This window comes from Pseudophryne corroboree, chromosome 5 (genome assembly GCF_028390025.1).
Source record: "Pseudophryne corroboree isolate aPseCor3 chromosome 5, aPseCor3.hap2, whole genome shotgun sequence".
Taxonomy (NCBI): domain Eukaryota; kingdom Metazoa; phylum Chordata; class Amphibia; order Anura; family Myobatrachidae; genus Pseudophryne; species Pseudophryne corroboree.
In genome coordinates this window covers 607,086,870-607,158,958 of record NC_086448.1, presented here as the reverse complement: position 1 = coordinate 607,158,958, position 72,089 = coordinate 607,086,870, and positions in this window count along the sequence as shown.

Sequence of the window (72,089 nt, the reverse complement as noted above, 5' to 3'; positions counted from 1 at the left end):
ATGAAAGACGGGGATGGCGTCGGGACCTGGAGCCCTTTATCTAGAGCCACACAGCGTGGGAAGTGAGCTGCTGCCGCATGGAGAAGAAGAGGGAGAGTCTGGCCGGACCCTGGTGCTAGCCCTGCGGGGTGAAGGAGAGCACCGCTGGGGAGAGAAGAGGACTTGCCCCTGAACAGAGATCTGACGACAGCTTACCGGATCGGTGTCCCCTGGAGCCTGGATATCGGTGGCCTGGCTGTGTCCCCTGCTCGCCTGCCTGCAGTTCGGAGGTGGACATCTGCGGTGCAGAGACGGAGGAGAGGAGCTGTCCACGGCGCTGCCAGAAGAAGGGGGGAACCAGCGCTGAAGACCGGAGCCCTGCAGAAGAAGGGAGAGTCGGCCAGAGGAGCGTCCGCCGCAGAAGACCAACGTGACCGGATCGGAACGGAGCAACGCAGATAGTCGGCAACGGGAAGCTACAGGCACCGCAGAGGATGACCGCCGCAGGGGAAGAAGGACCTCGGCAAGGACCCTGGTGACCAGTGACGTGGACCGGAAGCCTGCGGAGAGAAGACCCCAGTGGTGGAAGACGTCGTGGAGGACCCCTGCTGCTGGAGAGGATGGCAGAGCACGGACCGGTAGACGGAGGAGCGGAGTGTCCACCACCAGCTGAGACAGGGAAGAGGATCCGGGAGCTGGCATCTGCTCAAGGGCGTATTCCCGGTGCGTTGCTTTGCATCCCGGGTGGCGTCGAAGATCCAGGAGGTGATCGGAGGTGGCAGAAGCGCCGCAGCTTGTGGTGAGATCAGCATCCCTTCCGCTGCCTAACTCTACCCTGTTAATGCCCTCCGCTGCCACAACTCTGCATTTAGGGAAACATTTAAAAAGGGGGTAGGCTCCCCTATAGTTGTGTTCCCACCGTTCCCACCCCTCTGCTTAACTCTGCAATTGGGAAACATATTGAAACTAGGGGGTAGGCTCCCCTCATTACTGCTGTGCCCCGTAGGTTTAGAGGGTTTAGGGGATGGCTATCTAATTTGCTGGTGCCTCTGCATACTGAAGAATAGGGGTAGGCTCCCTTAAAGTTAATGGTGCCCTTACCTAGAGTTAATGTCAATGCATTTATCTGCTGTTAAGGAATGCTGGTAATTATGGTTCATTTATGCAAGCTCCGCCCAGCAGTGTAAAAGTTGATGTTAATGCATTTATCTGCTATTAAGGAATGTTGGTACTTATGGTTCATTTATGCAAGCTCCGCCCAGCAGTGTAAAAGTTGATGTTAATGCATTTGACTACTATTAATGAACGCGGATACTTCTGGTTCATTTATGCAAGCTCCGCCCAGCAGTGTAAAAGTTGATGTTAATGCATTTATCTGCTATTAAGGAATGCTGGTCCTTATGGTTCATTTATGCAAGCTCCGCCCAGCAGTGTAAAAGTTGATGTTAATGCATTTATCTGCTATTAAGGAATGCTGGTACTTCTGGTTCATTTATGCAAGCTCCGCCCAGCAGGGTTATTCAAGCCATTATACCTGTGTATTGATTACTACGTGAAGGCGGAATTTAATTGACTGTTATGCAAGCTCCGCCCAGCAGGGTTATTCAAGCCATTATACCTGTGTATTGATTATTACGTGAAAGGCAGGATTTAATTGACTGTTCTGCAAGCTCCGCCCAGCAGGGTTATTCAAACCATCATACCTGTGTATTGATTACTACGTGGAAGGCGGGATTTAATTGACTGTTATGCAAGCTCCGCCCAGCAGGGTTATTCAAGCCATTATACCTGCTTAAGTGTTCATGCTGGTTATACGAGACTGTGCTTTATAGAGACGCCAGCTTGCTCACCTGTTCCCACAATATACCTGCTTAAGTGTTCATGCTGGTTATACGTGACTGTGCTTTATAGAGATGCCAGCTTGCTCACCTGTTCCCGCAATATACCTGCTTAAGTGTTCACGCTGGTTATACGAGACTGTGCTTTATAGAGACACCAGCTTCCCCACATGTTCCCGCAATATACCTGTTTAAGTGTTCATGCTGGTTATACGTGACTGTGCTTTATAGAGACGCCAGCTTGCTCACCTGTTCCCGCAATATACCTGCTTAAGTGTTCATGCTGGTTATACGAGACTGTGCTTTATAGAGACACCAGCTTGCTTACCTGTTCCCACAATATACCTGCTTAAGTGTTCATGCTGGTTATACGAGACTGTGCTTTATAGAGACACCAGCTTGCTCACCTGTTCCTGCAATATACCTGCTTAAGTGTTCATGCTGGTTATACGAGACTGTGCTTTATAGAAACACCAGCTTGCTCACTTGTTCCCGCAATATACCTGCTTAAGTGCTCATGCTGGTTATACAAGACTGTGCTTTATAGAGACACCATCTTGCTCACCTGTTCCTGCAATATACCTGCATAAGTGTGCAAGCTGGTTATACGAGACTGTGCTTTATAGAGACACCAGCTTGCTCACCTGTTCCTGCAATATACCTGCTTAAGTGTTCATGCTGGTTATACGAGACTGTGCTTTATAGAAACACCAGCTTGCTCACTTGTTCCCGCAATATACCTGCTTAAGTGCTCATGCTGGTTATACAAGACTGTGCTTTATAGAGACACCATCTTGCTCACCTGTTCCTGCAATATACCTGCATAAGTGTGCAAGCTGGTTATACGAGACTGTGCTTTATAGAGACACCAGCTTGCTCACCTGTTCCTGCTATAGTCCTGTATAAGTTTCAACGCTGTTTGTACGAGATTGTGCATTGTAGAGACGCCCGCTTGTCTCACCTGCTCATTAGCCCAGGGATATAGGGGATAATTCTGAGTTGATCGCAGCAGGAACTTTGTTAGCAGTTGGGCAAAACCATGTGCACTGCAGGGGAGGCAGATATAACATGTGCAGAGAGAGTTTGATTTGGGTGGGTTTTTTTGTTTCTGTGCAGGGTAAATACTGGCTGCTTTATTTTTACACTGCAATTTAGATTGCAGATTGAACACACCCCACCCAAATCTAACTCTCTCTGCACATGTTATATCTGCCTACAAAATATTAAGCATTCTAATACACTAACATCACATTCACCACTCTGATACGTTGCCGCCGAATGACAGATGAATAAGCCCATTGGTTTTGATTATGCCGTAATGGCTACGGGATTTGGACACTAACATACAATATCCCTAACATCAATAGACCACAATGTACCTTTAACACGTTCGTTTGCGTCTGTGTACACTACTGGTTTTATTGGTTGATTTGTCTGCGGGACTTGGACGCTCATATATTCCTAATGTCAATAGACTATACTGTGGCTTTATCACGTTCGTTTGCATCTTTATATACTGTACTACTGTATTTAGGTCTGTACACTGTAATATACTGTATGAAATACTGTACATATTGTAGCGTAATGAGATGTACCAGTAAAGTAGTTCTTACTATGTATTTCGGTATTGTATTTTAATGGAGACCACACGCATGCGCAATGGTGATTTTAAAAAGCAACATCTGGTGGATGATCACAGATATTACACTTAAAGGTAACGCCAAATGTTCTGTGCGTGGCGCGCCTCCCTACGACTAGGCACGTCTCCCTATGACTAAGCACACCTCCTTGTGCCCAGGCACGCTGCGTATGCCTGATGGTGACTAACGCCTCAGCCAGCCAAAATAACGGAGGCTCCATCTGTATTTTGGGGGTCATTCTGAGTTGTTCGCTCGCTAGCAGATTTTAGCAGCATTGCACACGCTAGGCTGCCGCCCTCTGGGAGTGTATCTTAGCTTAGCAGAATTGCGAATGAAAGATTAGTAGAATTGCGAATAGAAAATTCTTAGCAGTTTCTGAGTAGCTCGAGACGTACTCCTACACTGCGATCAGCTCAGACCGTTTCGTTCCTGGTTTGACGTCACAAACACTCCCTGCATTCGGCCAGCCACTCCCCCGTTTCTCCAGACACTCCCGCGTTTTATTCTGGCACGCCTGCGTTTTTCCGCACACTCGAAGAAAATGGTTAGTTTCCGCCCAGAAACACCCACTTCCTGTCAATCACACTCTGATCACTTCAACGATGAAAATTCTTCATTCGGACGTGAGTAAATCTACTAAGTTTTGTGCTAAAATACTTAGCGCATGCGCACTGCGTACCATACGCATGCGCATTTTTGCCTTAATCGCTCCATTGCGAAAATCGGCAACGAGCGAACAACTCGGAATGACCTCCCTTATCCATAAAAAAGAAAATATATCTTTATCAAGATTTCCTTGTACTAAGGCTAAGTCAAATAGTGTTTTCAATTCATTCTGATATATATTAGTGGGATCTGCAGACAGTTTTCTATAAAATGCCATATCATTGAGTTGTCTTTGAGCTTCCTGGAGATAATCCTCAAGGCTCTGAATGACTAAACCCCCGCCTTTATCAGCTTGTTTTATAATAATTTTCTTGTCTTTCATAAGTTTCTTTAAAGCCATTCTTTCGGACCTTGAAAGATTATCTCTTAAACTCAGACTATCGTGTCTTGTACAAAGTTCTCTGAATTCTCTCATCGTGGTAGTATAGAAACCATCAATAAAGGCGCTCCTGTGTTGTATTGGGTAGAACTCTGATGGTTGTCTGAATTTCTTCAGGTCAACCTCATATAATTTTTTGTATTCTCTAGTTTTCCATTTTCTGTCAATAGTGATTCTAAAATTCACAATGGTTCATCATCATATTTATCAAGACAGATTGGTGATCCTGTCGTGTCTTGTCTATGTAAGGATTTTTTTTTTATAAAATACCTTTTTCTACTTAGAGTGTGCATGAATCTATTTAGGTCCACAAAAAGTGTAAAAAGATTAGGTATATCTTTAGTGGCAAATTTTAAACCCTTGTTGAGTAACGAAACATCAGCAGATGTCAAGGTTTTTTTAGAAAGATTAAACACACTTTTTGTGTTTAAAACCTTCTTACACTTTTTGAAGGCATGCTTGACTCCTCCCCTACAGCCTCTGACTCTCTTCTTCTTCCTCTCTTCTTCTTTTTGGGGTAAGTGTTGATTTTGGATTCTCTCACGTGTGATTTTGATGATCCCCGGGTGAGTGATGTCTCCTCTCTAAAAAATAACTGTTGATCTTTTTTCTTTAGTTCCTTCTCTTCTTGGTGGAATCTGATCATCTGTATTTAATGATTCATACCTATTTATTTTGACCCATATTCCTCCATCTGTCCCTACTTGGGGATCTCCGTTTGAAATGATGTCTGGGGACTCTATGGGAATTAGAAGTACTATTATTTTCTTGTCTCCGTGTATCTATTGTATAACTTTGTGAAACTAATCTCCTTCTATTAATCACATGTAGTTTAGTAGAGCGTCTTGGGGAGACATAATTAGATTGTCTTTTCGATGAGGGAGTCCTACAGTATCTCTTCTATTATAAGTCTGTACCTGATCTCTATTGTAATCTTCTCTGTCCCAAATAAGTTTATCTTTTAATGAAATAAGAGTTTTTTCGAATTCCTGTACCCTTCTATTAACTCGTAGGTCTGTCCTCTCAAAGTCTGGATGTTTAGAATGTACTAACAAAGCTTGCTGTGTTTTTTCTATAGCAACTTGAATAGTTTGTACTTTTTGTTCCCTGTGTTTAATTAGAAGTTTCATGAGACTCCGGGAACAATTATCTAAAGTCCCATTCCATTCTATTAAAAAATGTGCATCATCTTTAAATGAGCACGATTTAAAAAGCCTATTGCCCCTAGGAATCATATCTTTATCAAGATATTTTTATAACATTATTTGATCTCACCAATGTCTGGTCTCCGTAATGAAGAGATCCTCTAACTTATTAAAGAGACCAAACATATCCAAATTGTTATCAGTGGTCATTTGTTCAGCATGATTAAAATCATCAGAAAGGTACTGCTGTCTTCTTTCAAGGCTTTCTGATTGACATTTTAATACAGGCATATCTAAATACAAAACTAAATATATAGATTATCAGTTGAAAAACTATAAGCACACTTCAATGAATAACTTGGAAAAATGGGCTGCCTTAATGCTAATTAGAAAGGGTTAAATATAACTCCTTCTAAGATACAAAAAGAGATGGAAAATAAGGCACCCACAGACCAAATGAACCATTGATAAGGTGTTTGTTGCTCTCTAAAAGGGGTATTACCAACCCCCTGGAGAATTATAGCAAAAGGAAGAGAATTGAGAGTGCAAACAGACTTTCCTTGAATTAACAATTTATTAAAATGTTGTTAAAAATGTATGAGTTTCATAAAAATAGTGACATCACATTTGTTATATAAGTCAATGACCAGTTCATATAATATACTACAATATACAATATAGCAAAGAATATTTCTGCTAGTGTATATGTAGCAAGTTGTATTGATTGAGTCCTCAAATGGCAGTTGCTTTATAAAATATTAAGGGTGGGATTCAAATGACATATCAAGCCCAATTTCCTTTCTAAAATGATCTCCGTTATCACGTATATTGCGCCCATATTGATTAGGTTTAGCTGTGTAAAGGGTTGGGTGCCCCCCTACTTCGTGGGTAGCGAGCTGAAATAATGATACCACGCCCTTGAGGGCAGAAACAGAACGGGTGTGAAAAGGGGTGAAAAGAATTGAATCCCACCCTAAAGGTGCAACTTCACATTGACTGATCGTTATCCATGTTAATAAGTGTCTCTCTACGATATTAAATTGCAGAGATGCAAGGGGATATAGTGGCAATATAATTAATACTTGCCCTTCCAGCAATCATCTTGGATATTTGGCAGCTGAATGAACTGATTGTTATGTAACTAGAGCAGTAACTTGAAAAGGATTATATATCCGTGGGTATAATAGCTGGTTAGCCCAAAAGTAGACTGCTCCGTGTTAAACTTAACACGACTAGAAAGGACGTGTCTGGATACAGCGTCCTGAGTACCTGCGGCTCCGGTTTCACGGTCCGGCAAGCTGAATGGCTTCAAATGCAGCAGTGTGGGCGGCTTGTAAGTCCCCTTTCAGACGGCTCCGTCTGTCACTCCGGGGGTCTTTAGAGATTGCCATTCTGTGGCTCCGGTTTCACGGTCCAGCATGCTGAATGGCTCCAAATACAGCAGTGTGGGCGGCTTGTGGGTCCCTTTTCAGACGGCTCCGTCTGGCGCTCCGGGGGTCCTTAGAGATTGCTATTCATTTAAACAGAGCAGGAAACTGGAAAGCCGCGGCTTCTATTTAGCAAGGGCGGGCGGCTCCAGACTCACCGAAGTGAACGGCTCTGTACAGGTGGTGATGTCACAACAAAGCGGTTAATAGAAATATCTTTCTGGGTATTTTTTAGTCTTTCTGTGTATGTTTTGTGATGTAGGCCATGCACCATTTTAGTTGCCCTTCTTTGTACAGTCTCTAATGTATTAATATCCTTTTGAAGATATGGCCTCCAGAACTAAACACAGTATTCAGATGAGGCCGTACCAATGACCTATACAGTGCCATTATTACCTCTTTCTTTCTGCTGCTGATTCCTCTCCCAATGCAGCCAAGCATCTGACTAGCCTTCCTCATTGCTTTGTTACATTGCTTACCTGCCTTTAAGTCACCTGAAATAGTGACTCCTAGATCCCTTTCCTCCTCAGTAGTTTCCAGTATAGTGCCATTAATACATTTTTTGGCATTAAACTGTAATTGCCACACTCTTGACCATTCCTCTAGTCTACCTAGATCCTCAACCATCTGTTTTACCCCACCTGGTGTGTCTACCCTGTAGCATACATTTGTGTCATCTGCAAAAAGGCATACTTTCCCTTTAATGCCATTTGCAATGTTACCAATAAAGATATTAAAAAGCACTGGTCCATGTACAGATCCCTGGGGTACTCCTCTGGTAAGACTTCTCTCCTGTGAATGCACTCCTTTTACCACAACTCTCTGTTTTCTATCCTGCAACCAACATCTTATCCATTCAATAATCCTAGTATCCAATCCCAAATGTCCAAGTTTATTTAGCAGTCTGCGATGTGGAACAGTGTCAAAAGCCTTACTAAAGTCTAGATAAGCTATATCCATGGCTCCACCTTTATCTATCACTTTAGTCACACAGTCAAAAAAGTCAATAAGATTAGTTTGACATGATCTCCCCCCAGTGAATCCATGCTGTTTGGGATCCTGTAAATTGCTGGATTTGAGATAATCTATTATACAACTCTTTCTTTTAAGAGTGTTTCCATCAATTTCCCCTTCTACTGATGTAAGACTCACTGGTCTGTAGTTGTTTGCCTCTTCCTTGCTTCCACTTTTGTGCAGTGGGACTACATTCGCTCTTTTCCAGTACTCTGAAATCACTCCTGTAGCTAATGACTGGTTGAATAATTCTGTCAATGGTGCTACCAGCACCTCTTTAAGTTCTTTTAGTATCCTTGGATGTATCCCATCTGGCCCCATAAATTTGTCCACTTTCAGCTTTGAGAGTTCTGTTAGGACCTTCTCCTCTGTAAATGTACTTGTTTAATTTTCTTGAATATCGCTGCAACTTAACTGTGGCCCCTTACCCTCTCTTTCAGTAGTGAACACTAACAAAGCTAAATATTTATCTTATTAAAAACACGTTAAAGGTTAAAGAACACAGTACGCAATTGGCGCAAAAAGTACCGCAAGGGTACTCCCTTAACTATACCTTAAGGAATGTACTTATACTGTAAACCTCTGTGTAGTGGTAGAGTGTAAATGCAACACAGTGTAACCTTATTAACTTCAAAGCTGTTTGAGCGTCACCGACGCTCTGAGAGTACTTAACACTATAAGAAATACACAGATACCTGGGCTTAGGGTCTAACGCCTTATATATATATTATGGATGGTATGCTTGCAAAAGAATAATACAATACAATTATACACTACCAATATAACATAGACTAACTAACCAGATAACTGCACAGGAAATACAATACAATACAATACAATTACGTTTAAGGGAAAATAAGAGAGAAAGAGGAGAAGAGAGAGAGAGAGAGAAATGGCTCACCATAACAATACAGACAATATGATTGCAGCGAAGCTTACACATGTGAGGAACAATCGCTGCGCAGTTATTCAATGCTGAGAATCTTTGTGGAGAAAATACTTGACCTTACCCATACTGTCAGTGCCTATATACACAACCCTACAATACCGCATGGGACAGAAGCTAGACTCCATTTTATTAAAGCTCCCATGATTCCAAAGACTGCACCACATGGTTGAAAGGGGGAGGGGAAAATACCCGGCAGCAGCCATTTTAGATTTGCAGGTCCAAACACATGGCACTCTCTGCTACACCACAATCACATAGCAGAAGACACAAGACTCCATTTTATTCCAAAATGTCCAAGCCTCAGAACAATGCATATGTTCTGATTTTACAATTCCAAACCATCTAAATCACCTTTCACAATTTCAATCCAACTTCCTAGAACCATCTTATTCACTTTCACATTCCAAACAACTTCCTAGAACCATCTTATTCACTTTCACATTCCAAACAACTTCAGTATCTCAATAACCAGAGCATATTCATCACAAGACCAGATCACAATGTAACCACACATCTCAGCCCGCCACTGCCACAAGCACATGCCCAAACGCAACTGCATGGTGGTATTTATGATTAACAAGATATATATTATAACTAACCAGTACAATCTATTTTAAATCACCATAGGCAAACAAATACCACAAATGCTATGCTACAGGTTGTCTAATGTCCCAGCTACCATCACAGATTCCCAGATCTATCACACAAACACCCAACAATCACACAACCAAGTTACAATATCCTATTTAAACCAGAAAGCAATCTGTCTATATTTCCTTATCTAGCCATGTGAATTCAATACTTAGCCTTTGGTGCCTGGTGATGATCCAGCCATGCTTCTGAGAGCCTTGTTCTGAGTGTAGCTTCATTACATCTGTTCTCTGAGGCCACCAGCAAAACTGACCCCCAACCCCCCCAGACAGGAACTATCCTCCTGTGTGTCTGTTCCTAGGGGAGGGGTCTCTCTCTCTCCTTTGTATATGTTAATCAGGTTCAGCCCTGAAAATCTTAGTAAAAGGTTGGCTTGATCATCCATTGTTCTCAACAAAGTGATCTTAGCTTTTATACATATAATCATATCTATCCGCTGCAATGTCCCACAACTTCACAACCAGCATCAAACTAACCCACACATCATTCTGCTTGCTTCAATACCAAACATGATGGGCGCATCTGGTTCTGTTCAGATAATACATATTCATGACATCAATTCATCAGCCAATTCTAAATCTCCATGATGTCTGGTGCTTGACATTATTATAACCATGTACTGTATGAAACAAGCGCCGAATCCATCTCCGTGCCATGTCCGAGCAAATGCGTGTGTTTCCATATATTGCTGTGCTCGCTGCGCATATTTGCAAGTATAGCGACTTAAATGTGTGTGTGGTTTGTATGTTCTCTCTATGTAATATTTTTGACTTTGACAACACTGAGCAAAAATAATTATTAAGATGATCTGCAATTACATTGTCTCCCTCAACAAGACTCCCAGTCTCTGTCCTTAGTTTTATTATTCCGCTTTTTGTTTTCTCCTTTCGCTTATATACCTAAAAAAAGTTTTGGCTCCTTTACCCACTGACTGGGCCATTTTCTCCTCAGCTTGTGCCTTTGCACATCTGATTACCTTCTTAGTCTCCTTCTGTCTATCAAGATATATCTCTTTGTCTTCATTATTTTGTGTCTGCTTATATTTCCTAAAAGCCATCTTTTTTGCTTTCACAATATTTGCTACTTCTTTCGCAAAACACACTGGCTTCCTTTTCCTTGTGTTTTTCATAACACTTTACCCCTTCTTTTTAACATTGTGAAAGATTTTGATTTCACATGCTCTTTCCTAAACTTTCTGATCCCTAGACTACCTTTAGAGATGTTGTACTATCATGACTGGTAGCAGCTGCAGCGCTAGTAGTTGGTTGCTGCTCTTCTATTGACTGATCGTTATCCATGTCAATGAACTCAACACACACGAGTTGTACAATAAAAAAAAGCAATTTTTTCACAAATGACAACTCACACAGCGGTGAGCCACACCGCCTATATTTACGTGAACAGTGTCGCAGTAGGGTACAGTGCACACAGATTTCACAATAAAAAAAGGTCAATTTTTTAAAACATTTTTAGAGAATGAGTCACAGAGGCGAATCACACTGCTTATATTTATTATGTCAATAAAGTTGCAGTGGCATTCAGCGCACATAGCTTGTATAGAAAAGAGCAGTTATTGATTTTTTTTTAAATGACAACACTAAGCGGCGAGTAACACCGCTTTTATTATTATGTCAACAAAGGTGCAATGGGGTATGGCCTGTGGAGTCACAGTACAGCACCAGTTTGACACACTTAGACAACAGATGTAACTAAACTCCTGCACTATAAAAAGTCATAAACAATGACCTTGCTAACTGCCTGTACTGTAATCTAGCTTGGCCAATATTAACACTAAGGAGCACTGGAGTGTATGGATACAGTGGACACAGGGCCTAATTCAGACCTGGACGCTAAAGTGGCAATGTTTGCAGGCTGAAGGTCAGTGCAGTGTGCGCACATGCAGAAGCCACACTGTGCGTGCGCACACTGTGATATGCGACGGCATCTCACTTGTGCAATCGCCTCTGCCTGATTGACAGGGGCATGTTGGCGGTGTTAAGACGGTGTTGCGGTGGCACTGGGGGGTGCGGTACAGACAATAGAGGCGTGTCCAGCCCGTTTCTGGGGTGGGTCGCGACGGCTGCGTGATGGGTAACCGACTGCCTTCGCAGCTAGGTGAAGATGCTTTCACATGCTGCCGTGCAATGTTTTCGCATGTCTGCAGGTGGGGGCAGGACCGGCATGTGGGGCGGACTTGCCCTGTGCTGGGTGTCCCACCGCATGTCAAAGATTTTGATCTTAGATGTGCATTTTTTCACACATCTACGATCAGATCTGAATTAGGCCCTCAGATAAGTTAGCTCAGCTCAGCCAGTGGAGTATATGAATAATATATTCTGATATAAAAAAAATTAATTGGTCTAAGTATATGATTGGCCTGTTGATTTGATTAGTTTATGTAATACTGTTATGAAGGTATATACGATTGAATCAATGTGTATGTCTTCAGTTCACAATATATTTTTATTGTGATCTCCTGTTAACCTCACACAATAAATCTACCAAAGAAACTTCAATCCTTGAATGGGTTATGTTATTTCATCTTATCAATGGATGGGCTATAATGTAATAAAGATGCAATTAATAATAGTATGGAATGCTAGTGAGAGTGACAGCTTAATAGGAGAGGGCTCTTATGTAGCATAGAGGGGTTAGAAAGATTGATGTATGGGTTGATGATAAAGAATTGGCATTAACGATAACTGAGGATGGCAGGTTAATGAGAATGAGGGCTTTAGGGGCCCATTTATCAATGATCACATTTGCAATGTGATCTTGGCGCAGAATGCATCACTTCGGGTAAATGTATGACCTGGCACAGGCAGGGACAGGGGCTTCAAAAGGAGCCAGTCCCTGTGATCTGCTGAGTGTGCATCTGGGCCTTCTGTGCATGTGCGATCAGCCTGACTGCCATGCACAGGGGACATTTCCGGAAGATGGTTCCTGGGGAACTCTGCTGAATCTACATCCCGTGAAGTGTAGCCTGTAGGATACTACTGGCTGCTGCTATCAGAAGATGTTATATTGGTAAATCAGAAACCTATGGGTAATACGGCTGCGGGTGGCAATGGGGATTGCAGCAGAGATCAGAGATCCTTCCTTCATACATTGCAGGGATACTTAATATTTGTGGCTAGCCCCCCAAAACAGGTGTTTTCAGGGATATAGCCACAAATACTGTTTGACAAACGGGCCCCTCAATGATTTCTGCAGATTGTGGGTTAATAATTGTTAAGAAGGGGGATTTGATGGGTTTAGCCCTGAAAAAAAAATTGAACAGGATGGCAAAAGTAATGAAGGAGAAGGCGATTGAGAGGCCACTGATGATTCTTCGGAGTGTGTGAATTCTTATAAGGCATAAGAGGGACAATAAAGAATAGACTAGCGGAGGGCTAGAGGCAGCAGAGAAATCCTTAAAACATGAGGGGGAGGTGAACACTGGGTGTGGAAGCCCCTGCTGCAGGCTAATAGGGGACATGGTCTACTCATGGAGCCTGCCCATACTGACCCCTGTTTACAGTGCAGGTATACTGTAGGTGGGTGATGTGTCCTGGGTTTCCCCACTATGTACCAGCGCAGAGGTTGTCTGCTCGCCCTGTACTGTTACCTGCAGGAGATGCCCATTCCCTGTATTAATGAGCGTCTTTATTGCTTGACCCAGCTTCCCTGCTATCCTGGGCATGCACCCAGAGTGATGAAATGGGGGCATGTCATGAGCCCACACCCATTTCCCGAGACTTGCGCACGCAGCTGTGCACTCCTCAGTGACCAGGACCCTGCCCTAAAAAAATCCTAGAGTGAACACTAGTGAGAACTGTTGGCATTCTGATGCCAGTATTTTGACCATTGGCATCCTGACTGTCGGGATGCCAACTACATCCTATAATAACATTACATCCCAAACTTTGATAATATTTTTAAACAGGATTATGCACCAATTGATGGCCTACTCACTTTGCCCTCCCACTATATCCACAGTGAGGGGTGCTAAAATCTGTATTCGCTTACCCAAAAAATTAGGCTCAGGCCGGCCCTGGTCCTGACCTAATTTCAGCCTCTTACAGGTGCAGGCACTAATGAGCCTGCTCTCAGACTGAAGGCCTAAAAACCCAAAATGGACTTTATGGGTGGAGTCCTCCCTTTTCTCTCACACCCATACCCCAGGACCCTTTATCCGGCTTTTCCTGAAAGCCCACACTCTAGAAAAGTCTGTTTAGCAGAAACAGACATTTCCTGGGGGTTTAAATCACATTGGTCGAATACCATAGGTTAAATACCATACATATCTGTTATTTATCACTTTACCAGTGGTTTCATGCATATCATGAAATGATTCAGCAGAGTAATAAAAACATACAACACATAAGTACAGTAAGCATCCCAACTCACCTACAGGAATAAGGGTAAATAGGTGCATGTAGCAATAGCCAAATATTCAATGCATCATGTACTGATAAATATTACCATTAGATACTACTTATTCCTCTGTATCCATTTTCATGTTGACGTGCTCCTTTTAGCGTGTTACAGACAGTACAATATAAATCTTTGTCCTTATATTTTCTTTGTGAACTTTCATAACCTAAGTTTAGTGCCATCAAGCTGAAAATCTAACTCAACAACAGGGGTAAAATGCCAAAAGAAATATCTCAGTTGGGAATTAACATACAACAAAAGGTTCAATTTATAAACTAAGTAAGTACACATGGAAATGAAACCAAGGACCCTTGCAGCAGACATTGTTTCACGCAAAGCAGATCCAATCTGGAGAACTTTAACATTCCTAGAATATGACACTACCAAGTCTCCTCCTGTGACTAATTTACAGCCACTCTCATAGTGAATTTAGTGTCCCAGTAGGAGGCCACAGAAAAGATAATTGACTCCAACAATTTGTTTATTTCATACTTGAATAAACCATCAGATATATTAAAATATAAAAGTGAATGGGCCCAAGAAAAAAAGATTTCTATAAATTTGATTATATTAATATACACTAAGGAGATCATTTAGCATTGGACGTATTTGTGCACCAAATGTATCTCAAGATCCGTCCAAATTAAAAACAGTTGTATTTGCACTAAATGGACATCGGACATACAAGTGTGCATTATAGTGTAAAGATGTAGCTTAAAGGGGACTACACACGGAGCGGTTTTGGCCAGCGATTTGTGCTGAGAAGTTCAGTATAGGAGATTTGCCTTGAGCTAGCGGAATCGGGATCGGCCATAAACAGTGAGATGTGCCAGCGATTTGGCCAGCGATGTGTTAGCGATGTGTGCTAAGTGATTCAGTGTAGGCGATTATTTTAAGCACAAAAAAAAAAGAAGGAAATATTTAAATAATGGGTTGTTCTTTATATGTGTTTGGCTGCTATTTATAGCTGTTTCCAAAGGGTATACTATAAACGTACAGGAACATCCTACAGTCATTGCATTCATAGCTGTGAGGAGTGTGGAGAGCTTTGGGTGCATATATTTTGCTTTTGCAGTGCTTTTTTCCCCTTGCTTTGCCATAGATGAGTACCAGTGTTGCGTGTTCTACTGCCAGGCTGTTGCTGTTGTCCTCATGGACAGAGAGGAAAGAGAAAGAGAGAGAAATTAGACGGAGGCAGAAGCTTGTTCGGTCTTGCTGGACCAAACAATGGTTTCTTCAGAGACATTCCTGGTCTCATACACCCCTGCTGCATGAGATAAGGGAAAATAATCCTGAGGACTACCGTAATTACATACAAATGGATGAAGGGTATGTTCCAGGAGCTGCTGCAAATGCCCTTCATTGAAAAGCAGGATACGGTGATGCGCCGGCCTATCTCCGCTCACGACCGCCTGGTGGCTACCCTGCAATATCTCGTCACAGGGAGGACACTGGAGGACATGAAATTCTCCACCCTGATCTCCCCTCAGGCTTTGGGGGTGATCATTCCAGAGACATGTCAGGTATTATACAACGTCCTCAGAAAGGAGTATTTGAAGGTAAATACAACATCTATAGGGGTTTTTGGTTTGCCATGAGGGGCGGTGGGGTTCAGATGCAACAGCATGCTTTTGGAGAAATGTCCTTTGTGTACCATGTGGGGTATAGGGGTATGGGCGTGGCAGCAGGATACCCCAGGAGTATTTGTAAATTATTTCGATCATCATAATTGTATTTTTTCTACAAATGCTATGTCACTGTGTCTCACTGTTGCAATATTTAAATCAAATTTCTATGCTTACTTTCTAGTTCCGCACCAATGAAGAGGATTGGCAAGAAATTGCTCATGGCTTTGTGGATCGGTGGAACTTCCCCATCTGCGGAGGTGCAATTGATGGGAAGCACGTCCGCATCACTGCCCCCAAGAAAAGTGGTTCGCTATATTTTAACTACAAAGGACACTTCAGTATCGTCTTGATGGCCATAGTAAATTCAAACTATGAATTTATATTTTTGTACGTGGGCAAAAACGGACGTGCTTCGGATGGGGGTTCTTTAAAAGACACTGAATTTTACAGAAGGCTGGTGTCTAACCAATTACGACTCCCTACAGCTGCGGACTGTAGGGAGGGGCTGAATTTTGTGTTCGTGGCCGATGAGGCCTTTGCTCTGCACAAGCACATAATGAAGCCCTTCCCTCAAAGGAACTTATCAAAAGAAAAATGCATTTTCAACTATCGGCTAACAAGAGCCCGACACATAGTTGAAAATGCGTTCGGAATCATGAGCAGTAGGTTCCGCATATTACATTCTCCAATTGTGCTCAGGGTGGTCAAAATTGATCTGGTGGTCTTGGCCTGTTGTGTTCTACACAATTACATTAGGCGCAAGATCACCTCAAGAGATCCCCCACCTCCAATTGGTACAAGTAGTCAGGCTACTAGTGTGCCCCAGGAGCCAGATGTCCCCACTGCACCCTTGACTGGCCTCAAAAGGTTACATATTGCTGCTAATCCCACTGCCAAGACAAAAAAGGTTAGGGAGGACTATATGACTTATTTTAATGGAGCAGGTGCAGTGGCATGGCAAGAATCATGTATATAGTTAATACTTTAAATTTGAAAAACATTTAATTTTCTTGTTTATTAAAATGTAAAATAAAAATCTGGTTTCTTTACTAAAAATGGCTACATCCCATATTAAACCTGTGTGTGTTGCATGCATGTCAAAAAACAACGTAGCCATGAGAATCTTTGGGGTCAAGTGTACACTTCATGGCTACAATGTTTTTTAAGAGGACTTACAGTATGTAGAAAATGGTGCATTACTTTAAGTTGGTTTGGCCACAGTGTAGGCCCCATTTCTCCTTACTGATCTTCCCTTAAAAAGCAAAAATGTATTTTAAGGGGTGGACAGTGAAGATAAATGGGTACTTCAGTGTAGTACCCGGAAGGCATACCTGGAATAAATGCCACCTTTACCTTTCCCTTTGAAGTAGCCTTTGTCTTCACTGATCCCCCCTTAAAAAAATACGTTTTTTTAAGGGGTGAACAGAAAAGACAAATGGGTACTTTAGTGGAAACCCTTGCAGGCATACCTGGATGAAATTACACCTTTACCTTTGGGGTACTTTAGTGGAAACCCTGGCAGGCATACCTGGAAAAAATGACACCTTTTCCTTTTGAAGTGACATTTATGTTCACTGTTCTCCCCTTAAAAAATAAAGTTTTTTTAAGGGGTGAACAGAGCGGACAAATGGCTACTTCAATGTAGACCCTGGAAGCAGAGGCGGATTGGCCATAGGGTTCACAGGGAAGATTCCCGGTGGGCCGACGCACCCGTGGGGCCTGTTTTGTTTAAGGATGTGGTCCTTTTTATAGACATAATGAATAATATGTAAAATAATTTGCATATATGAAAATTACTTTGCCACTTAGCCTGTGATTGCAGATGATCTAGTGTATGCTCTGTCTACCTGCTTGGCTGACATATAAGATTGAGTGAATAGTGATTGGGATATGGTTGGTGTAATAAGCAAGAAAATAATTATATAGTTTCCTAAATTCTGAAGGTGTATCATATAATGTGCTCATAATATTTTATTTTATTTCTTTTTAACTTCCCCCTTGATGCTGGACATGCCCACTATCTGGAAAGTCTTGGGGGGAGGGTGCTGCTGCCATGGCCAGACCTTACCCTCTGGTGCTGCCCATGTGGGGCCACTAGTACAAATTTTTCCAGGGCCGCTTTTTGTTCCCAATCCGCCCCTGCCTGGAAGGCATAGCTGAAAATACTATAACATTGAAAAAAATATTTACATCAATTTTTTACAGTAAAACAAATACATCACACAGGTTTTTTTTTTTTTTAGAAAATTTACTATAAAAATTTTAAAAATGTAAACTGTTTACCACTGGATTTTGTGAGCACAGGCCAATGATTTTCTGTATAGCAAGGACTTTCCAACAAGACAAATAGAGGAATCAGGCCTTTAACAATTAACTGAAGAACAGTAGAGGAACAAAAAGTGATGCCATCCAAATTGGGCAAAGAAGAAAGAATTTGCGGACAGTGTTCTATGAAGGAAGACAAGAATTACCAATTTCACAACGTTCAACTCCAAGACAAATGATGTCTACAAGCCGAGCCTATGGTTACTTGGACCAAGATGACGTCCTTTTGGATAAAGAGTCGAAGGAACATGACAGAACAATTTATCCAACTAATAATTCTAAAAACCCGAATTAAAACAACTAATTTAATAATTTAAAAAATCAGGCTCGTCCTGAGGTGGTGGTGGTGGGGAAGGGGGGGTTGAACTCAACATAGTTGTGAAAAATCCACTGGATGCACTGCTGTTGGGATGAGTGGTTGGGGTGGGTGTTGGTGTGGGCCCCGGCATAAAAAATGGCAGAGGATTTCCCAGCAGATAATTATATGTTTGCAGGGATGTATACCGGGGCTGTTACTGGGGCTGTGGGGCATTTAATCAGTGCCACTTAGGATTGAACATTAGATCCAGGTCATCAGGAAGGTCATGATCCTGGGCCATTTTTAATTAATCATACACTATGCATTTCAAAGTGCGCATTATACTTTTGTCCATTTCACGCATCTCCGCATCTATAGTATTTGAAAATTGGCGTATGGTGTCCAGTGGCCTATGAACCATTTCCTCTGTATGTTGGATAAATTGTTCGGAGCTGCTGTCCTTAGAACTGGATTTTTTTGAGGAGACTCTTCGCCTCTGCCTGGCTGGTGGTCTTGGCAGAGACGTGTCGCAGGACTCCTACCCAGTCAAATCCAGTTCTGTGAACTCTGTGGAAGTGGAAGCTCTCGCAGACAGAAAGGATCGGGGTAGATGTCTGAAAACCCCCCATAAAACATTAGGACCTTAATTAACACTGATAACGTTTAACATATTCCTGTGTTTTAACTTACCAGATCCAGAGATTCCACCTCCTCTTGCGACATTGGACACTCTGGATCTAGACTACTCTGGCCATGCAGAAATGGCATCTGGTCATAGTACCATAGGGTTGGCTTGTAAATATCATCAGTCCCAGCCCCCGAACATTGTGAATCGGTCACAGGCAAAACCATGCTTTGTGAATGATTGCCCCTTTAAAAAAACATCTGAGTTTGGCCGGGAACCCGCACCTCTAGCCAACTCAGACTTGATTACATCTGGCTCATGGAATATATAGGGAATTCAGGTCTCTGATATAGTAGGTTGCATTCTGACTGGTGGGAATGCAATCAGCTGACTTGTCCAAAAAGAAACAGTTCAGAAGACAAACAGAAATCCTACCCTGCAGGACAGGTGACAAGGTAAGTCTGATGGCAAATACAAGAACTTGTTTGTTGCAATAACAGAATCATAACAATCACTTATTTTAGTCATTAAATAAGGTTTGTGAAGCTAATGCCATTAAATTCCTAAGTAGCACAAAATCAATTGGTAGCCTCTAAATTACTATTGACAAATAAATGTCATAAAAATAGATGTTCTAAAGCATACTTATCATGACCTGGATGGTATTAACCAATGTTTCACTGTTATTTTTACTTTTGTCAGGGTGCATTATGTGTGCATGGCACAGTACAATGAAAAAAGGTACAGCTATCCAGCAAAACTGTTGAAGGTACGGTGACCAATGTAGTGTCTTACTGTCTATTGCAAGGTGGTAATGGATTAATTTAGTGATATAAAGCAATGTTATAATGAACACAATTGTACAAGTCCAGTTGTTGAATGATCAAGTAATTGTGTAATTGTTACATGAACCCTATTACAGTGCAGTGGTATAAAAATGCAGACACTTGTAGGGTTAATAATTTCCTATGACGAAGCCGCTGTAGCGTGGAGTAACGCATAAGGGCTGCCATATCTCAAGTTGGATTCCTGTACAGAGATCCTGGGAGCCTCCTGTGACTATCAGCATGACAGGGACTTGCACTGAAATGGAGTGCTGCGGGCTCTGCAGTCTGGTCAGTATTGAGCCACTGTACGTATCCAAGGCTGTAGAGAGTGGAGGTGGGTGATCTTTAGAGCTCCAGTTCTGTTTGAATTCTGCACCTACTTGCTGTCAGCTGCCTCATAAAGGGGCAGATGTACTAGGCCTTGTAGAGTGATGACGTTGAGCGTGATAAACTACCAGCCAATCAGCTCCTAACTGCCATGTTACTGGCCGTCTTTGAATAATTACAGTTAAGAGCTGATTGCTTGGTACTGTGGCCCAAATGTATTACGCCTTAACAGGAGATAAAGAGTTATAAATGACCAGCCAATCAGCTACTAACTGTCATTTTTCAAACACAACCTGTGACATGGCAGTTAGGAAGCTGATTGGTTTGTCATTTATCACACTTTGAGCCTAATTCAGACCAGCACCAATTTTTTTCTCTAATGGGCAAAACCATGTGCACTGCAGGTGGGGAAGATATAACGTGCAGAGAGAGTGACATTTGGGTGGGGTGTGTTCAAACTTAAATTTAAATCGCAAGCAGCCTAGCCCTAACCCTCCTCGGTGGTGCCTAATCCTACTCCCCCCCTTCCCTCCTGCAGCCTATCCCCAGTGTCTGACTGGCCCACAGGGTTACAGGGGAAACTCCTGGTGGGCCCCACTGCCTGGGGGCCAGAGGCGTAACTAGGATTTTTGGAGCCCAGGGCAAGATCAATAATGGCGCCACCCCACCCCCCCCCTAAAAAAAAAAACTACGGAAGGAAAGTATGTGCACACGCTACCGGTGTCACTGTATATAAAGATGCCAGGGTGTGTATGTATAGATGTAGGTGCAGTGGTCGAAGTGGAATTTTTGAAGGGGGAATGAACAAGTGAAGGTAGCAAACATGCGTGCTCTGGAAAAGGGGGCATGGTCACTCAAAAGGGGAGTGTCCTTAAGTGTAGTAGGACCCCTTATACTATCTAGTACTGGTGCCCCTTTCACATTATAGCAACCTGTATGAGCCGAAATTCACATTATAGCACACGAAATGAGCCGAAATTCACATTTTAGCACACGGTATGAGCCAAAATTCACATTATAGCACATTATATTCACATTATAGCACACGGTATGAGCTGAAATTCACGTTGTAGCACATTGTATGAGCCAAAATTCACATTATAGAGTGAGGGGATACTACCCCCTTAATTAACAAGTCTTGTGGGGCACTGTGGTGAGGGGAGCCTACCCCGTTAATTAACTAATCCTGCGTGGCACTGTGGTGAGGGGAGCCTACCCCCTTAATTGACTAATTGCAGAGCTTAGCAGCGGAAGAGGTGCAGCGGTTTCTCACCCCCCAAGCTGCGGCGCTTCTGCCACCTCCGACACTCCACGTCTTCAGTGCCACCCGGGATGCAGAGCACCACACCGGGGATGTACCCTTTTCAGTGTGATCTGCTGCGCTCCAAAGGGGGATCTTCTCTCCTGCTGCAGGATCCCGATGTGCGCCGTCCTCCCCGCTGTTACTGCCACGGTAAGCACTGGTACCATTTACCACAGAGGCCATTTACCGAAGAGGGATATGTATTAAACCACGGGCACTGAGATGCCCTTCTCATTCACCATCCAGCTGGGTGGCCGAGCCGGGCGGGGGGACAGCCAGCAGCAGGGGCAGCAACATGCCCGATATCAGCAGCCGAGGGTGCGGGCTGAACATACTAGAGGCAGCTGGATATTCAACAGTGCTAAGAGCCTCCAGAGCCCGCACCCCCCAGAGTTGCAGTACACCGGCAGAGGACACACATCCCCCGAACCCTGTGTAGCCCAAAGCCGGAGATCGGCAGAATGTTGAATGCGGAAACAGAAGTCGCTTGTTGCCGGTCAACATGCTGCCGAGCTTCGGTTTTGGGCTCCGCACCGCTCCGCATGTGCCTTACAGCCCGCACCCTCGGCTGCTGATATCCAGCATGCTGCCCCTGCTGCTGGCTTTCCACCCGCCCGGCTCGGCCACCCAGCTGGATGATCAGTGAGAAGGGCATCTCAGTGCCCGTGGTTTAATACATATCTCTCTTCGGTATATGGCCTCTGTGGTAAATGGTACTAATGCTTACCGTGGCGGTAAACATTGGCGGTAAGCATTAGTACATCCCGCCCTATAGGTGTAAAGCTAATATCAAACACACACACAGACTGCCCCCCCCCCCCCCCACACACACACAGTCAGACTGTAGATTACACACATACGCACACAGACTGGCCACCCCCAAACCCCACACACACACACACCCAGACTACACACACATTCTCATACTTTCCCCTCCCCCACACACACTGGACTGCAAAAATTAACACACACTTACACTGTCCCCCCCCCCCACACACACACACACACACTGGACTGCAATAATTAACATACACGCACTCACACTGTTCCCCCCCCCCCCCCACAGTAAACTGAGCTGCTCACCTGCACCTCCGAGTCCACACGCACGCACTCACACTGTCCCGCACCCCCTCCCCTCTCCCGACAGTAAACTGAGCTGCTCACCTGTACCTCCGAGGCCACACACACGCACTCATACTGTCTCGCACCCCCCCCCCCTTCCCGACAGTAAACTGAGCTGCTCACCTGCACTCCAAGGCCACACGCACACGAGCGCGCGATACGGACACTGCAGGGGGAGTCTTCTAGCTGCCGCTGCCTGTACACTGTACAGTGTGACAGGCACAGCAGCCGGGGGAGACAGGGAGAGCAGGTAGCGCCAAACCCCTGTCACATAGGGCGAGCGGGCCGTGCAGGTGTCGGTGGCGCCCCGCTGTGCTGTGGCTGCCACGGCGCCCAGTGCATGTGCCCTGCTCGACCTGTGCTAGTTACGCCTCTGCTGGGGGCCATCTCCTTTCTACAGGGATCAGGTTCCAGATTGTGCACTCGAATGATACATTATGCATATGTTACATTATACTGCCCTTTTCTACAAAGCATTGCTGTACTTAGTCTGGTACAATATCATGCATGTACTAGCAGTATTTACTATACATATTTATCAAGGGGCCCAGACCATGCACTAATGGTTAGCCAAGCCTCTAAGCACTTAGCATGGGCCCTTACTACTGAATTTCCCCGGTTGGATCTGCATGCCCCAGTCCGACACTGCCTATCCCTAACCATTCTCGGGGGGTGCCTAACTCTAAGACCCCCTCCTTACAGCCCAATCCTCAACCCCTGCAGCCAAAACCTAACCTCCCTACAACCCCCCTTCCCCCACGCAGCATACCTCTTCTGTGGCCCTCTAAATCTGGCAGTCATGGTCCTGGTGCCGGCATTCCAAGAAGTCTTTTGTGCTGGCCAGATCAGCTAGGGACACGGCTAGAAAAAAAGTAAAAAAAAGTAAAAGTATCATAATGTTAAAGTAAATAGTTAGAAACAATTTACATACTATATATACAATAAATGATTCCCAAAAGGTCCCGTTGTGTCAGTAAATACACATAAACAATTTGTCTAGTCCACATGGTGTCTGGAGTTCTGGATGAGTCTGACTCTCATTTCATGCAGCATACAGTACAGTATATGGTTGATGAAATGGACAGTTTTTTTGTGTTTGGCTTATATCACAGTTACATTATACATTGATATTGAGCCAACTAACTTGCAAATTAGCAATTGATGTCACTCATTTCCATAAAATTATAGACGATTTCTGCTCCTGTAGCATTGTACTGTAAAAATCTCTTAGAACAGAGAAAGAGAACAATGTAGCCATGACTCATTAAGATGACTGTAAACTCTTCGTACTGTACATCAAGCCTTCACATTGTACTTGACTACACACTCAGGTGACTCAATTATCTAAAAAACTATTCCAGTGCATCATAAGAGGAACCAAAAATGTGTACCAGAAGGTTCTAAGAGTCATTTCCAAACGTTCAAAACTATACAACTGCAACAATGTGTTTTATAAATAATGATTTTTATAATGTGTTTTTAACAATGTGTGGCTTGATTCAGAGGCGCATGCAAACCACACGCAATAATGCCGTTCACATGGTTGTGGGACTATTTGTTAGTGTGCTTGCACAAAAATTCTGAAAACCCCAATAGCACATACATGTCCTTTGTCATACACGCTGGTAATGAATAATCTATTACCTGACATCTGGCCATGCAACAAAGTCAGAAAAGCAGCACCACTGGTCAGATCCATAACTGCAGCTCAAATTACAGGAGGCCTGGCGGGAATAATACTGCCACAGCAAAACAGAACCTAACAGTAACATAGCTTGATCATTGATAGGCGCTAAAATCTCCATCAGAAGTTTCCATCGGGAGGTCAGATATGAGCTGAAACTATAACAAATTGTTCTGTCACTGTTGCATGGTAAGAGCATTTATTGCACAATGGGGACTGTTAAAATAAGTTCAGTTAAGTAAATATTAATATTAATATTGTATGTGTGGTATTTCCCAAACATTAAGTGGCTAGTTTTCAATCTATTGTTATGTCATGTTTCTCTAAAAGGACAGATGGTCTGTATTCCAAGATGGACAGTACTGATGGAATGAGTGGGAATTGATCCTTGGTTCTGTGAATTTGGGTGCAGTGGTTCTGCCTGGTCAACCACAGCAGAAGCTGCTTATCTCAGTGCACAGTCAGGAGATCTTATACACTATGGATCTGAGTCTGACGCCGACCCATTCATGTCTGTGTCTTTAGCCACAGTCTCAACTGCAACTTAATGCTGATGCCGCTAAAAAGCCCTTTCCTGAAGTACATCTCTGGGTCTGACTGTGCAAGGACTGATACGCCCACTGTCAGCATCCTTAGACTCTCAAATAACATTTGGTGCATCTTTAGATGCACCATCTGTGGCTACATGGAAACTTGCACTCGCCCTATGGCAGGTGCAGACTAGCCATCTAAGCATGGCCTACTAGATGACTGTTTCTGCATCTCTGAGCACAACCACTATCACTGACATGCCTGCTACACTTCCATAAGATACATCTCTGACTAGCCACACCCCTGTTACCTCCCAGTCTCCACCCTAGAACACCCTATACACTTCTGCTACCATGCATCGAAATCTGTACTGTAACTCTGTGCATACAAAATTGGGATACATGCCCGCTAAAACTGAGACGTATGTGTAGATGAATAACATCATTCCACTGTGTCCAACATCACCGCTGTGTCCAACATCACCGCTGTGTCCAACATCTCCACTATGTACAAAATCATTGCTGTGTCCAACATAACTGCTGCATCCAACATCTTCGCTGCATCCAACATCGTCGCTACATCCAACATCGCCACTATGTCCAACATCACCGCTGCATCCAACATCTCCACTGCGTCCAACATCACCGCTGTGTCCAACATAACTGCAGCGTCCAACATCATCGCTACATACAACATCGCCGCTCTGTCTTACATCTCCACTGTGTCCAACATCACCGCTGCGTCCAACATCGCTGCTACATCCAACATCGTCCCTACATCCAACATCTCCACTGCATCCAACATCACCACTGTGTCCAACATCACCACTGTGTCCAACATCACAGCTACGTCCAACATCACCGCTGCGTCCAACTTCTCCACTGCATTCAACATAGTCGCTACGTCCAACATCTCCACAGCTTCCAACATCGCATCTGTGACCAACATCTCCACTGCATCCAACATCGTCGCTACATCCAACATCGTCGCTACATCCAACATCGTCGCTACGTCCAACATCGCCGTTACATCCAACATTGAGGGTCATTCCGAGTTGTTCGCTCGCTAGCAGATTTTAGCAGCATTGCACACTCTAGGCCGCCGCCCTGGGAGTGTATCTTAGCTTAGCAGAATAGCGAACGAAAGATTAGCAGAATTGCGAATAGAAAATTCTTAGCAGTTTCTGAGTAGCTCCAGAGCTACTCACAGATTGCGATCAGCTCAGTCCGTTTCGTTCCTGGTTTGACGTTACAAACACGTCCTGCGTTCGGCCAGCCACTTCCCCGTTTCTCCAGACACTCCCGCGTTTTATCCTGGCACGCCTGCGTTTTTCCGCACACTCCCAGAAAACAGCCAGTTTCCGCCCAAAAACACCCACTTCCTGTCAATCACACTCCGATCACTTCAACGATGGAAATTCTTCGTTCGGACGTGAGTAAATCTACTAAGTTTTGAGCTAAAATACTTAGCGCATGCGCATTTTCGCCTTAATCGCTCCGTTGCGAAAATCGGCAACGAGCGAACAACTTGGAATGACCCCCATTGTCCCTACATCCAACATCTTCACTGCATCCAACATCACTACTGTGTCCAACATCACCGCTGCGTTCAACATCACCGCTGCATCCAACTTCTCCACTGCATTCAACATCGTCGCTATGTCCAACATCTCCACGGCTTCCAACATCGCCTCTGTGACCAACATCTCCACTGCATCCAACATCGTCGCTAGGTCCAACATCCCCACTGCTTCTAACATCGTCGATGTGTCCAACATCGCATCTGTGACCAACACCTCAACTGCGTCCAACATCCCCACTGTGTCCTACATCGCTGCTGCTTTTTTTGACTCAGAATCAGGAATTATGCATTTTATTTAGTGATGAGCGGGTTCGGTTCCTCGGAAACCGAACCCCCCCGAACTTCACCCATTTTACACGGGTCCGAGGCATACTCGGATTCTCCCGTATGGCTCGGTTAACCCGAGCGCTCCCGAACGTCATCATCCCGCTGTCGGATTCTCGCGAGATTCGGATTCTATATAAGCAGCCGCGCGTCGCCGCCATTTTCACTTGTGCATTGGAAATGTTAGGGAGAGGACGTGGCTGGCGTCCTCTCCGTTTATTCATTGTTGATGCAAATATTTGTGCTTGCTTATATCTTAATTGTGGGGACTGGGGAGCAGCTGTATATTAATATAGGAGGAGTACAGTGCAGAGTTTTGCTGATCAGTGACCACCAGTTTTATCCGTTCTCTGCCTGAAAAAAAACGCTCCTTATCTGTGCTCAGTGTGCTGCATATATCTGTGCTCACACTGCTTAATTGTGGGGACTGGGGAGCAGCTGTATTATATAGGAGGAGTACAGTTCAGAGTTTTGCTGACAGTGACCACCAGTATACGTTGTCTGCCTGAAAAACACTCCATATCTGTGCTCAGTGTGCTGCATATATCTGTGCTCACACTGCTTTATTGTGGGGACTGGGGACCACCAGTATAATATTATATAGGAGGAGTACAGTGCAGAGTTTTGCTGACCAGTGACCACCAGTATACATTAACTTGTCTGCCTGAAAAACACTCCATATCTGTGCTGCATTGCAGTATATAGTACAGTGCATAATTTTGCTGACCACCAGTATATAATATATAGGAGTACGGTACAGAAGGCCACTGCTGTACCTACCTCTGTGTCGTCAAGTATACTATCCATCCATACCTGTGGTGCATTTCAGTTTTGCACAGTTTGCTGAACACCAGTATATAATATATAGCATTACGGTACAGTAGGCCACTGCTGTACCTTCCTCTGTGTCGTCAAGTATACTATCCATCCATACCTGTGGTGCATTTAAGTTTTGCACAGTTTGCTGACCACCAGTATATAATATATAGCATTACGGTACAGTAGGCCACTGCTGTACCTACCTCTGTGTCGTCAAGTATACTATCCATCCATACCTGTGGTGCATTTCAGTTTTGCACAGTTTGCTGACCACCAGTATATAATATATAGCATTACGGTACAGTAGGCCACTGCTGTACCTACCTCTGTGTCGTCAATTATACTATCCATCCATACCTGTGGTACATTTCAGTTTTGCACAGTTTGCTGACCACCAGTATATAATATATAGCATTACGGTACAGTAGGCCACTGCTGTACCTACCTCTGTGTCGTCAAGTATACTATCCATCCAAACCTGTGGTGCATATCAGTTTTGCACAGTTTGCTGACCACCAGTATATAATATATAGCATTACGGTACAGTAGGCCACTGCTGTACCTACCTCTGTGTCGTCAAGTATACTAGTATCCATCCATACCTGTGGTGCATTTCAGTTTTGCACAGTTTGCTGACCACCAGTATATAATATATAGCATTACGGTACAGAAGGCCACTGCTGTACCTACCTCTGTGTCGTCAAGTATACTATCCATCCATACTTGTGGTGCATTTCAGTTTTGCACAGTTTGCTGACCACCAGTATATAATATATAGCATTACGATACAGTAGGCCACTGCTGTACCTACCTCTGTGTCGTCAAGTATACTATCCATCCATACCTGTGGTGCATTTCAGTTTTGCACAGTTTGCTGACCACCAGTATATAATATAGTAACATAGTAACATAGTAACATAGTAACATAGTATCTGAGGTTGAAAAAAGACAATTGTCCATCGAGTTCAACCTATTTGTGGTGTCCTATGCATGATGATTTGACTAAAATTTCTGACTGATGCTGCTGTCAGCCATTGCATTTTATCCCTATTTATAGTAACTATAATGCATGACTATGCACCATACCCCTGGATATCCTTATCCAATAGGAATTTATCTAACCCATTCTTAAAGGTGTTGACAGATTCCGCCATTACAACTCCCTCGGGCAGGGAATTCAAAACACGTATTGTCCTTACCGTGAAAAAGCCTTTACGCCGTATTGTGCGGAATCTCCTCTCCTCTAACCTGAGCGAGTGTCCACGAGTCCTCTGTGTTGATCTAACCAAAAACAGGTCCCGCGCAAGCTCTGTGTATTGTCCCCTTATATATTTGTAGATGTTGATCATATCCCCTCTTAGTCTCCGCTTTTCCAATGTAAACATGCCTAGTCTTTCAAGCCTTTCCTTGTATTCCATCGTCTCCATGCCCTTAATTAGTTTGGTCGCCCTCCTCTGTACCTTTTCAAGCTCCAGGATATCCTTTTTGTAGTACGGTGCCCAGAATTGTACACAGTATTCAAGGTGTGGCCTCACTAGTGATTTATATAACGGGAGTATAATACTCTCGTCCCTAGCATCAATACCCCGTTTTATGCATGCTAATATCTTATTAGCCTTCTTTGCTGCAGTCCTACTTTGGGTACTACTGCTTAGCTTGCTATCTATGAGGACACCTAAGTCCTTTTCCAGTACAGAGTCCCCTAATTTTACCCCATTTAGTAGGTAGGTGTAATTTTTGTTCTTGTTACCACAGTGCATTACCTTACACTTGTCTGTGTTGAAGCGCATTCTCCATTTGGCTGCCCATGCTTCTAATTTAACTAAGTCGTTCTGAAGAGACTCGGCATCCTCCTCTGTATTTATAGCCTTACACAATTTGGTATCATCTGCAAAAATTGACACCATGCTCTCTAGACCTTCTGTTAGGTCGTTAATAAAAATATTGAACAATAGCGGTCCTAATACTGAGCCTTGCGGCACACCACTTAGCACTTCAGTCCAAGTTGAAAAAGATCCATTAACCACAACGCTGCTGCCTATTATCTAACCAGTTTTTGACCCAAGTGCATATTGTGCTTCCTAGCCCTGATTCTTGTAGCTTGTAGATAAGTCTCATGTGTGGTACAGTATCGAACGCTTTGGCAAAGTCTAAAAAGATTACATCCACGTCTTTACCCTGATCTAGGTTTGCGCTTACTGTTTCATAAAAGCCAAGTAAGTTGGCTTTACGGTACAGTAGGCCACTGCTGTACCTACCTCTGTGTCGTCAAGTATACTATCCATCCATACCTGTGGTGCATTTCAGTTTTGCACAGTTTGCTGACCACCAGTATATAATATATAGCATTACGGTACAGTAGGCCACTGCTGTACCTACCTCTGTGTCGTCAAGTATACTATCCATCCATACCTGTGGTGCATTTCAGTTTTGCACAGTTTGCTGACCACCAGTATATAATATATAGCATTACGGTACAGTAGGCCACTGCTGTACCTACCTCTGTGTCGTCAAGTATACTATCCATCCATACCTGTGGTGCATTTCAGTTGTGCGCAGTATATATAGTAGTAGGCCATTGCTATTGATACTGGCATATAATCCCACACATTAAAAAATGGAGAACAAAAATGTGGAGGTTAAAATAGGGAAAGATCAAGATCCACTTCCACCTCGTGCTGAAGCTGCTGCCACTAGTCATGGCCGAGATGATGAAATGCCATCAACGTCGTCTGCCAAGGCCGATGCCCAATGTCATAGTAGAGAGCATGTAAAATTAAAAAAACAAAAGTTCAGTAAAATGACCCAAAAATCAAAATTGAAAGCGTCTGATGAGAAGCGTAAACTTGCCGATATGCCATTTACGACACGGAGTGGCAAGGAACGGCTGAGGCCCTGGCCTATGTTCATGGCTAGTGGTTCAGATTCACATGAGGATGGAAGCACTCATCCTCTCGCTTGAAAAATGAAAAGACTTAAGCTGGCAAAAGCACAGCAAAGAACTGTGCGTTCTTCTAAATCACAAATCCCCAAGGAGAGTCCAATTGTGTCGGTTGCGATGCCTGACCTTCCAAACACTGGACGGGAAGAGCTTGCGCCTTCCACCATTTGCACGCCCCCTGCAAGTGCTGGAAGGAGCACCCGCAGTCCAGTTCCTGATAGTCAAATTGAAGATGTCACTGTTGAAGTACACCAGGATGAGGATATGGGTGTTGCTGGCGCTGGGGAGGAAATTGACAAGGAGGATTCTGATGGTGAGGTGGTTTTTTTAAGTCAGGCACCCGGGGAGACACCTGTTGTCCGTGGGACGAATATGGCCATTGACATGCCTGGTCAAAATACAAAAAAAATCCGCTCTTCTGTGTGGAATTATTTCAACACAAATGCGGACAACAGGTGTCAAGCCGTGTGTTGCCTTTGTCATGCTGTAATAAGTAGGGGTAAGGACGTTAACCACCTCAGAACATCCTCCCTTATACGTCACCTGCAGCGCATTCATCATAAGTCAGTGACAAGTTCAAAAACTTTGGATGACAGCGGAAGCAGTCCACTCACCACTAATTCCCTTCCTCTTGTAACCAAGCTCCTGCAAACCACACCACCAACTCCCTCAGTGTCAATTTCCACCTTACACAGGAAAGCCAATAGTCCTGCAGGCCATGTCACTGGCAAGTCTGACGAGTCCTCTCCTGCCTGGGATTCCTCCGATGCATCCTTGAGTGTAACGCCTACTGCTGCTGGCGCTGCTGTTGTTACTGCTGGGAGTCGATCGTCATCCCAGAGGGGAAGTCGGAAGACCACTTGTACTACTTCCAGTAAGCAATTGACTGTCCAACAGTCCTTTGCGAGGAAGATGAAATATCACAGCAGTCATCCTGCTGCAAAGCGGATAACTCAGGTCTTGTCAGCCTGGGCGGTGAGAAACGTGTTTCCGTTATCCACCGTTAATTCACAGGCAACTACAGACTTGATTGAGGTACTGTGTCCCCGGTACCAAATGCCATCTAGGTTCCATTTCTCTAGGCAGGCGATACCGAAAATGTACACAGACCTCAGAAAAAGAGTCACCAGTGTCCTAAAAAATGCAGTTGTACCCAATGTCCACTTAACCACGGACATGTGGACAAGTGGAGCAGGAAAGACTCAGGACTATATGACTGTGACAGCCCACTGGGTAGATGTATTGCCTCCCGCAGCAAGAACAGCAGCGGCGGCACCAGTAGCAGCATCTCGCAAACGCCAACTCGTTCCTAGGCAGGCTAAGCTTTATATCACCGCTTTCCATAAGAGGCACACAGCTGACAACCTCTTACGGAAACTGAGGAACATCATCGCAGAATGGCTTACCCCAATTGGACTCTCCTGGGGATTTGTGACATCGGACAACGCCACCAATATTGTGCGTGCATTACATCTGGGCAAATTCCAGCACGTCCCATGTTTTGCACATACATTGAATTTGGTGGTGCAGAATTATTTAAAAAACGACAGGGGCGTGCAAGAGATGCTGTCGGTGGCCCGAAGAATTGCGGGCCACTTTCAGCATTCAGCCACCGCGTGCCGAAGACTGGAGCACCACCAAACATTCCTGAACATGCCCTGCCATCATCTGAAGCAAGAGGTGGTAACAAGGTGGAATTCAACCCTCTATATGCTTCAGAGGATGGAGGAGCAGCAAAAGGCCATTCAAGCCTATACATCTGCCCACGATATAGGCAAAGGAGGGGGAATGCACCTGACTCAAGCGCAGTGGAGAGTGATTTCAACGTTGTGCAAGGTTCTGCAACCATTTGAACTTGCCTCACGTGAAGTCAGTTCAGACACTGCCAGCCTGAGTCAGGTCATTCCCCTCATCAGGCTTTTGCAGAAGAAGCTGGAGAGATTGAAGGAGGAGCTAAAACAGAGCGATTCCGCTAGGCACGTGGGACTTGTGGATGGAGCCCTTAATTTGCTTAACCAGGATTCACGGGTGGTCAATCTGTTGAAATCAGAGCACTACATTTTGGCCACCGTGCTCGATCCTAGATTTAAAACCTACGTTGTATCTCTCTTTCCGGCAGACACAAGTCTGCAGAGGTTCAAAGACCTGCTGGTGAGAAAATTGTCAAGTCAAGCGGAACGTGACCCGTCAACAGCTCCTCCTTCACATTCTCCCGCAACTGGGGGTGCGAGGAAAAGGCTAAGAATTCCGAGCTCACCCGCTGGCAGTGATGCAGGGCAGTCTGGAGCGAGTGCTGACATCTGGTCCGGACTGAAGGACCTGGCAACGATTACTGACATGTCGTCTACTGTCACTGCATATGATTCTGTCACCATTGAAAGAATGGTGGAGGATTATATGAGTGACCGCATCCAAGTAGGCACGTCAGACAGTCCGTACGTATACTGGCAGGAAAAAGAGGCAATTTGGAGGCCCTTGCACAAACTGGCTTTATTCTACCTAAGTTGCCTTCCCCCCAGTGTGTACTCCGAAAGAGTGTTTAGTGCAGCCGCTCACCTTGTCAGCAATCGGCGTACGAGGTTACTTCCAGAAAATGTGGAGAAGATGATGTTCATCAAAATGAATTATAATCAATTCCTCCGTGGAGACATTCACCAGCAATTGCCTCCAGAAAGTACACAGGGATCTGAGATGGTGGATTCCAGTGGGGACGAATTAATAATCTGTGAGGAGGGGGATGTACACAGTGAAAGGGGTGAGGAATCGGAGGAGGATGATGAGGTGGACATCTTGCCTCTGTAGAGCCAGTTTGTGCAAGGAGAGATTGATTGCTTCTTTTTTGGTGGGGGCCCAAACCAACCAGTCATTTCAGTCACAGTCGTGTGGCAGACCCTGGCGCTGAAATGATGGGTTCGTTAAAGTGTGCATGTCCTGTTTATACAACATAAGGGTGGGTGGGAGGGCCCAAGGACAATTCCATCTTGCACCTCTTTTTTCTTTCATTTTTCTTTGCATCATGTGCTGTTTGGGGACAATTTTTTTGAAGTGCCATCCTGCCTGACACTGCAGTGCCACTCCTAGATGGGCCAGGTGTTTGTGTCGGCCACTTGGGTCGCTTAGCTTAGTCACACAGCTACCTCATTGCGCCTCTTTTTTTCTTTGCATCATGTGCTGTTTGGGGACTATTTTTTTGAAGTGCCATCCTGTCTGACACTGCAGTGCCACTCCTAGATGCCGGGCCAGGTGTTTGTGTCGGCCACCTGTGTCGCTTAGCTTAGTCACACAGCTACCTCATTGCGCCTCTTTTTTTCTTTGCATCATGTGCTGTTTGGGGACTATTTTTTTGAAGTGCCATCCTGTCTGACACTGCAGTGCCACTCCTAGATGGGCCATGTGTTTGTGTCGGAAACTTGTGTCGCTTAGCTTAGTCACACAGCGACCTTGGTGCGCCTCTTTTTTTCTTTGCATCATGTGCTGTTTGGGGACTATTATTTTGAAGTGCCATCCTGTCTGACACTGCAGTGCCACTCCTAGATGGGCCAGATGTTTGTGTCGGCCACTTGGGTCGCTTAGCTTAGTCACACAGCGACCTCATTGCGCCTCTTTTTTTCTTTGCATCATGTGCTGTTTGGGGACTATTTTTTTGAAGTGCCATCCTGTCTGACACTGCAGTGCCACTCCTAGATGGGCCAGGTGTTTGTGTCGGCCACTTGGGTCGCTTAGCTTAGTCACACAGCTACCTCATTGCGCCTCTTTTTTTCTTTGCATCATGTGCTGTTTGGGGACTATTTTTTTGAAGTGCCATCCTGTCTGACACTGCAGTGCCACTCCTAGATGGGCCAGGTGTTTGTGTCGGCCACTTGGGTCGCTTAGCTTAGTCACACAGCTATCTCATTGCGCCTCTTTTTTTCTTTGCATCATGTGCTGTTTGGGGACTATTTTTTTGAAGTGCCATCCTGTCTGACACTGCAGTGCCACTCCTAGATGGGCCAGGTGTTTGTGTCGGCCACTTGTGTCGCTTAGCTTAGTCACACAGCGACCTTGGTGCGCCTCTTTTTTTCTTTGCAGCATGTGCTGTTTGGGGACAATTTTTTTGAAGTGCCATCCTGCCTGACACTGCAGTGCCACTCCTAGATGGGCCAGGTGTTTGTGTCGGCCACTTGTGTCGCTTAGCTTAGCCATCCAGCGACCTCGGTGCAAATTTTAGGACTAAAAATAATATTGTGAGGTGTGAGGTGTTCAGAATAGACTGAAAATGAGTGTAAATTATGGTTATTGAGGTTAATAATACTATGGGATCAAAATGACCCCCAAATTCTATGATTTAAGCTGTTTTTTAGGGTTTTTTGTAAAAAAAACACCCGAATCCAAAACACACCCGAATCCGACAAAAAATTTTCAGGGAGGTTTTGCCAAAACGCGTCCGAATCCAAAACACGGCCGCGGAACCGAATCCAAAACCAAAACACAAAACCCGAAAAATTTCCGGTGCACATCACTAATTTTATTACAGCTGTCCAGATGCTGGAAGGAGTTAAAACCCTGCATTCTGGTGGCTGATCCTCTAGGACAGGCTGGGTCAACCTATGGCTTTCCAGCTGCTGTAAAATTACACATCCCAGCATGCTTTCCCACCGTTTTACCCTTGACTAGTAGCAAAACTGTGGTAGGGCATGCTGGGACTTGTAGTTTCACAACCGCTGGAGAGCCACAGGTTGGTCAGGGCTGCTCTAGGGCAGGGGTGGGCAAAGTGCAGCCCACAGGCCGGATGCGGCCCACGAACTGAACCTGCCCGGCCCGCTACCTCCCATCAGTGTGCAGGCTGGTAACTTTGTCTGGGGAGGGGGGAAGCTGGTAACTGTGTCTGGGGAGGTGGGGAGCTGATTATTTGGTCCAGGGAGTGAGAGAAGGGGGGCTGATTATTTTGTCCAGAGACGGGGGGAGCTGATTATTTTGTCCAGGGAGGGGATAGACGGGAGGGAAGATGATAACTGTTATCTTGCCCATACACTTGTGAGATATCAGGTACAATCCTTCGATTTCCACCGCATTTGTGAGATAAATCGAAGGATTGTATGCACATTTTAGGTACCATGCGACGCGATGCGTGGTCACAATATTTTCTGTGCGGCCCTCGAGTATTCGCTGGAGTGTCAAGTGGCCCCCCAGCTGAAATAATTGCCCACCCCTGCTCTAAGGGGTATAAATTAGTCAAATCTGGAATAGTTTGTAAATTAATTTGTTATCACTGAAACTTGTCAGAATTATAAATTTGTTCATTTGTAGTCCTAACATTAGTCTGTAGTTTGAAGTTACTTTTTTACACTATGCCGCAAAGCTAGGTGAAGCCCCATTCCTCAGAGGCTTTCCTGAAATGCAGAATGTAGAAATGCATGCCATGAACCTTGTCATATGCTTGATGGCCACATTTGCACACCTACCACCATATGATTTAAACAATAAAATATCTTTCCTAAGCTAATATTATTGATGAAACTAAGTGCTTGCTCTATACTTACTGAAGGGCTGGGAAACTGCAAACAGTAAACTGACACTTCTTAAGTGTAAAAGCCAAGTTTCTGCTGAAACTGCTATTAAAGGCATTTCAAGTAAAGTGCATGGTAATTATAAGATTTTAGTCACTTCTGAAGGAATTGAGTGACACAAGGAATCTAAATCACAAGTCATGAATTTTAAGTATGAGCTTAAATAAAAGAAATATATATATATATATATATATATATATATATATATACATACATACACAATCACACACACACACACACACACACACGGAGGGAATGAGTTACAGAGAGGGTGAGGGCAGGGACGCTGAGGGGGAAATACAGGGAGGGTGATGGTGCTGATGGGGAGTTATAGGGAGGGTGAAGGTAGGGACACTTAGGGGAGGCACAGGGAGGGTGAGGGGGTTGAGGAGGAGAAAAAGGGACATAACATTTGTTTCAGGAAAGAACAATATATATATTATATACAAGTGATGTTACATACTATACTTAAAAAAATCATACTTTCTTAATAAAAAAAACTAAATAATGAAACATTCCCTGATAATATCGTACACCTATCCCCCCTCCTGGCATTACATTTATTTTGCAAATACCTAGAGCTTTGTCCCACTGAGTGGCGTCCTAGGACCGGAATGAGCGTTTGTGCCTCCTAACGCTCCTCATAAATGGCGGGTACAGGAGCAGACAGCGCACAGTGGGTACAGGAGCAGGGGGTACAGGATGAGAGAGCGGCTGCGCGCACGGTACAGGAGAAGACAGCGCATGATCACATCACAGCATCTTCACATCATATGCGGGTGCCGGGTTCCCATTGGTTACTAGGCAGGGGGAGGATCAGCGCAGCATCGGCGGATGAGAGAGTGCGAGCGCCGGCAGCTAAGAGAGTGCAAGGGCGTTTGGCCCTTACAGACGGGGAGGCCTGGGGTACTTACCCCTAGAAACCCCCCCCCCTTAATCCGGCTCTGGCCCCCGGGCTCCCACCAACCCCGGGGGAGAGGGCTAATGTGATGGGTGAGGGATGCAGTGCTGTGAAGAAAGAGGGATGCTGTACTGCGAATGGGTGCTGTGAGGTTAGAGGGATGCTGTGCTGTGAGGGGTGACTTTACTGAGAAGAGTGCTGTGCTGTGAGGGTTGCTCTATTGTGATGGGTGAGTGAAAAGGGATGCTGTGCTGTGAGGGGAGAGGGGTGCTGTGTTGTGAGGGGTGCTGCACTGTGAGGGGAGAAGTGAAAAGGAAGTATTGTGTGTGTGGCGAGAGGGGTTGCCTCTGACTTGAATTACCCACATTCCTGCGGGATCAGCTCCTTCCAAGGGAGATTAAAGCAAGTCCTGTGCAGTTTGCAGGAGCAGTGGAGGTTAGGAAAACATAGCTGCAAAGGTGTGGCTGTGCAATTCCGTCCAATTACAATTCTAATGCAGCAGGAAGTATCTGTAGGAGATAGACGCCCCTTGTTATCATTAGCAAGAATCCAAATGCTGTGTCTGAGGATGCAGCTTTGGATCACCACCGCCACCATCGGTCACCATTCACAATGGTTAAGGCACTGGACGGTCTGCATAAGCTGAAGCTTACTCAGGCTGGCTGTAGGATCCGGACACCTGGGTCCAGGAAGTCTGCGTCCCACAATGCAGACCCTGGACTAATCATGACAATAATGAGGGGTCTAATAGATTAACTATCAGTAACGTGCGCAAGAATATAATTAACTATGTAGCCATATAAAATAATTTATTATAACAAATAAGACTTCACTTTTAAATCTTTTTTTAGTAACAAGAAAATCTATAATATATCAAGTTTTTTCTCCCCAGGACTCATCATGCCTTCAAAATGGGGGTGACATGCAGTACAGTGCAGTACAGTGCTGGCTGCTGTCCCTGCTCTGCCCCCCAAATGCATCAGCATCAATCATGCTGCCGCTGACAGGGGGTTGTGAGCGACATTGTAAGACCTCCAAGCATCGTATTTGTCTCAAACCATCGGATTTCTGTACAAAGACGAATCAGACCCACTGTATACTAGTGAGTACTGGGTGGCATATTATGTACTGGGGGGAAAATGTGTGGTTCAGTATATAGTGTACTGGGAGGGCACTGAGTGGCATATTATGTACTAGTGGGCATTGTGTAGTATATTGTGTACTGGGGGTAATGTGTGCCATATTGTGTACTTGGGAAATGCTGAGTGGCATATTGTGTATGGGGGGGACCAAAGTGGCAAATTATGTATTTAGTTGGCACTAAGTGGTATATTATGGTGTTTTTTTCAGGGCGAAAGCGCATGTTTTTTTACATTGTGGGGGTGAATTAGTTTTTTTTCTGTGGGGGCCAATGTGCTTGTTTTTTTCCTCTCTGGGGCCATCCCAACCCACCCCTGTATGTAGCTGTTATATTATTGGGAGGGAAAAAAAGAAATCAGAGATATATACATTCAAATGAGATCATCAGTGCCATTTTCCTGTGTTGGTTATAAGGCACAATGAACCCTATGCATTTTTATATAATATTTATTTTGGCCACTTATATGGAACCACTCGTAAAACACAATGGGGGACATTCCAAGTTGATCGCTAGCTGCCGTTGTTCGCTGCGTAGCGATCAGTGAAAAAAACGGCTAATCTGCGCATGCGTATGCAGCGCAATGTGCACGCATGACGTACGGGTACAAAGAGCATCGTGTTTTGCACAGGTTCTAGCAAAGCTTTCAGTCGTACAGCCGAACGCAGGAAGATTAACATGAAGTGGGCGTTTCTGGGTGTCAACCGACCATTTTCAGGGAGTGCTTAGAAAACCGCAGGCGTGTCTGGATAAACACAGACGTGGCTGGGCGAACGCTGGGCGGGTGTGTGACATCAAAAGCCGTCCCACCGTCGTTAGAATCAACGCACACGAAGAGTAACTACAGGCCTGGTCTTGTTTTGCACAAAATGATTTTGCAGGCGCTCTGCTGCACAAATAAGATCTCTGCCCGTGGAGTTGACCAGGTATCGTCCAAGGAGGGGTATGACTCCGCAGGCTCTAGCAGCAAATCTAGATCTCACTGCTATACTGGGTGCCTGTGAAGATCCCTGTTCCCTAGTCCGTTATTATAATAGGGATGTTATGGCTGCAATTGATATTATCGCCCTGTGCGTATAAAACCTTGTAAACCACAACGTCGAGCTCCCTGGTTCGACAACAGTGTTAATGAGCTCAAGAAAAGGGGGCGTAGACTGGAAAGACAATGGAGGAAGACTAACCTAGTGGATGACAAAACAAAACTAATAAAGCATAACGAAGAATATCAGTCGACAATCACCCGTAAGAAATCACAGTTCAAATGAGATCACGGCAGCAAACAATAGGCCAGCTCAACTTTTCCGCACAGTGGAGATGCTTTGCAAGCCAGCATGCCTGCAGACTGATGAAACCCTCTCCCAGGCAAGATGCAACACATTTGCAAACTTCTTTGCAGATAAAATATCCACCATCCAGACTAGAATCTCCACAGTGCCATCAAAGGAGTGCCAGACTACAAAGCCTGCCAATATAAGCCACCTGCCTTCATGGACCAGCTTTAACCCAGTGGATGTAAAGGACATTGCAGAAATTGCTCGGATTTTGCGTCCCACCACCTGTGATCTGGACCCTGCCTCAACCAGGCTTCTAATAGGTTGTATGGATATAATTGGTCCTGTCTTTGCAAAATTGTTCAATGCTCTTTGCAGACAGGCATTTTTCCTGGACCCCTAAAGTAAGCAATTGTTAGACCTTTTCTTAAAAAACCTAATTTAGATCCAGACTGCATGACCAGTATCAAACCTTCCTTTCCTAGGAAAGGTTATTGTTAAAGTGTTTGCAAATCAACAGGAAACCCGCCTGACAACCCATGATATCTATGATCCATTCCAATCAGGATTCAGGAGAAGACATAGCACTGAAACAGCCCTGGTGTGTGTGTTAAATGACCTTCTGATGGAAAGAAACAGAGGTATCTGTTCAATATTAATCCTTCTGGATCTATCTGCGGCATTTGATACCGTGGACCATGTGCTTCTGATTGAGCGACTGATACATTTTTGTGGACTGGATGGCACAGTCCTAAGCTGGTTCAAATCATTTCTTGCAGGCAGATCACAGAGAGTATCGTCTGGAGTATACTCATCACCATCAGTGCCATTGCCATGTGGTGTCTCACAAGGTTCTATACTATTCCCCATGCTTTTTTCAGTATACATGCTCCCGCTGGGTGAAATAATCAGGCGCCATGGGCTGGTCTACCACTGCTATGCAGATGATACACAACTGTACTTGTCCTTTGCTCCGGGCACTGATAACCCAATAGCAGCCCTAAATGGCTGTCTAGCTGAACTCCAGGAGTGAATGAGTGCTAGTTGGCTGCAACTGAACCTGGATAAAACAGAGGTCCTTATGATAGGACCACAACATCATAGGACAAGACTGCAGCATACCCAACTAAGTGGACTTACACTCGGGGATTCAGAATTACAAACCACTGATCGTGTGCGGAATCTTGGCGTTGTCCTGGATGGTGGCTTGACACTTAAACATCAGATATCAGCCACAATTAAATCCTCATTCTTTCACCTGAGGAACATAGCCAGAATCAAGTACTTATTTCTCTCAGATGATCTGCCAAAAGTCATCCATGCATTTGTATCATCTCGATTAGACTAATGTAATGCCCTCTACCTTGGCCTCCCAGCAAAACAATTGCACCGCTTACAGCTGGTGCAAAACACAGCTGCCAGGCTGTTAACCGACCAGCCCCGTTCTAGCCACATAACACCCATACTCTACTCCCTTTGCTGGCTGCCTGTAAGATGGTGAATCATCTTCAAGATTGGCTTACTGAGTTTCAAAGCACTATATGACCAAGGCCCAAGGTACCCAAAGCAACTTCTGAACCCATACTGCCGCACTCGATTACTGCGATCTGTAGATGAAGGACTTTTTTTAGCAGTACCTAGAATCTCCCGTAATTCATCTGGGGGTTGAGCTTTTAGTCATGCGGCTCCGACTCTATGGAACTCACTTCCCCGCACATTGCAAGAGGCCCCAACTATAGAATCCTTCAAAAATAGTCTCAAGACTTTCCTGCTTACACAAGCATTTCCATAATGTCCCTTTAGTATCTACAGTACATGCTTCTGTATTTTATGAAAAGCTTTTCTGTACTTCATTATTTTCTGTACTATATTATGCTATGTATCTGTTAAGCGCCTTGAGTCCTATTGGAGAAAGAGCGCTATATAAATAAAATTATTATTATTATTATTATTATGAAGATTCCATGGAGAAGAGGATGACAGCAAGTGCCCATTTGGAGGTGTTAATGGGGAGTTTACGGGCAGTGGTTGGGAAAACGCAGTTGTGGGTGTGTATCTGCTGGCGGCTTCAACCTCGTACATGCAGGGCCGGATTAAGACTTGGGGGGCCTGGGGCACATAGGTGGAGGGGGAGGGTGTATATTAGATTGTGCATACCTCTCAACATGACCCATTCTGGGAGGGACAAAATGCTCTCATTGATAAAAAAGGTACGTATTTCAACAAAAATTATTACAATCATAAATTAAGAGGGAAGTCCAGGTAGAGAGCATTTTGTCCCTGCTGGGATGGGTCAAGGGGAGGTATGGATTGTGTACATTAAATATAAACCAATGGTGCATATTAGATTTAAACTAATAGATTAATAAGGCCTGTGTACTGTTTATATCTCCACCGAATAGAGAAACAACTCGTATTTTATAATGTTTTCCTGTAGTGGAACAAAAGACATTTTAAGCTTAAAATACACATAGAAAAAGAAAATCTATAATTTATCTTGCAAAAATGCAATAGCAGCAGCCTATGTACTACTAACACACTGGGACAGGACTCAGGAGAATGTTCTGTGTTTCTCTCTAGACATGAACGCTCTCATTAGATAACAGGTTACACAGGATCCTGGCACCCAGGTGGGAGGAGGAGAAGCTTGGTTCCCTGGGTCACTTAAAGCTCTCTCCCCTCTGCTATCTCTCCACTGGTCAGGAAGCTCTGTCAGTATCTCATGAAACCTGATATTCCTGTGTCTCTACCTGCAATGCATACTGTCCTGCTCACATTCTGGCAGCCTGGTTCTGCTGCTGCACAAGAGGGAGAGCTAGTGATGTCAGTGTGCTCTGGCTGGGGGGGCCCTTGACAGAGGGGGGCCTGGGGTACAGTATTCCCTGCATCCCCTCCTTAATATGGCTATGCATACATGCAAAAACATGGTGCTTGAGTCACTGCTGCTGTGGCCAGTAGCCATAGCCCAATCTTTACACCCAATGTTACTAATTTTTGCAAATTGGTTCATGAATATGTATGCAATTGCAAAATAGTTTGCGATGGCTCCTGTGAGCATCTCTTTATTTCAGGGTGCCAACTATACTTGCTATCATTAGCAGTTCTGAAAATCGCAATTGCATTTGCATACAAAGTCAAACATAACTTAGACCCAATATCTCACTAACATTGCAAATTGCATTTGTATACAAAGTCAAACATAACTTAGACCCAATTTTTCACTAACACAACACAAAAAGTCTCTTAAATACAGAAGTCATTATTTGAATTTACAGCAATACTAAAAGAAAACATATTTTAGCGCTCTCTTTAGTTAAAGGAGATAGTAATCTCTTGCTGCATTATATTATTTATTGTGGCTGACCAGTGTACAGGAAGCAGCTGGGCGTAACTGGCAGATGATGGTTAGACTGGTAGTGAACGTCATATTATTGGCTCACATACTGCAATATCTTCAGCCAAGTATGCCCAGCTGCGGCCGAGCCCCTTGACAAATCTCCATAAATATTGCAATGTGGATGAAGGTTTCCAGCTCTTTTTAATTAAGGAGAAGCTAGCTCAGCCTATAATTACTAAGTTGTGATACTCGCCATGTTTATGTCTCTGGAATTTTGATCTGCAATACTGTTAAAAAATCTTCAATTCATCTTTACTCTTGTTTACCTCTTTATACTGGGAAAAATAATTAGACCTACAATATCTTTATCAGTTTAAATACTAAAGCTGTTGCATTATCTCATAGGTTCTCAAACTCGGTCCTCAGGAACCCACACAGTGCATGTTTTGCAGGTAACCCAGCAGGTGCACAGGTGTATTAATTACTCACTGACACATATTAAAAGGTTCACAGGTGAAGCTAATTATTTCACTTGTGATTCTGTGAGGAGACCTGCAAAACATTCACTGTGTGGGGTCCTGAGGACCGAGTTTGAGAACCTGTGCATTATCTGGTTCCCATTATTTCTTATTCAATTTAATAGCAATAATGCAAGATGTAACAGGTAGAAAAATATCTTAACATATCAGACAAATACAAATAAAAGTCATGAAAATTTTAAAATGCAATAACTTTGACAAGAGAAGAGTATCTAGCTAATGTTATAGAGTAAAACTCTATATTATTGGATTGGTGCTATCCTGCCACAGGGGAATACACTGGAAGTGGGTATTATTTGTAGCAGTTACAAATTTAGTCAAAATTAGTTCTAAGAATAACAATGCTTCATTCCATTCCTAATACTGATTCCATGCACAAACAAGGCTGGTGGCCAACGGTTCTGATCCAACTGTTGTGTATAAACAAAGCCAACTGATGGTTTCTTGTAAGAATATATTCTGGGTATTAGTCAAAAATGCTAATTAACTTTTCTTCAACCACACACCAGTTTAGATTTTATAAGTTAATTTTGTACAATAGCTTAAAGATCAAATGTTATCAGTTTTGGATAAACCTTGCTAGCACTCTATAACTTCCCTTGGAAGTTAGAGAGCATAGAAATATTGTATGACTGCTTAATAAAATTCTGATAGATTATTAAAAGCATTTTATACATCCTAATTCTTTATTATCATATATGGATAGCCCATGTACCCTTTACCCAAATGGGATATTTGCATTGGTTCTACTGATTGAATATATAAGTTTTCATATATGTAAAATTTAAAGCTTCAGTAGAATTTTTGTTAGAATTCATACAGATAGTCCCCAAATTCTCATCTCCAAGTTTGATCCCAAACCCAGTTTCCCACACAGGGAAGGAAACACAAAACAACTAAAATTCAAGATATATTCTTAAAGACCACAGGGATTATTAGGTAATCTCAACTTTAAAATGTCATATAAACTCCTTAAAGGCCTGGATAGGGCCATTAGCTAAAGAAAGATCTAACACTGGACTAGATGTTATATGTAATAGAGTGAACTGAGGTTAAAAAAAAACAAAAAAATGGTATGGTTGAGTGTACAGTAAATCAGAGATAGCTATAAATAACAAAGTACCCCCTTGTGGGATAATCAATCATGCTAATTAGATTGGTTAGCATAAAAAGATCTAAATCAGGTAGTTGTTGTCTAATTGTATTATAATTAATCATATGTTGGTGCAAATTTGACCTCTGAGTTATTGCTCACATAAAGGATTGCTATTTTAAATGTCTTTTTGTCCTAAAATAATACAGAAGTGTGGATGGGATAGGTTATCTGAATTACTTACAGGTGAATTTTACTAAACAGTATGAGACTTTTATATCAGAAATAAGTTATCTGTTCCATTATTGATTATTTAGACCAATACTATACTACACTGATCCTCAAGCACCAATAATAGTATCCTTGTATAACATACACAAGTTGATACGATAACGTGCATGTCTAATTTACACCTGTATTCAAACACAAACATACTGAAATCATGTACTGTTGGTGACAGCAGAGCACTCAAACTGAGAAACAGTTATCTAAAGAACAAAAATATAATCAGCTGCATCCTGGAGGTCAGAATCCCAACACATTTTAGGAAGAATGCTAACCCTTCTCCTTACCCTCCCCCTAACATTAAACCTTCCTATTGCCAGCATTAACCTAACCCTCCCCTCCCCTCCTGCAGCCTAACCCTCACTAGTCTCAGCCTAACCCTCCCCTCCTGCAACCCAACCCTAACCCTCCTGTCCCACAGCCTATACATAACCCTCCGCTTCCGCAGCCTAATCCTAACCCTTCCCCTAGTGCCTAACATTCCCCAGCATTCTTACATTTGAAATGCTGACTACCAGGATTCCAGCATCGGGAATCTAATCGGAGACGGTATTCCGGCACTGGTCTTCTGGATACCAACTACATACCAGTGCATGAGCCCTAATATTCGTAATGCATATCTGTACTGATTTTTGGGGATGGAAAATAGTTTTCTCACACAGCCCACTAAACAAATTCACTGAAAACTGTTTTGCTATTCAAAAATCACACAACTTATGCTGCTGTAATTTAAAAAAATAAAAATAAATAACAAAAAAATTAATTAAATAAACTAGAATATCTGCAAATAGCTTGTTAATATTCAAGCTATTTGGGGATTTAACTTTAATCATACCAGAAGTCAACAATTTTCAAAGTTAACCCACCGCCTTTAAACACATTTGTGTGATCTTTATGTATTGCCTTGGGGAATGCAACCTAGTAGGTTATTTTCCTAATTGCTGAGTGTCTGGGTTTGTTTTGTGATATTATGGTTTCAGGCTAAATCATTCCATGCCAGATTCAATTATAAAAGACTTTTTCAAAAAGATAATACAGAACATGAATCCACTAGTTACTATAGGAAATTGATAGCAATACCACACAGTATATGGTTTAACCGCTTCACTGCTGAGACTATTTTGACACATTTTGGGCTGGTCACATTTGAATTGGTCTGGGGACACAAATCTAAGGCACCCCTGTAAGTGTCCCGAGGCACCACGGGGTGCCATGGTGCGCAGTTTGGGAACCACTGACTTATACCTACACAATTAATAAGTTTTTTATTTTTTTATCAAAAAGACTTTAATATTCCTGAATATACAGAAGAATTAGTTAGGTCCTTTCTCCTTAAAAGGTAAAGTCAATCAATGAAAAATAGTTTTTCTTTAATTGAAATTGCAAGAAAATGAAAAAAAGCAAATGGTTTTTTTTTCGTTGTAAGTTTGTAACCACCAGCAATAAGTACTTTACGATTCCTGCTTCAGCATTGAATCATATTTCCAAAACAGCAACAAGTTGGGTTCTTCATCATACTGTACTTTCCTATTTTTCAAATATGATCGAGGAAACTCTCAATTTTTCGTATTCCCCATCACCATTGGGAGAATAAGCAGATCTATCACATCCTGCCCTCTTCCTAGTGAAGTGGGCAGGATAGGGAGATAATACCTGGAATCATGACTCCGGAGGGAGAGGACAGGATAAAATGATGTGAGTTGCAACATTTTAATTCTTCTACCTGGTCTTCTCATACTAAAAGATGCACTTGAACAGGATAAGGCATTTTTTTCTTTTTTTCTTTTTACCTGTTTAAATAAAACAAATAAAAGGCAAGAAAAAATATGGTAAATATGGAAAAGTAGTTCAACAAGGCATACCATTTAAAAAAAAAAATACCACATAAAATGAGGGTACCTTTTTGTTTATTGATGCCAGGATGTGACCCCTGGAGGGCGCCACTGAATGCATCTAGTAAAAACTGAAGGATGTCTCTGTATGCAGCCTCCTCCTTTTACACTGCACTGGCTGTTGTTGTGGGTCTAATCAGGTGCAGCCACCGCTATCAGGCTGTACCACATAGTGTCTCAGCCCTTCCTCTGTGCTGACACGTGTAACATTAAGTCACGATAAGGCACATAAGAGGCGGATGTAATTATGGGTCCTAAAGGGTGCACCCATGGCCGCTGCTTATAGCCTTAATGCACCTCCTCCAGGTCCCTGGATCCCGGCTCTCCAGCAGTAAGCAGCACCTGACTACATGTCTGCAACTGCAGAATCGCTGTAATGCTGTTGCCGCATGTAAGAGGAACCATGCCAATTACAAGGAAACACAAGGAAACAACTTTTATGTAGGTAACCCAAGGGGGTTTCTACAGGACCACAGACAGTACAGATCTTGCACTCAGCATAAATGAGAAACTTGCCTCAGTGTCCTATAAAATGATAACGCCGATTTATTACCTTATAACCTTCACTATATACTGGTAAGAGATTCAGTACGCAATTGGCGTGTGGGGTACCGTAAGGGTACGCACTTAGCGTAGCAGACGCTTATCCGTGGTCGAGACGCACATGCGGCACGCTCGCTCACAGCTTAACGCTTGGTGTCGAGCACGCTATAGGCGGCCGACTACCGTAATGCTACGCTACTAGCGCAGCGTACGCTCATGACCACGAGGGGAACACGAGCGGCGCAGACGCTCACGGGATGACACTCAGTAAACCTTGTATGCAACACAGTGAAAGATTGAGTTTGTACTGTAAACCTTACTACTGAAATACTGTAGCGATATAATGCTGCTTAACCTTGTAAATACTAAAGCTGCTTGAGCGATTGAGACGCTCCGATTACCCTCTGCAATGTAATAAACACACAATACCTTGCTAAGGTTCCAACACCTTTACTAACAATATCTAGCTATGTAAAAAGGGGAAAACAGTTAACAGTTCATACACTACAGGCTAACATCAATATCTAAGCAGAATAACTACACATAAATATACAATAGCGGCACAATCGCAAACAATAACATACAATGAGAGAGAGAGAGAGAACGTGGCAAAATACAGTCAGAGATTTAAGAATGGTCACAGAGAATAACTTACACACACTGGGGAATGATCGCTGCGCAGTCCTGGTACCAGCTCCGAGTTAGTCAATGATGAAAACCGTTTGTGGAGAGAAGACTGAGCTGGCCAGGCTGGCTGTCCTTATATACACTGCGTACAGTATACTACAAAGGGACCTATAATCTCATTGTTCATTGGACACTGGAATGTCTCCTCGCATCATAACAAAAGGTCATAGGTTAGTTTGAACAGGTGGGCTGTGACTATATCAAACTGCTCGGGCGGGAGGGAATCTCAGAATTCCCGCCGCATGGATAATGAACCGCAAATATAGTAAATGTCCAGAAACTACTAATAGACATAACTATACGCAGGAGCGATTAATCTTTACCTAACCAGCACCGGATTGTTTCTAATAAAATGTTCTTTAGTTAGGTACCAAACACAACTGCTCAAACCCTGTCTGACCCTTCGTATCATACAAAGAGGAATTCCTCTGTCCAGCGACCAGTTACACTAAACAGACTTACAGTTATTATTAAGGGGAACATTACCTATAAAACATACTATTTGGTTTTACTATGTAACAATTGAGTCGCCGACTAGACGCACACAAACTCTACCGTAAATGCACATACCACGCGCTCGAGCGCATGGCCGAGGAAGTGCCATCACGCAGCTGCGAGTATCCGCACGCACGGGAGAGAATGTGCACGTGCAGCGGGCAAGCGCATGGGGTGAATATATGGCAACGTGTAGCGTGATATTTTCGACTTTGACAGTCCACCCTTTGGCAGTCATCAATAACTGCCACTTCCTAAAACAGTTCAAAAAAGAAAAATATATGTCATCATGTAAATACCATTTTATGCTTGGGTAAAGGGAGGAGAGGAGAAGGTGGGAAAAGTATGACCTAGTGAAATAGTAGAAGCATGTGTGTATGAATCCATGTCTGAGGGGTCATGTATCATCGTGCCGTATGTGTTTTAAATCAAGCTTCGAGGTATTGCGAAGTATACATTTGAATCCTTCTTATCCCGTATTAAGGGTCTGTGGATGGGCTGTCAAACTTTACCGAGCTCTTTTCGGCTTTTGGTTGCAACAAATGGGGAGCACATTTTAGTTGATGATACATGAATGGGGGGAACATGTGAATGCTGATATATGTGTCTATATTCCCTGTTGAATATGTGTGTCATTACCTGGAGGTTGTAGAGGTGAAGATAAGGAACAATCGTTATAAATGCAGTGGTAAACTATGTGAGTTTAAATAAACAGTCGCCGATTGAGGTCTTGTCTGATGTCTTGTCTTGATGTACATGTTGTCTGATGTCTCTCGGTGCTTTTGCTATAAATAGCGAGCAAAAGTTGTTCCATTGTCCATAAAATTACAGTCTCTAAAGTATTGGGCTATCGTAAAAGTTAAAGTCACTAGGGATTTTGGGGGTCTGTGGCATAGTCCATCAATGGTCTGTATAAAAGAGGTTGTCAAATTCTTCTTCCAAGCGGATGTCTTTGTACCTTGGAGGAAAACAAAGGAGAAACGGGTGAAAGAAACAGACCGTGGAATCACATTTTCATCACAACATTGTCTCTATCGTTGGGTCATAAATCAAATTAGTTGTTGTTATTACAGTGTCTTCGCTCCTCAGACTCATCACTCTAGTACTACCTTTACACTTCGTTAAAGCCCGAACGCATCTAAATATCAGGCCAACCAATATGACGACTCCCAGAATACACAAGAGAAATTTCCCTACGTCCATTATAACTCTTTCCCAGTGTACCTGAACGTGTCGTCATACATTTCGGTGATATTGTCTAATAAATTTGCAAGCGCAGATATATATCTATAATTTATCACTCCTCTGGCGGTACGAGTGATATCTAATGCGAGTAGGAATTGAATCCCGGTGGATTCATGGATCAGATCAGAGGCCGAATGCTCTGTCCTTTCTATCAGGTGCCGTTTAACGACGTGCTCGTAATGAGTGTGAGTATAAGGAGCTTGGGCACTGCGGTGAATATCTTTCATTTTACTATGGGATACAGTCATTACTTCAGGCAGTACTTTTCCAATGTAACACAATCCCTCTGAGTTTGGGGCAAGCCACTTATACGCCTTTCTCCCGCATATGAAATATGCATCATCGGGGAGAACATATGGGACAGAGTATGACATAACCATGTTACAAATTTTCCATGTGAAGTCTCCTAACCCTAACTCTCCCATCTGTCTTGTACACGTATCAGGTTGTACGATATGTGCACAGTATCCTGGTGATACTTCTCCAACTCGCATGGTCCTACTTCCTAGAGTGTACCTATACCGGAAAAATCTTCCATGGTCGGCTATCTGGCATATAAGTTCTGTGTCTATGGGCATTCTGTCGGCTCTGTATGAAAAGGTCATGGTTTGATTACTCCATGACACTTCCCAATTTCCCGGCTTTCGGGGATTGGAGATGTTAAAGCACACTAAAGACCTATCCACATGATATTGGTGGAGCTTCAAACTAGGAGGACTAGAGATATTAAACCTCTTGTCCACCGGCCTCCCACCACTTAGCTCAAGTACCTCTCCTACAGTTAAAGGGAATGGTACTAGTCCTGATTTGCTATGACCTTGAGGTACTTGAGAGCATACCCAACAGTCTGTCTGATTTAACACTTTACCCACTAAGGAGTGATAGTCACTCAATGGATGCCAGTCCATGTGGATATTAAAACTGGACTGACATTTCTTGATGCACCCATCCTCAACTATATTGTCACAGTGCCTACAGATGCAGTTTTCTTCAGCTAACAATCCTTTACAATGTCTATAAATAACATGGCTGCTAGATCGTTTTCCGGTACTCGCCTTTGCTCGGTGATTGTGTTGCTATTGGAAATTTACGCCTCCATCCTGGTCATCAGAACCCATTCCAGATCCTTCCTCGACCTCCATGGTACTCTCACCGAAACAGACTGCTCTGGTCAACAACAGGGTCAACAGGAAAATCCGGATCACAGTCTCTTGGGGCAAGTCCATCTTACAGGAGGAAAAGAGAAATTTGTAATGGGGATACAAAAAAAAAAATACTTTGAGGAGAAAGAAAAATGTTACGATGTCTTTTGTCCTCTAGTCTTGTTGTTCCTTTTGCTCTGCTGTCATCTCAAAGGTGCTGTCTCTCAGTCTTCCGAACGAACACTCTGGTGATACAAATATTCCTTCCAAATCTGCGATCTTTCTGTAAGGAGCAAAAATCTTGCATTACCATTTGTCTAACTGATGTGTGACATACCATCTTTAAAACATAAGAACATGAGAGAGAGAGAGAGAGAGACAAAAAAACAAACAAACAAACGAGAGAGAGAGAACAATTCATATATATGTTACATAAAACAACAAACAAAAAAAAAACATTATCAGATCTTCCGTTCACCATCAGGTTGTCACACCAACACATCCATTGGTATCTTTGCGCAGTCCCCTCCCCACCAGTATTTCCACACTCCACCCTTTTGTGCCTGGCCAGGACACACCAATGTCGGTAGGTCACACTGGGGTTAGGTAGACTTCTTCAAAGATCAAGTAGCTATGTGATGTTTGAGTTCTGCTGATGAACGTCAGAGATGGGGAAAAAGAAACATTTACAGATAAATTACAACGTTTTACCCAGCCGTTCCTGTGTCTACAAGGAACTGACCTCCTAATATCATTAACTGTAACCTCAGATTTACTATCAGTCCTAATGATCACCTTTCCTGATTGCATATTACAGGTGCGGCCCAAACTTCTTCCTATATGATCCCTGATTACAATTTCGTGTGTCATATCTCTGCTCGTGTTCTTGTCTAGGGGGTTTATATAACCTTTGTCTAATTCTTGATCTACAATCTCTTGCATAATGACCTTCCTTCTGGCAATTATAACACCTTATCACCTTTGACTTACCCACAGGGATCTGAGGCTTCTTACTTCTCTGTGTTTCCCTGTGCTTGCTGATGTTTTGCTCATGCCCAACAGCGGACTTTCTTAATGCAGCCACCGAGATATTTCTCCAGTTTGGATTGGTGGTCTGTACCCTTGCTCTCAACACTTCCTTTAAACCATCAATTAACACAAATACTGCTACTTCTCTATGCGGTGCACTTGTTTCGATGTTTTCTATACCTGTATACCTAGTCATGTCCTGCAATGCCCGATGGAAATAATTAGAAGTACTTTCCCCTTCGTTTTGTCTTATGGAGAAGATTTTGTTCCACTCGACAATGGCTGGGAAATATACTCCTAACTGTCGGTTGATCTGCTTAATACATTCCTGATTGTTTTCCTCCGTTTGAGGTACTTCTGGGTCTAATTTACAATCAGTAATAAATTTCGCAGGGTCAACACTGGAGGGCAAACATGCCCTCAGCACTGTCCGCCAATCTTTGTTGGTGGGTTCGGCGGAGTTTCCTAGTTCTTTAATAAATCTCTGACATGCAACTAGATCTTTCCTAGGATCAGGGAATTCAGACATAATTGCTCTCAATTCCATCCGGGACCAGGGACGGCGCATTGCACTGTCCCTGACGGGAATGGTTCCCTGAGCGTCAGTCTTCCCATTGAGGACTGTGATCACCCTGACAGGATTAAGTTCAATTACATCATCTTGTGTTGGTTCTACAGTATGAGGTACATTTGTTTGTGCGTGATATATAACACCATACGTACCTGTGGACACGACCTCACCTGACCCTCCGTTGGGGGGTTTGATTACTGCCTTTACCGATTTGGTCGCGTCCACCTGGATGTCTTGTGTGATGGCTGCTGGAAAAGGTGCCGACATCGTGCTGGGCTCACTTTCTTGCTTGTAATCCTGAGGGAAGTTTAACATGGAGTGCAAATTGCACGGGTTAACAGTTGTACATTTAACAGTTTTACTTTTATCATTGTTACATTTGTTACTTTTATTCTTATCATCATTAATACAGTTGCTAAGTGCATTTTTATCATACTCCAGTGTGCCACTCTCTGTAACCACCTTCTCTCTTGTTGCCATATTTTTCTTACCACAGTGAGAGTCAGCTGTGTAAGCTAATCCTCCTTGTCTCTCACCTTCCCGTTGCCATAACTATAAACAATCATAATGTTTGATCCGTCTCTTTGCAGATTTAATGAGACATATCCTTCTCCTTAGATTTTGTAACACCTCGGGGCTAAAACTGCCTACCCGTGGGAACTTTTCCCCATCATGCACAGTCATTCTTTCCCATTCATTGAATATTACCTTTGCGTGTGATCCATTTCGGACTTCCCGGTCTGTATCACACGTTATCCTTGCCGACTCTATTGGCCGGTTTACTAAGTCAACCCGAACCGAGGTTGATCGCCCCCTACTGAACAACTGGCCCCCATCTTTGCAGGTGTTGCTTTCACTACCTCTGACCTTATCAGGGTCTTCAGCGAACCCTTACAAAAACCAAGATGTCCGGGGTAGGCCGGTGGCGGAAGTTTACCGAGTACCTCCACTCACTCGCCCACGTCGACCAATACGCCCACACACTGCCTTAGCGCTGGCGTACTCAACCTAGGGCCCCTGCGACCTGAACCTCTATTTACTGGAACATGTGGGTGTGATCCGAAGAGCACTTAACCCTTCCCAGTAACTATTGGTTGTTAGAGAATTCCAGAGTGACCAGCGAACCTCCCTTAAAATAAAAAATTACACAAATCACGTTAGAATGTACAAATAGCGTTTATGACCCCTCTACTGGGTCAAGTTACTAACTAATGCACACAATTACATGCGGTACAATCGTTCTGCACATAAGCAACTAATCTTATGTGCGGAACGACCAGTGGAATCGAAAATTGTGGCTGCGAATTCCTTCAGCCGGAGCTTAATGGCCTATATGGGTTCCGCATCAACCCTTTCTGGTGTTGTGCTTCTTGACTCTTATATAGCGGACTTCCTAGTCTGCTGTACCTGGACCTCCTGGTCCGTGACCTCCTGGTCTGTGCTACAGTAGACCTCCTGGTCTGCTATACTCTAATGCTCTTCTTTTAATATGTTTAACAAGGGATGCCTCCCAAGCCACCGTGCCGTCACTTACACATATGTACCTCACGAGAACTCGATGATTTCCTGTGGTTCCACCCAAAAATTAGAAACTTATATATATGTATACACACTCTTTCACCTCATATACTCTTTACTTTCGTTTCTGCGCAGAAATCCCTTTCATTCAGTATCGCAGGCTAATCCCGAGGAGTTGCAACTAGAGAAGGATCTATTAGCTTAAAATTTTGGACACTGTGATTTGACTTGCGCTATTATCGCGTTGCCTCCTTATCGCCTAACTAAAACAATACTATCGTGTGATTTGTATCACGTGGGCGTACCCAGACGCTCCGTTGCGTAATATACGCTTCGTGCATCGGCCCTTGCGTCGCGTACGCTAGTCCCACCCTGTGTTAGAGACACGTGTATGCAAGCCAGGTATATCCACAGAAATACAACTAACACGTTTATATCAATGTAGATGATCTTTAACTGTAATCATCTCCCGAGCACCACACAGATCTTTCCTTGTATCTTTAGGCAAAGCCGTGTGCGTGTTTTACAAATTACTCCTTAACGTATTAATATTACTTTTAACTACCAATAGCAACAAATCTTTCTCAGCACGTTATCAATTGTGAAATGGCAAACAGGAAGGCGAGATGTGAAATTACACAGATGGAAAAAGAAATACAGGTGTGTGCGTGCGTGCGTGTGTGCGTACGCAAAACAGAAATAAACAGTTTTAAAAGACAATAGCGTACTGTTCTTACGTTCCGGTTCCGGATTCCACCAGCACTCCTACAGCGTAGCGAAACAGACACTTATCTAGCCAGCACTACTGTATCCCTCACCACCAATACGGATACGAAGGGATACTGCCTTCCCGCCCTTGCTGACAGATAAAGTCTGTGTTCGCTAGTATGGATATGTGGAGGACGGACGAGGCCTCAATTGATAACGCCGATTTATTACCTTATAACCTTCACTATATACTGGTAAGAGATTCAGTACGCAATTGGCGTGTGGGGTACCGTAAGGGTATGCACTTAGCGTAGCAGACGCTTATCCGTGGTCGAGACGCACATGCGGCACGCTCGCTCACAGCTTAACGCTTGGTGTCGAGCACGCTATAGGCGGCCGACTACCGTAATGCTACGCTACTAGCGCAGCGTACGCTCATGACCACGAGGGGAACACGAGCGGCGCAGACGCTCACGGGATGACACTCAGTAAACCTTGTATGCAACACAGTGAAAGATTGAGTTTGTACTGTAAACCTTACTACTGAAATACTGTAGCGATATAACGCTGCTTAACCTTGTAAATACTAAAGCTGCTTGAGCGATTGAGACGCTCCGATTACCCTCTGCAATGTAATAAACACACAATACCTTGCTATGGTTCCAACACATTTACTAACAATATCTAGCTATGTAAAAAGGGGAAAACAGTTAACAGTTCATACACTACAGGCTAACATCAATATCTAAGCAGAATAACTACACATAAATATACAATAGCGGCACAATCGCAAACAATAACATACAATGAGAGAGAGAGAGAGAACGTGGCAAAATACAGTCAGAGATTTAAGAATGGTCACAGAGAATAACTTACACACACTGGGGAATGATCGCTGCGCAGTCCTGGTACCAGCTCCGAGTTAGTCAATGATGAAAACCGTTTGTGGAGAGAAGACTGAGCTGGCCAGGCTGGCTGTCCTTATATACACTGCGTACAGTATACTACAAAGGGACCTATAATCTCATTGTTCATTGGACACCGGAATGTCTCCTCGCATCATAACAAAAGGTCATAGGTTAGTTTGAACAGGTGGGCTGTGACTATATCAAACTGCTCGGGTGGGAGGGAATCTCAGAATTCCCGCCGCATGGATAATGAACCGCAAATATAGTAAATGTCCAGAAACTACTAATAGACATAACTATACGCAGGAGCGATTAATCTTTACCTAACCAGCACCGGATTGTTTCTAATAAAATGTTCTTTAGTTAGGTACCAAACACAACTGCTCAAACCCTGTCTGACCCTTCGTATCATACAAAGAGGAATTCCTCTGTCCAGCGACCAGTTACACTAAACAGACTTACAGTTATTATAAAGGGGAACATTACCTATAAAACATACTATTTGGTTTTACTATGTAACAATTGAGTCGCCGACTAGACGCACACAAACTCTACCGTAAATGCACATACCACGCGCTCGAGCGCATGGCCGAGGAAGTGCCATCACGCAGCTGTGAGTATCCGCACGCACGGGAGAGAATGTGCACGTGCAGCGGGCAAGCGCATGGGGTGAATATATGGCAACGTGTAGCGTGATATTTTTCGACTTTGACAAAAATTCCTACCATTCCAGCTAGTATTTATAGGCAGAAAGGATGGTCGTCACTTAAGGATTTGAAAGTAAAAAATTTGGTGACTTTGTTTACAATATACTTTTTCACTTTAAAAGTCCTTTACTGTTGTCCCTTTTCTCTGTATATGTATAATGATGCAATTCACCCCAACCCTCCTAGTGGCCACCTGCATCTCCCCCCAAGAGGTGGTGGTGGTGGGGTTTGCAGGTTGGGGAGCGCTAGGCTGAAGCTTTGCCTAGGGTGCAGAGAGACCTTGCACCGGCCTTGGGTGTTATTGTCAGGGTTCTCAATTAATAAATACTAAGAATCAAGTTTATGGGCTAGATGCATCATCGATTCGAAAGTAATAAAATGGAGAGTGAAAAAGCACCAGCCAATCAGGTCCTACCTGCCATGTCACAGGCTGTGTTTGAAAAATGGCAGTTAGGACCTGATTGGCTGGTACTTTTTCACTCTCCATTTTATCACTTTCCAAGCGATGATGCATCTAGCCCTATGTTTGTGTATTTCTGTTGGATTTGCAAATCAGATGAAAATTTGCAGGAAAAACATGACTTCAGACAGCAATGGACTAACGGACCAGTGGACCAACTATTGAGCCCCAATGGGTACTGCTTAAAGAACCAGCTTGAAATTACACGCAGGTTGGTGGGCGTTTTTGGGTGGTAAAGGGCAACTAGCCAGATGTGAGTGTGTTGTGAAATGTAACTAAGAATGTGCTATCATGTTTCATAAAACCTGAATGTGTCTAAGATGTATAGTGGGAACAAACAAAGGTAAACAGCCACTGCAAGAAATATAAAAAAAAAAACCTGAGTACTGTGGTCCATTATATAATGTCTACAGCTCATTGGTTGTCATTACCTTCAAGTCTCCTTTTGATTTACATTCTAAAACAGCGTAGATCAAAGCACAATACTGTATGTAGAATTACCATTCCTGCAAAAGTAATTTTATAGAGTGACAAATTAATCTCAAAATTCAACTCTTCAAAAGGCAAACACCTGATATGTTAACAAACCCAGCAATGTTTCATTTAGAACTTCAATGTAACCAGAGGCTAGAGAGACACAAGGGTCACACTAATTACTAGTCTACTGAACTGCTCATGATGCAAAAGAAAATTTGCAGTGCACAGGACCTTATATATAACACTACCCGGTCTTATGCCTTCACTGCTTAGTCATCTGTTACTCGTTAGGAAGACTGACCACCAGTTCCAGAAAAAATACTGTTAACATTACTGCATATACTGTATATTTTAATCTACGGTTTACAACCAATTATAGACTTTGTGATTTATGCTATCACTTAACCCCTGATATACAATTTCTGATGAGAAAATAATGGTCATTTTAGTTAATTACAATGTAAACATTTTGCAAATATAATTTAAAATGATTTCATTATTAAAATCATTATATTCTGGACAAACTGGGGATATTAAAATTATTCACATATTCAAATCAGTATATGTTTAATATATGATTTAGACGTGTCGGCTCCAGAGGTGGAGCTGCAGCACAGTTCAAATTTCAAATAAGAGAGCCACACCACCTGCCACCAACTCATCCCATACTGACTCACTGGCAGATTTTGTGGGTCCCCTATATGAAATTTGGACCGCACTGCAGCCTCACCTCCGGAGCTGCCACTGGCAAATATTAGGGACATTGGACCAATTCAGAAGTCATAATAATTATTATACTATGTAAGTTATTTCTGTCAGGGCAGTAGGGAGCCTGGTTGGGCCAAGGTACTTTTCAGGGAGTGTGGACTAATCACAGGAGGCGTGGCCATGCACCCTTAGAAAAAAAAATCCCCCAAAAATAATATTTTATGCACCTCTATGGCCACACTGCAGCCCAGCAAACAACACTGTAGCTTAGTTATTGTTATGCCACATAGTAGTATCCTAGTTACTGTTATGCCACATAGTAGTATCCTAGTTACTGTTATGCCCCATAGTAGTATCCTAGTTATTAATGTTATGCCACATAGTACTATCCTAGTTATTGTTATGCCACATAGTAGTATCCTAGTTACTGTTATGCCCCATAGTAGTATCCTAGTTATTAATGTTATGCCCCATAGTAGTATCCTAGTTAATTTTATGCCACATATTATTATTCTAGTTACTGTTATGCCCCATAGTAGTAATTTAGTTAATTTTATGCCACATATTATTATTCTAGTTACTGTTATGCCCCATAGTAGTAATTTAGTTACTATAATGCCCCATATTTGTATCCTAGTTAATGTTATGTCCCATAGTAATATCCTAGTTAATTTTATGCCACATATTAGTATTCTAGTTACTGTTATGCCCCATAGTAGTATCCTAGTTATTAATGTTATGCCAGATAGTAGTATCCTAGTTAATTTTATGCCACATATTATTATTCTAGTTACTGTTATGCCCCATAGTAGTAATTTAGTTACTATAATGCCCCATATTTGTATCCTAGTTAATGTTATGTCCCATAGTAATATCCTAGTTAATTTTATGCCACATATTAGTATTCTAGTTACTGTTATGCCCCATAGTAGTATCCTAGTTATTAATGTTATGCCAGATAGTAGTATCCTAGTTACCATTATGCCCCATAGTATTGTCCTAGTTACTGTTATGCCACATAGTAGTATCCTTGTAGTTCATTTTGTGCCACATATTAGTATTCTAGTTACTGTTATGCCCCATAGTAGTATCCTAGTTAATGTTATGACCCATAGTAGTATCCTAGTTACTGTTATGCCACATATTAGTATTCTATTTACTGTTATGCCTCATAGTAGTATCCTAGTTAATATTATTCCCCATAGTTAATGTTATACCACATGGTACAGTAAGTAGTATCCTAGTCAATTCTAGTGCTGCCAATAGTACATATTATGCCACTCGGTGTCCCCAGTACATATTATGTCACATTGAAATGTCCTCATAATGCCACAGTATAGTGCCTAGTGTAGTGCCTCTAGTATATATCATGCCACATTCTAGTGACCACAGTTGTAGTGCTCCAATGTTATATTATGCCACACTGTAGTGGCCACAGTTCATACAGTGCAAAAATTCAGTGCCCCCAATTTATGTTATGCCACATCATGGAGCCCTCAGTTCATATTATACCACATTACAGTACCACCCAGTTCATAGTATGCCACATTAGTATCTCTTGTTCATATTATGCCATACTATAGTGCCTCCAGTTCATATTGTGCTACATTACAATGCCCCAGTTCATATTATGTAACATTACAGTTACTTCCAGTTCATATTATACCACATTACAGTACCCTCAAGTTTATAGCATGTCACCTTATAGCCCCCTCGACTTACAATCATTACTTCCACTACAAACATTATTCATTGAGAATGGGATGTCACCCCTATTAGGCCAGGAAACATATCTGACCCAATCACTTGGCAGGCAATTCCGGTAACTTGATAATCAACTATATTACCTATGTCCATATAGCCTCTGAACCCATGGTAATGGCATCCTCTTAACCAGTGGCATATCTATAATGGGTGCAAGGGGTGCTGTGCACACAGGCCCTGGGCCCAAGGATGCCCACACCCTGCACCCATTTTAGGAAAACTTACCCTCTGTAGTTCCGCATCTGCGGCAGATCCGAAGAAAAATAATGCGGTGGCCATTTTCCTGGACTAAACCCACTATAACTATGCCCATGTGTCCATGCATATGCGTACAGACTCTCTTTATGTCTCAGAGACTCTGCCCCAAAAGCCTCTTCTCTCTTTCCAAAGTCAGTTTTATTTACTTGCAATGTTGTAATATTGGTTTTCAAAACTGTCACCAAAATTGTTAGTGCTGTCCATCATGTTTCTTCTCTGTTCTTTGAACCTGCCAGCACTCATTTAAGCCTGTGTGCATTTTCCTGCTTTGTATTGTAAAGATTTATTGTCATATTGCACATAAGTTTACCTTAACTCAAGTGTTCATGTTTATCATAATGATTTCCAGGTAAAGAAATTCTGTATTTAAATCAGGGCCGGCTGGCCCATTAGGCACGTTGCACAGATGTGTACAGCGGCAATCTATAATGGCGCAGTCATGGTCTGCTGCACACACTTCAACTCCAGCCACTGCTGCCAAACACTGACTGGTCACCCGTGGCTGCAACTACCCGCCAGCCATCTCCGCCCTCCTGCCAGTTCGGGTTCCAGTAGTAGTAGCTGTGAAGCCAGGAGCAGAGGAGCCTGGGTACTTGGGGAAAGTGTCACGCAGAGACGTGCGGTGAGCTAAATGGCTCAGGAGGTACTGGCTAACCCCGGATCCAGATTTACATGCAATATATGAGCCAAAGGGTACATCTGGGCATTATACACAGGTGCGCATTATAAACTCCTGGAAATCTGGTGAGTTTTGATTAGAGATGTGTGGAAAGGATATACAGGTGAGACACTGCCTCATCTGCCATAGACTTATTACTCCAGAGTTTGGGCTATAAAAATTATTAGAATAATGCAAAGAAGATATTTCAAACAAATTATCAGTATTTTTCATATATTTTATTCAGTCAAAACTCTGTTTTAAACGTAAGTATGACAGGAAAGGCTCTGCCTCACCCCACCGCACGTCACTGGCGTCAGGTCACCATGCGGAGCACATGGGGGAACCAGACATTAAATATAATTGGTAAAAATAGTCTACAGTAAATGGCTTAGGGAAAGAATATGCCAATACAGTCACCGAACATTCCCATTCAGAGTGATTCTATTTCTGTTATGTCTATGTTGCAATTCAATTCAATATTATGTTTTCTAGATTTTGCACTGGGCCTAGCTGTAGTGTGTATATGTGCTGTACAAAGTGTAGGTGTAGTATATGTAGTGTACAGTGAATAGAGGGGATACTGTGTGTATGCACTGTATTATGTGTATTGTAGTGTGTATAGATGCTGTATACACTATTTTTCTGTCACCCCTGCCTCCCCAATCACTTACTATCTCCCAGTCATCCACCATCTCCCTGTACCCTTGGGGGTACTATTGTGTAGCTACACCCCTTCCTTGTGAGATCGCATCCCTTTTTTGCGGCACGCAAAAAAGATGTATGCTGTCCTTTATAATGCTTATACCCATCAAGGGTCTTACCAAAAAAATGAAGCTTGGGCCGCGCCTGATTTATTCTAATCTGACAGTAATCAGGTATACCACTGTAGTAAGTGTGTTAACCTGCATTTTCAGAGCCTAGGTATTGGTGTTTCTTCAATCCAGTTTAAATTATTTGTAACCTGTGCTCTGCTACAATTACTCTAAATATCCAGGAATTCTCAACAAGGATTTTGCTGAGCTGTTATTGTGACTGTTATCTTATTCCTTGTTGCAAACTAGGGATAGGTGTTTCTTTGGTACTTTATATTCATAATTATCTTGACTGGTATGTTGATAAATAATAAACTGTTATTAATCTTCCTGATTTGTAGCTTAATTTGCTTACAGCGCCATAACCCTATGCTACCAAGAAGAAAATGCTAGCCACAGGGGCGTAACCAGAACTTTGTGGGCCCCATAGCAACATTTGGAAGGGGCCTCCATTCCAATGTTTCTATAAAGACATTCTCTGCAGCAGTTGTTAATTTTATGCCCTATAATAGTGCCCTAGTTCATTTACTGAATCATAGTAGAGACTCATTTAATGTTATGCCCCATAGAAGTGCCCTAGTTTCTTTTATGAATAGCAGTAGTGCTTAAATTCACCCTATGTCACATTTCAGAGCTGCCAGTACACATTGGGGGTAATTCAGAGATGATCGCAGCAGCAAATTTGCTAGCAGTTGGGAAAACCATGTCCACTGCAGGTGGGGCAGATATAACATTTGCAGAGAGTTAGATTTGGGTGGGTTATTTTGTTTCTGTGCAGAGTAAATACTGGCTGCTATATTTTTACACTGCAATTTAGATTTCAGTTTGAAAACATCCCACCCAAATCTAACTCTCTCTGCACATGTTATATCTGCCACACCTGCAGTGCACATAGGTGGTCATTCCTAGTTGTTCGCTCGCTGCCGATTTTCGCAGTGCAGCGATTAAGTCAAAAACGGCAAAAATGCACATGCGCATGGTACGCAGCGCACATGCGCTAAGTACTTTCACACAAAACTTTGTAGATTTACACAAGCTCAAGCGACGTTTTTTCATCGCTCGAGTGATCGCAGTGTGATTGACAGGAAGTGGCTGTTTCTGGGCGGAAACTGGCTGTTTTCAGGGAGTGTGCTAAAAAATGCAGGCGTGCCAGGTAAAAACGCAGGAGTGGCTAGAGAAACGGGGGAGTGGCTGGCCAAACGCAGGGTGTGTTTGTGATGTCAAACCAGGAACTAAACGAACTGAGGTGATCGCAGTCTAGGAGTAGGTTTGGAGCTACTCAGAAACTGCAGCAAATTATTTAGTAGCAGTTCTGCTAATCTTTGGTTCGCTATTTTGCTAAGCTAAGATACACTCCCAGAGGGCAGCGGCCTAGCGTTTGCAATGCTGCTAAAAGCAGCTAGCGAGCGAACAACTCGGAATGACCACCCTGGTTTTGCCCAACTGCTAACAAATTTGCTGCTGCGATCAATTCTGAATTACCCCCATTATGCCGCACACAGTACCCCCAATTCACATTGTCATATATAGTGCTCCCTGTTCATATTGTGCCTCATTACAGTGCCCCAGTTCATATTATATAACATTAAAATGCCCTCCAGTTCATTTTATACCACATTACAATGAGCAGGTCCAGGAGCATACCTACCTATACATATTACAGGCCCCGATGAAAAAGTTTGAAAGGACTCCTATGTACCAGCCAATGGCGAAAAATGTATTTAACACATGTAACTTTGACAGGAAGGTGGGCCCCTCTCCCTCTGGTACCATAAAATGTGAACAGAAGAAATTATTATATTTTGAACGGGGCAATCATTACTATTGTTTTGAAAGGAAGTAATGAGCATTAGCACTGTATTTTGAAAGTAGCTGCCAGGAAGAAGAGGCATGAGGTGGGATAATGTGTGCTTAGAAAGTGCTGTTCTGTCTCTACTGGTTCTATTATGTTTGTATGTCTATGATTGTATGTTTAACCTTTTACTGACCACTTATTTTATTTAGATTAGTTAAATATGTTTGATACAGTCTATCCCAGTGTTTCCCAAACTTTTTTGAATCATGGCGCCCTAGAGTATCAGAATGTTTTTTCACGGCACACCTAGGCCAAAAGTTTCTTATTAAGAAATTTAGAAAGAAATATTAATGAAGTAAATTGTGTTTATATGTCATCCTTAGGTTCATTTGTGTGGTGAGAGACAAGATTTGCTTTTGTTTGTCCACATGTTTTATGATTTGCAGCCACTAGCACTGGTTATGCCGGCTGTCGGGATCCCAGCGCTCACCATACCGATGCCGGAATCCCGACAGCTGGCATACCGACAACTATTCTCCCTCTTGGGGTGTCCACGACACCCCTGAATGGAAAATAAACAGTGTGGTGCTCTTTTGCGCTCACCCCACTGCCTGTATGCCGGCGGTCGGGATCCCGGCGCCAGTATGCTGGACGCTGAGATCCCAAGCGCCGGCATAACATACTACACCCGGTTTTGCCTATTACATTGATCATAAATAATTTGAATTGGTCCTGGACCACCAACCGAGGTCAAGTTTCACAAGGTACCCCAGAGTGCCACAGCACACAAGTTGAGAACTACAGGTCTATCATATAGACCAGGCCTGGCCAACCAATGGCTCTACAGCTGTTGTGAAACTACAAGTCCCAGCATGCCCTGTGACAGTTTTTCTATTAGGGTATGCTAAAACTGGTACAAGGCATGCTGGGTTGTATAGCTTCACAAAAGCTGGAGAGCCACATGTTGGCTAGGCCTGCTATAGACCATGTACATAGTGTTAATCATTAATACTCTATTCCATACAACATTAAGTGTTTAAAAAGACTAATGTGCACATATATGTTCCAGGGTCAGTCCTGTTTCTTCTACATCTCCCTCAGACTCCCGCACTTGTTCCAATGTTTTGCAGAGTGGGAGACTGTAGATTGCATTTGGAACCCCCCCTCTAGAAATCCTGCGTTTGCCCCTGGATTGGTGCAGGCATGTGCCGCACTGAGAGGCAGCACTGTTTAGGCAGGTGTGTCATGTATAGCGAAATTACCTATACTACAGATGATTGGTTAGATTTGGTATTTAATTCTATGATGGAGAAGAAGATAGCACACTGGGATAGATGAATCGTCGATTGGAGAGTGATAAAATGAGAGATAAACAGTACCAGCCAATCAGCAATTAGCTCCTAACTGTCATGTTACAGGTTGTTAAAAAAATGACAGTTTGGAGCTGACTGGCTGGTACTTTTTCGCTCTCCATTTTATTACTCTCCAAGCGATGATGCATCTTGCACACTGGGGCAGATGTATCATCAGTCCCTTATAGTTCAGTATTCCTGCTTTTGCACTTCACCGCTTTTTCGCGGTGATCTGCTGTCACATATCACCTTAATGTATGTCCACCTGGCCTCACCTCATAGTGATACGCTATGTCTTGTCCCCGATGAAGTGTAGTCTCCCCTCATAGCGCCGATAGTTGTGCTACCGCGCATGCGCACTAGTTCCTGTACCACTGTGTCCCGCACCTCTCCCTGTGCGCATGCGCACTTCATAGTTCTTTTCCTTTCTGGCATTGGATCTCCTCCCGCGCATGCGCAGAAGGTCTCCTTTCCAGTGGTCTCTGTGACTGTCTCCCCGCTCATGCGTGCTGGATCCTCTGGGACGCCGATGCTGACGAAACGCAGGGACACCCGTTTGGCTGGAGCAGCGAATAGAAAACAAGCAACGCCAGCTGGGAGGAGACGAAGAGAGCAGGGAGGCATAACAAGTCGATAAACGCAATGTCCCTGTAAATACATAAGGTACAGCAGCAGGTCGCCATAGATGGCAGCGGCTCCATAAAAGAGGCATACGGCATATTCGCTAATAGAAATGCCACTATGCACGCCCCATATGCAGGCGGTAAATCACCATTCATACATTCAGGAAAAGCGGTAACAGCGGGATATAACGTGCGCTATGTGCAAAATGCACATAGCGCATGTTCTTACATCTGCCCCAATATTCCTGGCCCTAAAAAAGATCCCAGAAAAAAGTTTTGGCATTTGTGTGGACTATTCAGTAGATGGTGAAGGATTCTGGAGCCATTGCATGACTGGGAGCTATGCCGTGGTTGTGATCCGGGACACCCGCAGGTATTTCTTTAAACATCTATACAGTCAGAAAGCGCATTTACATTGGTTTTCATGCACAGTTGGTGATTGCACCTTTTATCACACTATCTTGTGGAATGCTTATCTTTTATGTGTGTTTTTTTATACCTTTATACTTTAAAAAAAAATCTGCATGTTTAGGTTAAAACGTACTACACTATGGACCCTATTCAGTATGGATCGCATCTGAGATGCGATCGCATACTGACAATTTTTGGGCCATGGCGCACGTGCAGCACTTGTTCTGTGCGTGCGTGGTCTGGGAGATTCATTTGCATCTCAGTGATGCAAATGCCTCTGTCTGATTGAGGGGGTGGTGAAGCTGCATTGCGGGGGTGGTGCAGCATAAACAGGGGCGAGTCTGGGCTATTTTCGGGGTGGCCGCGTGCACCACACGTGGCCACTGCAATGGTAAACATGGACGCTCTGCACCTGCCTTTGCAGCCAGGCTGCACAGGCAGGGGAAGAGCCGGCGCTACCCGCTCAGCAAGGGGATGCAGTGCAGGGAGGCGCCGTGCTAAAGGGAGGCGCCGTCCTGCTCTGCAACCCCGCTGATGCTGGCAGCGTGTAGCGCGGCTCTCTCCCCCCATCCTTCCCCAGAGAGCGGCCTCAGCCCACACACGACACAACGAAGAGCAGGGCATAATTTTGGGGGCATGGCCTAATCGCGGAAGATGAGGCCACACCCCCTTATGGGAAAAGTTTTTGTTTTTTATAATTTTGGAGTGCCGAGCAGGGTGTAGGGGTCCGGGGAGGGGGGGAGCCCTGAGCCCTAAGCCTGAGCCCTGATGAGCCCTAAGCCTGAGCCCTGATGAGCCCTGAGCCTGAGCCCTGATGAGCCCTGAGCCTGAGCCCTGGTGAGCCCTGAGCCTGAGCCCTGAGCCCCTGAGACTGAGTCAATTTAAGGGGGGAGTGTGATCACTTCCCCCCACTACCCGAATAGGCAGAGGCTCAGCAGTAGCAGCAGCCTCACTGCAGCACAGCACACTGCAGCATGTGCTGTGCTGCCAAGATGAGTGCTTATGCTGCTGCCCAGTAAGGAGGGAGGGGGTAGGGAGTGCTGTGGACCAGGGCCCCACCAGGCCCTCCATCAGTCCGTGGCCCGAGTAATTAGTACCTGTTCCCTCCCTCTCGGCATAACTGCCGACATACTACAGAGCCGCTGCTGCAGGGCGCCTCCGAGAGACATGAGGAGGAGGCAGAGGAGGAGCAGCGCCAGAGTCGGGATCTCCTGCTGGTACTGGGGCAGTTGTGTGGAGAGAATGAGGGATGTACCTGGCATAATATGTATAATGGGCTCTACCTGGCTCCATAATGTGTATAAGGTGCTCTCCTGTGTGGACACTACTGTGCAGCGTAATGTGACTAGCGGACATTACTGTGCGGTGTAATGTGACTGACGGACACTACTGTGCGGTGTAATGTGAATAACGAACACTACTGTGCGGTGTAATGTGACTGACGGACACTACTGTGCGGTGTAATGTGAATAACGAACACTACTGTGTGGTGTAATGTGAATAACGGACGCTACTGTGCAGAGTAATGTGAGTAACGGACACTACTGTGTGGTGTAATGTGAATAACGGACGCTACTGTGCAGAGTAATGTGAATAACGGACACTACTGTGTAGTGCAGGCATTTTCAACCACGGTCCTCAAGGTACACCAACAGTGCAGGTTTTAGTGATATCCAGGCTGCAGCACAGATGGTTAAATCAAAATAACTGAGCTACTAATTAAGTCACCTGTGCTGGAGCCTGGATATCACTAAAACCTGCACTGTTGGTGTGCCTTGAGGACCGTGGTTGGGAATGCCTGGTGTAGTGTAATGTGAATAACGGATGCTACTGTGCAGAGTAATGAGAATAACGGACACTACTGTGTGGTGTAATGTGAATAAGGGACGCTACTGTGCGGTGTAATGTGAATAATGGACACTACCGTGCGGTGCAATATGAATAACGGACGGTACTGTGCGGTGTAATATAAATAACAGACGGTACTTTGAGGTGTAATGTGAATAACGGACGGTACTGTGGGGTGTAATTTGACTAATGGACACAACTGTGCGGTGTAATGTGAATTGGTACTATTCTGTGGCCCCTATATTTTTATAGGCCCCTATTCTGTGGCCCCTATATTTTTATATTTGGTGTGGCGGGCAGCGAATTAAATATTTTCCCTGAGCTCCTCAAGGTCTAGAACTGCCCCTGTCACCAATTTTAAAATATATTTTGCTTTTCAAATGTAATATGCCCCCAATTCAGTACAGAGGAGGTGGAACTGAAACATACCCTTTGCTCCGGGCACCATGACACCTAGCTACACCTCTGATAAGAGGCTCTACTGAGGACATTGTGTATAAGGGATAGTACTGTGTGGCATAACGTGAATACTATGTGGTGTAATATGAATTGTGGGTACCATTGTTGCCATGCCCCTCCCTTGTGTTACCACACCCCTTTTTGCGGTGCGCACTGTTCTTTTTTTAAGGATGGGAGGGCGCCAATTTATAATTTGCAGGGGGGCGCCAAACACTCTAGCACCGGCCCTGGGCAGGGGGCATCCCTAATTCAGCGGTGCTATTGCAATTGAATTGTGAATGCATCGCTGGTGGCCATTTGCATGCTGGGCGGCCTTGGCTGTACTAATTTAGCAAAACTGCAATTGAAGCTGAATAAGGTCCAAAATACAATTTTGTCTCCCACCTATTTTATGCATCTGACTATAACGTCTTGTGGGAGAATGTGAAGGAGAGATTAACAGGCTCCATATGCTCTGGCAAACCCACAATTGCACTGTGGTCGGAGAAGAGGATGCATCCTTATACAATAAGGGATGTATCATTCTATTATATATTGACTGATTTCAAGAATAAGTGCCAATAGAAAGGACATAAAAATTTTTGGTTGCATTAGTTGTTTAATTAAGGAGTGAGGTTCTCCTTATGTGCGTCCCCTTTACAGGCAGCTCTGGCAGAGTGCGCATTTGATGGTACCTACCTATTGTTATTTTTTTGCATACTTTTCTGTATTATGTAAGGTGGCAGTGTTTGATGGGGAGGCCTGGTGCTGCATCTCCATCCGTCCCATTATTAATCCTGCCCTGGGCACAGGTACTGTAAGTAATTTAGAGATGTGCGGCGGGCATTTTCGTGTTTTGTGTTTTGGTTTTGGTTCTGGTTCCATGCTCGTGTTTTGGATATGGATTGGTTTTGCAAAAACCACCCTTTCGTGTTTTGGTTTTGTATCTGCATGATTTTTGAAAAAAACACAAACACAGCTAAAATCACAGAATTTGAGGGTAATTTTGAGCCTACAGTATTATTAACCTCAATAACATTCATTTCCACTCATTTCGAGTCTATTCTGAACACCTCACAATATTGTTTTTAGGCCAAAAGGCTGCACCGAGGTGACTGTATGACTAAGCTAAGCGGCGCAAACACCTTGCCCATCTAGGAGTGGCACTGCAGTTTCAGACAGGATGGCAGATTTTTTTAAAAATAGGCCCCAAACAGCACATGATGCAAAGAAGAAAAGGAGGTGCAATGAGGCAGCTGGATGGCTAAGCTAAGCAACACAAGTGTGCGGCACAAACACCTGGCCCATCTAGGAGTGGCACTGCAGTGGCAGACAGGATGGCACTTAAAAAAACTAGACCCCAAACAGCACATCATACAAAGAAGAAAAAAAGGTGCAATGAGGTAGCTGTATGACTAAGCTAAGCGACACAAGTGTGCAGCACAAACACCTGGACCATCTAGGAGTGGCACTGCAGTGGCAGACAGGATGGCACTTAAAAAAACTAGACCCCAAACAGCACATCATACAAAGAAGAAAAAGAGGTGCAATGAGGTAGCTGTATGATTAAGCTAAGCGACACAAGTGTGCGGCACAAACAACATGGGATGTGCTGGAATTTGCCCAGATGTTGGTGGCACAGGAGAGCATACCCCTAAACCACACACACACGGTAAAGCCTGTAAAATTAACTTGGATAATAATCCTTTAATTTGGAGCAATTATAATAATATGCAGCACAGACGCAAACCCTGTAAAAATTATTTGGATAATAATATAAGTAATGTACAGTATGTAATCCTTTTATTCTGAGTAAAAAATATACAGCACAGGACACCACCACTGGACTTATGGCAGCACAAGACACCACCACTGGACTGATGCAGCACAACACAGCACCACTGGACTGGACTTAAACGGAGGTACCCCTGGACTTGTACGGCAGTGTCAGACAGGATGGCACTTAAAAAACTAGTCCCCAAACAGCACATGATGCAAAGAAGAAAAAGAGGTGCAAAATTGTATTGTCCTTGGGCCCTCCCACCTACCCTTATGTTGTATAAACAGAACATGCACACTTTAACAAACTATTCATTTCAGCGACAGGGTCTGACACACAACTGTAGCTGAAATAAGTGGTTTGTTTGGGCCCCCACCAAAAAAGAAGCAATCAATCTCTCCTTGCACAAACTGGCTCTACAGAGGCAAGATGTCGACCTCATCCTCATCCTCCGATTCCTCACCCTTTTCACTGTGTACATCCTCCTCCTCACAGAGTATTAATTCGTCCCCACTGGAATCCACCATCACAGGTGCCTCTATACTTTCTGGAGGCAATTGCTGGTAAAGGTCTTCCCGGAGGACTTTATAATTCATTTTGATGAACATCATCTTCTCCACAGTTTCTGGAAGTAACCTCCTACGCCGATCGCTGACAAGGTTAGCGGCTGTACTAAACACTCTTTCTGAGTACACACTGGAGGGGGGGGGCAACTTAGGTAAAATAAAGCCAGTTTGTACAAGGGCATCCAAATTTGCCTCTTTTTCCTGCCAGTATACATACGGACTGTCTGACATGCCTACTTGGATGCTGTCACTCATATAATCCTCCACCATTCTTTCAATGGTGACAGAGTCATATGCAGTGACAGTAGACATGTCAATAATCGTTGGCAGGTCCTTCAGTCCGGACCAGATGTCAGCAGTCGCTCCTGACTGCCCTGCATCACCGCCAGCGTATGGGCTAGGAAATCTTATCCTTTTCCCTGCAGCCCCAGTTACACAGAGAAAATGAAGGAGGAGCTGTTGATAGGTCACGTTCAGCTTGAGTTGACAATTTTCTCAACAGCAGGTCTTTGAACCTCTGCAGACTTGTGTCTGCTGGAAAGAGAGATACAACATAGGCTTTAAACCTAGGATCGAGCACGGTGGCCAAAATGTAGTACTCTGATTTCAACAGATTAACCACCCTTGAATCCTGGCAAAGCAAATGAAGGGCTCCATCCACAAGTCCCACATACTTTGCAGAATCGCTCCGTCTTAGATCCTCCTTCAATTTCTCCAGCTGCTTCTGCAAAAGCCTGATGAGGGGAATGACCTGACTCAAGCTGGCAGTGTCTGAACTGACTTCACATGTGGCAAGTTCGAAGGGTTGGAGAACCTTGCACAAGACGGAAATTATTCTCCACTGCTCTTGAGTCAGGTGCATTCCCCCTCCTTTGCCTATATCGTAGGTGGATGTATAGGCTTGAATGGCCTTTTGCTGCACCTCCATCCTCTGAAGCATATAGAGTGTTGAATTCTACCTCGTTACCACCTCTTGCTTCAGGTGATGGCAGGGCAGGTTCAGGAGTGTTTGCTGGCGCTCCAGTCTTCGGCATGCGGAGGCTGAATGTCGAATGTGGCCCGCAATTTTTCGGGCTACCAACAGCATCTACTGCACGCCCCTGTCATTTTTCAAAAATTTCTGCACTACCAAATTAATTGTATGTGCAAAACATGGGACGTGCTGGAATTTGTCCAGATGTAATGCACGCACAATATTGGTGGCGTTGTCCGATAACACAAAGTCGGCATTTGTGAGATGCTGATACTGGTGCCGCTGCTGTTGTTGCTGCAGGAGGCAATACATCTACCCAGTGGGCTGTCACAGTCATATAGTCCTTAGTCTGCCCTGTTCCACTTGTCCACATGTCCATGGTTAAGTGGACAGTGGGTACAACTGCATTTTTTAGGACACTTATTCTGACGTCTCTGTATATTCTCTGTATCGCCTGCCTAGTGAAGTGGAACCTAAATGGGAGTTGGTACTGGGGATACAATACCTCCATCAATTCTCTAAGTCCCAATGAACTAATGGTGGATACCGGACGCACGTCTAACACCAACATAGCTGTAAAGGCCTCAGTTATCCGCTTTGCAACAGGATGACTGCTGTCATATTTCATCTTCCTCACAAAGGACTGTTGGACATTCAATTGCTTACTGGAAGTAGTACAAGTGGTCTTCCAACTTCCCTTCTGGGATGACGATCGACTCCCAGCAGCAACAACAGCAGTGGCAGCAACAGCAGGTGTACCACTTAAGGATCCTCTGGAGGAATCCCGGTTAGTAGAGGACTCCTCAGTCTTGCCAGTGACATAGCTTGCAGGACTACTGACGTTCCTGACTGAGGAGGAAGTTGACGTTGAGGGAGTTGGTGGTATGGCTAGCAGGAACTTGGGTACAAGAAGAAGAAGGGATTTAGGTCTCAGTGGACTGCTTACGGTCTTTCCCAAAGTTTCACAACTTGACACTGACTTCTGATGAATGCACAGCAGGTGACGTATAAGGGAGGATGATCCTAGGTGGTTAATGTCCTTACCCCTACTTATTACAGATTGACATAGGCAACACATGGCTTGATACCTTTTGTCCGGATTTGTGGAGAAATAATTCCACACCGAAGAGCTGGCTTTTTTGGTATTTTGCACAGGCATCACAATGGGC